This window comes from Crinia signifera, chromosome 1, assembly GCF_055691185.1.
Source record: "Crinia signifera chromosome 1, ASM5569118v1, whole genome shotgun sequence".
NCBI classification, from domain to species: Eukaryota; Metazoa; Chordata; class Amphibia; order Anura; family Myobatrachidae; genus Crinia; species Crinia signifera.
Window position 1 is genome coordinate 355,347,700 of NC_139217.1, and position 72,089 is coordinate 355,419,788.

Genomic DNA, 72,089 nt, shown 5'->3' on the forward strand with positions numbered 1-72,089 from the left:
TTGGCAAGGATCTTGGCATAAATCTTCACATCGACCGTTAACAACGATATAGGTCGATACGAATCGACCCTGGCAGGATCCTTGCCACTTTTAGGAATAAGAGTGATGATGGCGTCTGCCATTGAGCCAGCAAGTTTGCCCTCAGCCTCCATCTGTTGGAATAATTCTAATAATCTTGGCACACAAATCTCCGCTAATTCTTTATAGACTTCGCCCGGCAACCCATCTATCCCTGGGGCCTTATTGGGGGGGAGGGATTTAATAACTTCTTCAATTTCCTGAATGGTGAATGAGGAATCAAGGTATTCCCGATCCTCTAAGGAAAGGGTAGGGAGCTGTATATCATCAAGATACTTCGCAATAACATTGTTTGGAGCGGTCAAGTGCGACTGATATACCTTGGAGAAATGGGTCTGGAAAGCTCTCGCTATCTCATCTACTTGGGTCTGCACCGTCTCGTCTTCAGAGAGAACTTTAACGACAGCAGAATCAGACTTATCCATTTTTGCAAAGTAAGCCATAAACCTACCAGCCCTATCTATATTCCGATAGAATTGGTGTGACTGATTTAACAACCTTTGATTGGCCAAAGTCTGGGAGTGTACCACCCAATCCCTCTGCGCCTTCAACCATTCAGTTCTGGTGGCTTCATTTTCATGGAGAAGGTATCTCTGCTCGGTCTCTGCCACCTTAACTTCAAGGTTAAGGGCCATTTCCCGAGATTTTTTTTTAACCGTGGAGATCTTTTTAATCAGGTTGCCCCTCAGTGTAGCCTTGAAAGTGTCCCAAACCGTCAAGGGGCTGGCTGACCCAACATTGATATAAAAAAACTCAGTGCTCAACAACCGCATTTCCTCGATATCCCCAATTTGTTTTAACCAAGACGGATGCAAGCGCCAATACTTAAACCCTTGTGGGGTATGAGCCTCTATGCTAAGAGATATCGGCGAGTGATCTGAAATACCTCGCGGATGGTATTCCACCTTACTGATATTTATGAGAAGATTTAACGGGGTAAATATCATATCGATTCTTGATAGTGTGTTATACGAGGAGGAGTAACATGAAAATTGTCTGGTTTCAGGATAACGTACTCTCCAAACGTCCCACCACCCTACAGACGCCATGAACTCAGCCAAGTTGGATCTATTACCCTCAGCTCTGGTTTTACTATTCCACCTATCCACAGAGGGGTTCATAACCTGATTAAAGTCCCCCAAACACATGATGCAACTGTCTGGGCGGGCTGAGGCAAAATCAACCGCTTGTCTAAGAATCTCAAAAGAGAAGGGAGGAGGGATATAAACCGCCAGTATACAATAGCGTTTAGAATTAATATATCCATCAAGGAAATCCCTCTCATCAATCTTGGATTCAATCAACTCCCAGACCAGATGCTTCTTAAATATGATTGAAACCCCTCTGGATGCAGATGTAAATACTGAGTGGAAAGAGGTACCAATCCACGGGCGCCGAAGTGCCATGACTTTGTCCCCAGACAGGTGCGTCTCCTGAAGGCATATAACATCAGCCAACGAGGTTTTACAGTATTGCAAGACCAGGGAACGTTTGATCTTCTCACCCAAACCCCGAACATTCCAGGACAAAAAACCCACAGTCATTTGAACAGACAATCAGCTCTAAAGTTCCCATCAGAGCTACTCACCCCACCCCTCCCAAGCCCCAGAGTAATCAGAGACACCGTTACTACCTTGAACCTCAGGACAGGCAATATCTTAGGATCAAAGATCTGGCCGGCCATTCTTGTAGACACTTTTTTCTCTCTGCAACCACAAACAACATATAAGACAACCCCCCCCCCCCACCCCCCACCCTGTATATCCAACCCCCCGAGATATACCTATTACCCCATCCCCATTCGCCCACAAAACCCTCATTTGTATCGGGACACTTTACTGTCAATCACACCCTCCAAGCGACAGACCCTGTCCTCCGAGGGCTCCACTTTTCCCAAATAATGATCTCGCCCCGTCCCCCTCCCCCACCCAATCACCTCGTATTCAGTAATAGCTACATAGTGTAACATGAAAATATCACAGGATGGAAAAAACCAGAAACAGTATCAGTAACACCGCCTAAACAAAAATATACTTTCAGTTGCACGTAAAGCTAATGAACACCCTCATCAACTAGTTTCAAACAAAAGTAATAGTCTCAATTCGATGCCAGGGGTCTCTTGGCTGGATGGTTTTTATCCAGCCATGCTGCCGCGTCACCTGGTGATGTGAAGAATTTAGTTTCATCCTGAGCAACAATTCTAAGTTTAGCCGGGTATAACATTGAGTATTTAAAGTTCAGTTCTCGGAGTCGAGCTTTAATGTCCCTATACCCAGCCCTCTCCTTTTGGACTGCATAAGGAAGATCGGGAAAGGTAGATATTTTCTTTCCATTGTAAGTTAGGCCACCACTGGTTCTAGCAAGTCTCAGAATAGTATCCCGATCTTTGAAATGCAGGGTTTTAGCAATTAGAGTACGGGAAGGCCCTCCCGGAATCGGTGGTCTTGATGGGACCCGGTGAGCCCTTTCAATGGTAAAAAATGCGGAAAATGCCTCTTTCCCACAACACTGCACTAACCAGTCTTCAATAAATTTTTCAGGCATATTCGCTTCCACCCTTTCCTCAAAACCAACAAAGCGTATATTGTTACGGCGTAAACGCCCCTCCATATCCGCCATTTTGTTTTGAATATCTGTTAATTTGCCCATAGCGTCCGTAAATTGGTTTTTCATTGGAACCATAAAGTCTTCCATACTCGAAATACGAGACTCAATTTCAGATACTCTAGCTCGCATTTTTTGAGCATCATCACGTAGCAATGTGATATCAACCTGAACTTTATTAATTTGGTCAGAAAGTCTGGTTTCGCATGTGTTAACAGCCGCTAAAACTTGCTGGAGAGTAACCTCCCCTTGTTGCACTGGGGTAGTGCCCCCTTTAACCGGAGTGGTCTGTGGGGTACTATCCCGGGAGTCCCCGGCATTCTTGGGTTGCGAACGGGCATATTTTTCAAGCCTAGCGGCCGTTGCACTTTGGCCCGTTTTCCCCATAATCCAAGAGCAACCAGAGAGTTCCTTACGGCCCCAGGCAAAGGATCAAAACGCTGGAGAACGGAAATAAGGAGGGGTGATAACACTTGAAAAGATTCTTTTGTCCAGAAACTCAGAATCCCCAGCCAGAAGAGTTACTGCGCTTCACCACACACGCTAAGCTTATATACCCCTCACACAGGCCATGGACCACCACAGAGTTATTCCCCACTTCCCATATATCACAATCTGCCTTTATCAGTCCAGAGCACCCCTTCACGAGGGACTGTCAGAGTGTGCCTTAAGCCGGGAATCTTTTAGTGAAAGGCAAGCCCCAAAAACACCACAGCAGATAATGAGCTTATGTGATGGAAAAAAAAAAAAAAAAAAAACCTTGGTCAATACGGAGGCGTGTGTGGACTTACCAGCAGTCAGGAAAGTAAAGAGCGATATTTGTTACCATATGGTTATCGGAAGTTCATTCCAAATCAAAGGAGTTTCTCTGCCAAAGATAGGTAACAGTAGATGAGGGAGTAGGAGTCTTCACCTGTTCATATACAGGCCAACGCCAAACAAAGGCAGAAGCAGACCACTCCACACAGAAGGGCATCCACAGGCCAAGGGCTCCAACAGGTTGAACGCAGCGGCAGAAGCGGGACTGGAGACAGGGAGTCGGCGTCTAGCGTCAACCGCAAGCCGCCGCTGTGACCACGCAGAAGACCACACTCCACAGGAAATTCCTCCAAGAGGTCAGCACCCAGCCGGTGATATAGCCGGAACCTCACCCCCAGTCCAACCGGAGTGTTTCCGGATCGCGTCCTGCAGCGGGGGCCAGCGCGTCACTGAACCCGCCCCACTCCCCCCGCACCAGGCGATACAGACGGCGAACACCGCCGCCGCACCATCCACGCCCAGACCACGGAGGGGAGGACAGGGACCAGCAACCGCCGACCACCAAACCAGCTCACGCCGCCCGCCAGTGGAGGTCCAGGTAGGGGAGCACAGGGGGGGTCGATAGGATGTTTCACACACAGGAGCCCTCGGAGAGCGCGGGCCACCTCCTCAGCTACGTGCCGCCGTGACCACGCCCCCGACACATGAGTTCTTCGAAGTTTATTTTATTTTAATAATATTTATGTGTAGATCTTTATTAAGACTAGAGTATCATTTTGTGTACTTTAATTAATATTAAAGTTATTAAAAGTGTGTATTTTTCTCTGTACCTGTGTTTGTGTGCATATGAGCACATCATTTATTTACAGTAAATGCACACAAACACTAGTACAGCGCAAATCAAACTAATAACTTGCAAATAATTAATGACTGTTTGCAACGAGCAGTACCCAGGAAATTGCAGCCCCCTTAAGTCTAAAGGCAGCAGCCACCACTGCTATTAATACACAACACCCTAAGAAATGTTGGGGGGGTGCGCTTGAAGCTAATAACGGATTATTACAGTCTGTAGGTTTATAAAAGAGTGTAGTTTCCAAATGTATACCCTTCTTACAGATCATCTAGGAAATTAACTCTATCACTACTACTATTATAGAATTAGATAGCACAGTTTGAAACCAGTTTAAGCAACAACAGGTTTTTAAGGTTGGTGAGTCGGTGGACCTTGTTTCCACTAATTTATAAGATGAATTTGTAATTAACATACTGTATATTATTATTAAACAATGCAGGGATAGCCCAACATACTGTAGCCTTCGAGTTAATTCTAATGAATTCACAATAAATTTAGAGCTGCAATTAAAAGATGTCTTTGAAATTGGATGTTAAATATTTAGCTTATGTTGAAATCTAAACCAGGTTATATATACAGTATATATATATATATATATATATATATATATATATATATATATATATATATATATAGCAATACAGCGTCACTCCTGGGTCTGATCACTATTGCTATTCTTCAAATTCCACTGAAGGCACCCGGGCAAATTATCACTAAGAAGAGGAGAGTGCCGGTTTATCACCAGTCCTATATATATATATATATATATATATATATATATATATATATATATATATATATATATATATATATTATCCCTATAACAGCACATTACACTTTTTTCCTTTGAGTGGACATTTTTATTCTTACACCAGTCAGGGTTATACTTTATTTCTTCAGATAACCTAAGCCAATGTGGAGGTCTCTGGAGCAGGCAAGATCTGACACATGGTCCAATGCAGACCCATTCTCTCAGCTGTGAATTTGCAGCCCGAGTGGTCTGCAGTGCGCATGGTCCACCAGTGCGAACCGTCCACAGTGTGCATGGTCCGCAGTGAGCCGTCCCCGTGATCACAGACAGTGAAATTGATTGACAGGTGCTGGTGTTTGGGAGGCGGATCGCTGGCGTTTCCTGGGTGTGCCGTAGAAAACGCAGGCATTGCCCAGCCCTTGGGAGGGAGGTCCGCTGATGTCAGGAGCGGCCTCCTTCTCCCCACGGCATTCGCAATGCCAAGTAATACTAGACTTACACTGCTGCAGTGAACAGGTGGAAATTCATTTGATTGTGAGTGAATAAGAATGGATCTACCCCGGTGTGCATGGCTGTGAATGCATTCGCAGCCATGCACAGGGGTGGGGAGACAACATTTGCAGCCCAGCAATCAGGTCTGAATCAGGCCCATAGTGTCTGTGAATGGAAGCGCACTGCTGATTAGCACAGGTAAAAATAACAGCCTGCAACCTGCAGACATCAGCGAGTCTGCCCAATGTTTCAAATGGACAATCATTGAAAAAGAAAAAATGGACTCATTGGAAACTCACTGATCATAAGTCTGTAGGCAGCAGGTAATTACATTACCCTCTCTGTCATAAGCCACACATACATACAATCTGTGACTATTATTACAATAGATAGGGATAAGAGGAAGTGGTCAATACATCTTACAGATCTGGTCTCATTTGCTTAGCAGGGGGTGGGGGTGTCTCAATGTAGCCAGGATATAAAGAGAGGTGTCTGAAGTCCCTGACACCACAGACAGGGCCGGTGCTAGGGTATCCGGCGCCCTCCTGCAAATCATAAATTTTGCGCCCTTTCACATTACCATTGCAACAAGCTGCAGCCCGATTGTGGGAGCGTATGCAACATGCGATCCTATGGAGGATGTGCATGTACACATCTCAGTGATGTGTCCGCAAAATGTTGCAGGCACTAAAGGTGCCCATACACCCTGCGAGAATCGCATACGTTATGGGCTAGATCGCATAGCACGGCATGCATGCAATGTGTGTGCGATGCTATCCGAAAGCATTACAAAAAGTATATGCAGCACATACTTTTTGTACTGTGCGATGCCCGCAGGAGCGCACATCGCATCGCACGCTGCTATTGCAGCGTGTATGGCCATCTTTAGGCACATAAACCAGCCCATTATTTAAAATATGTCTAAATTAATATAAAAAAAATCTACAATTGTTATAAACATGTATAAAAAAAAACACTGCGTAGGCAGGACGCTGACAACGCCATTACACCACTCTCATGACTGGGGGAAAAGGAGGGGAGAGGAGGAGATGGAAGAAAAGCAGTGGAGATAGAGGGGGCGGAGTGTTGAGGACTGGCAGTGGCACTGGCACAGCACACTGAGAGGAGGGAAGGAAGGGCGGTGCTGCTGCCTGTTTGTTATTTGTTGGACAGCTGACAGGCGCAGGGAGCAATGGGTAGGGGGCAGATCCGGACATGACATGTCATCCAGGCATTCACAGACAGCGATTCATGCCTTAGCACAAGTGTCCGTGAGGAAGAGGGGGCAGGTCGCAGGAGGACAGTGTGTGCGCGATGCAGGGAGCAGCTCTACTGCCGCCCCTCCGCTGTCAGACAGGCGCTGCGGGTGGCGTGCAGGAGGCAGTGACAGTGAGGGCTGAGGCAGCTTTAGCAGAGCAGGGAGGGAGACAGCGCCTTTTCAGCATGGCGCCTCCCTGCTTTGCAGGAGCTGCTGAGTGGGTAGCGCCGGCCCTGACCACAGAGCTCCAGTCTGCAAAATGTCCTACGTTACTCTCCTCCTTACTCTCATATGTACCTGGAAATGTAAGCTGTATATGGGGCAGTACATTGGAGACAATGTGATACTGGTTCATTTTATAAAACACAGTAGTTAATAATGATAGTTTTGTTATTATTATTATTATTATTATTATTAATAATAATAATATAATACTAATAATATTAATAATAATGATAATAGAGTTGTATCTGGAAATCTAGAATGCATGCCGCACTGGATAGATGGATGGGTGGGTGAATGAATGATTTTGGTTGTTGTTGTTTTTTAAAGTTTTTCTGTTAAACCAATTACTGCTTCCTTTTCAGATTGTGCTGCCCAGGTGACCCTGACACAACCAGCCACTGAGTCAGCCTCCACGGGTGGCACAGTGATACTGCCTTGTACGCTCAGTGGGTACAGCATTAGTGACCGCTATGTGTACTGGTACCAGCAGGAATATGGCAATAAACCTCGCTATCTACTCAGGTATAAAACTGAATCTGACAAAAACCAGGGAGCTGGAGTGCCAGAAAGGTTTTCAGGTTCCAAAGATGCATCAAAAAATGCTGGATACTTAACCATCAAGGGAATTTTATCAGAAGATGAAGCCTCTTATTCCTGTGCTATATATCATCCCCCATCTAGCACATTGCACAGTAATATATTGCTATAGGGAAGTGAAATATAAACTCACTGAAGGGGCAAGTATAATATCAGCATATTTTTAGGTGTGTGTGTCACAGTTAAGAGGAATGGGATTATCACATGGCATGGCAATGTGGCGGAGTAGGGGCAGAGCCGAATTTCCCATTAGGCACGTGAGGCACCGGCCTAGGGGTGGCACATGTTTGGGGGCGGCACTTGGATGCCTGTGGTAGTACTGTCAGCCCAAAATGTACCAATAACTGCAAAATATCCACTGTACGGTACTATATTCCATCTTAAATAGAGTGTAAATGGATAGGACATGCAGATACTGCCCCTATAAACTGTCCTACTTAGTAAACATTATTGTTGTGCCTAGGGGCGCCCTCCTCCCTAAATCCGCCCCTGAGTAGGGGGGCTCACATATTCAAAGTATGACACATAGGAGGAAATTTACTAAGATGTGTACTCTACTTCACATGTGATGTTGCTATGGGCAACCAATCAGATCCTGTCTTCTAGAGGGTGCTAAATAAATAAGAAGTAGATTCTGATTGGTTGCCCATAGCAACATCACATGTGAAGTATACACATCTTAGTACATTTCCCCTACTCCCAGCAGAGAGAAGCCATACTAAAAATATGGCTTCTCTATAAGTGTGGTACAGAATACATTAAATGATGTGTAACAAGCCATGAGTCTAACATAAATATGCTCTACCTGCTCTATAATTATTATGTGATCAACTTCTTTCCATTTGTTACCTTTATCTAGTGATGTTATCACTTTGGATACATCCATTGTTTTGTCTTGATCATTGAAGACCACAAACACTAAATATATCCCAGTGCTGGCAATAAGATAGATACCATTGTATTCCAGTCTCATGTCAGTTCACGGTCTGTGTTTTTTAATATGTGAAAATAAATCTTGTAAATTGCACTCACAATTATATAAAGAAAGGAAATCAGCATACAGCAAGTATGCTCCTACCCCACCACCACATATCCTTGAATTTTCATCTTCTTAAGTCATATGGTTTAAAAATGTGGTGACTAGAATTTTGGTTATGGGTAATCCCAGTTCCAAATCTCACATTTTTTAAAGCAATAAATTGAGAGTACATGCAAAAAAGGGGCATGGGATCACTGCATGGGGCGGGGCCTTGCTGTAAGGGGCGTGGTCTTGGCCAACATTGGCCAACACATGAAGATCGGTGTACTATTTTGTCCCAAATTCTTTAAAATTGTAAAATAAAATGTTTCCCCCTGACATACCAACATACTGTACCAATTTCAGAGACGTAGGTCGGTGATCAGTGGCGAGAGTGGTGGGCGGTGTCTGAGAATGGCAGGTGGGCAGTCTGCAAATGCAGAGTAAATGGGAACCATTGCCAGAGGGTAATAAAAATAATAAACTATGTTTTAGATGAATGGGTAGTCTGGTGCAACCCTGAACCACCCCCAGTTTCACCTATGATAACATACTGTTAGAATTTGACACAGTAGATGTATTATTGAAACAGTAGTTTAAGCTGTCCTTGTTAACAGAAAAAAATAATGGTTGCCATATATATAGCCTGATTCATTATGGATCGCTTGTGTTTCGATGGTGGAGAAACTGTGCATGCAAACTGATTGATACCCCCATTTCAAATTACGCCACACAGTAGCAGAATGTTATTCAAATCACACCACAAGTAGATGTGCTACATATACACATATTGCCCCCAGTAGTAGCAATGCTTATACATAATGCCTCCAGTAGTAGTGTTGATTATACAAAATGATCATAGTAAAAGCACCCCTAATAGCCAATACACAATGCCCACAATGGTAGTGCCGCTAATACATAATGCCCACAGTAGTAGAGCCCCTTATACACATAATGCCCCCAGAAGTAATGCAGCTTTACACATAATGCCCCCCCCCCCCCCCCCCGTAGTAGTATCGCTTATACATAATGCCTCCAGTAGTGGTGCTGTTTACATATATAGTGCCCCCTGTAGTAGCACTGCTTATACATAATGCCTCCAGTAGTGGTGCTGTTTACATATATAGTGCCCCCTGTAGTAGCACTGCTTATACATAATGCCTCCAGTAGTGGTGCTGTTTACATATATAGTGCCCCCTGTAGTAGCACTGCTTATACATAATGCCTCCAGTAGCTACTCCCCATATACACATAGTGCCTCCAGGAGTAGCACAACATATACTGTATACATTTCTGGGTGACAGTTCTGGGTAACAGAGGGGCATGTACACCGGGTGACAGAAGGGCATGTACATCAGGTGACAGAGGGGCACATACACCGGGTGACAGAGGGGCATGTACACAGGGTGACAGAGGAACATATATACAGGGTGACAGGGTCTGTGATCACTAATCCAAACTGCCACCCATAACTAACAACCTTAGGAGACCAGTGCTGATACCCCCCCCCCCCCCGTTCACCATAGACTAGTAACCCTGTTGTACCCTGATCCTGTCGCAGTCGCATACTCTCCCCCACACTTGATTAGGTACCTTAGTGTGCAGTAGATATGCTTACCCCAGTTACAGTCCCTGCTCTCTCTGTTATCAGCAGTAAGATTAGGGATGCACACCGTAGGAGCTCCCACCGCAGCTTGCGAATAATCACAGACCGCAAAGGAGAGGCTGGCAAAAGGGGTGAGCATAGCGTGGAGGGGACATGGAGGGAGCGGAGTTGGATGTATCTAGGGATGGCCATCGACCATCGATGATTCAAAATCATCAATGGTTTATGGCCGATGTCGAATACTTTTGCCATCGATGGGGGAGAACAAGATGGTTTTCCTACATCGATGGCACAGCAAAACCGATGTTTTGCTGTTTTTTTTCTTCCAAAGTGCAGGGACATGGAGCATAGCTCCGCCCCCCGGCACCCATGACACCCCACCCATGTGTTTTGATTGGCCCACAGGCCATTCACTCAAACATAATAGATGACCATCGATATGTAAAACTATCGATGGTCACCCATTGCATAGTTTTACACTATCGACCATCGATGATTCAAAATCATCAATGGTTTATGGCCGATGTCGAATACTTTTGCCATCGATGGGGGAGAACAAGATGGTTTTCCTACATCGATGGCACAGCAAAACCGATGTTTTGCTGTTTTTTTTCTTCCAAAGTGCAGGGACATGGAGCATAGCTCCGCCCCCCGGCACCCACGACACCCCACCCATGTGTTTTGATTGGCCCACAGGCCATTCACTCAAACATAATAGATGACCATCGATATGTAAAACTATCGATGGTCACCCATTGCATAGTTTTACACTATCGATGGCCAGTTGCACTTTTGCCATCGATGGTTGTCATGGGTGACCATCGATAGTTTTACATATCGATGGTCATCTATTATGTTTGAGTGATGGCCATCCCATGTGTCTGCTATGGTCCATCCCTCACCAGTAGCAGGATCTGGTGATTGGCAGCAACTCCTGCATTGTCCAGTAGCAGAAGCTGTTTTCTTTACGAAAGCGGAGCTAGTTGACCCCTCACCTACCATTGGGAGTCGCACCCGCCAGATTGGAATCTCTGCCAGCATTAATTAACATTTTTTTTAAGTTGCTAAAAGTACAGGGGGGAGACACGTGCCACTGTAGTCTCCTCATTGCTGCAGTCCCCGGTGCAATGCACCGCCTGTACCACCAGTAGTTCCGCCACTGATGTTGCATTACACTCAATGGGCCAGATGTACTAAGCTTGAATAGTGATCAAATGGAGAGTGATTAACCACCAGCCAATCAGCTCATACCTGCCATGTCACAGGCTGGGTTTGAAAAATGACAGGTATTAGCTGATTGGTTGGTGGCTTATCACTCTCCATTATAATATATAAAATATATATAAAAATAAAAAAAAAACAGTTAAAAAAAAAAAAAAACGAGCGCGGGGTCCCCCGCCCGAGCATAACCAGCCCCGGGCTCATTGAGCCGGTGCTGGTGACATAAAATCAGGGTCCCCGACAAATAGGGGTCCCCTTGATTTAATGAAACCAGCACCAGGCTCAAGGTCCGGCGCTGGTTCCCAAAATACGGGGGACAAAATGACTAGGGGTCCCCCGTATTTTAAGAACCAGCACCGGACCCAACCAGTCAGCAGGGTAATGCCACAGCCGGGGGACACTTATTATATAAGGTCCCGCGGCCAAAGCATTAACCCCCTGGCTGGTCAGCATGGGCAGGGGTCCTGGGGAAGTGGGGACCCCCCCAATGAAGGGGTCCCCCCCCCCTCCAGGACTTACCAGCCCATGCTGAAAGTCCGGGGCTGTCCCCGATGCCCCTGGGCGGTGGGCATCGGGCTGATGGATTGTGTAAAAAAAAGAAGATAAACTATTGTCTTATGCTGAAGAACTATGAGTCCCAGCAAGCCTACCCCGCATGCTGGGACTTGGAGAACCACAAGTCCCAGCATGTGGGGCATTAAAGGGCCCGCTGGTACTTGTAGTTCCATAGTACAAGAAATAGTTAAATAAAACACACTGACACCCTGAAAAATAAAAGTTTAATACATACACAGCCCACACACACTGATACTTACCTACCTTGAGCCCGTAGGTCGGTCCCTGGATCCTGGGTCCGGGCTCCGGGGCTCCAGGGCAGAAGAGTCCGGTTCCGGGGCCTTGGTCCTGGTTCCGGGGTTGGTCCTGGGGTTCCGGGGCTCTAGGGCAGAGGAGTCCGGTTCCGGGCCTTGGTCCTGGTTCCGGGGCTGGTCCGGGGTCCAGGATCCGATGAAGTCCACAGGGGTACCTGAGGAAGAAAATCCTACTCACCTGGTCCCCGGCAACGACATCGGCATCCTCTCCGGCAGACGCGCTGCTCCCGGCTGCTGTGGTACCAGCTCTCGGACTGAAGAGGCGCAGAGATGTTCATCTTCCGCGCCTCTTCTCAGAATAATTCCATTGGCTGGCTAGCGGCCAATCAGGAGCCGAGAAAGTCGGCTCCTGATTGGCCGCTAGGCAGCCAATAGAATCATCCGGAGGAAAGGCGCGGAAGCTGAAAATCTCTTCGCCTCTTCAGTCCGAGAGCGGGTACCACAGCAGCCGGGAGTAGCGCGTCTGCCGGAGAGGATGCCGATGTCGTCGCCGGGGACCAGGTGAGTAGGATTTCCTTCCTCAGGTACCCCTGTGGACTTCATCGGATCCTGGACCCCGGACCAGCCCCGGAACCCCAGGACCAGCCCTGGAACCAGGACCAAGGCCCCGGAACCGGACTCTTCTGCCCTGGAGCCCGGACCCAGGATCCAGGGACCGACCTACGGGCTCAAGGTAGGTAAGTATCAGTGTGTGTGGGCTGTGTATGTATTAAACTTTTATTTTTCAGGGTGTCAGTGTGTTTTATTTAACTATTTCTTGTACTATCGAACTACAAGTACCAGCGGGCCCTTTATTGCTCCGCATGCTGGGACTTGTGGTTCTCCAAGTCCCAGCATGCGGGGTAGGCTTGCTGGGACTCATAGTTCTTCAGCATAAGACAATAGTTTATCTTCTTTTTTTTACACAATCCATCAGCCCGATGCCCACCGCCCAGGGGCATCGGGGACAGCCCCGGACTTTCAGCATGGGCTGGTAAGTCCTGGAGGGGGGGGACCCCTTCATTGGCGGGGTCCCCACTTCCCCAGGACCCCTGCCCATGCTGACCAGCCAGGGGGTTAATGCTTTGGCCGCGGGACCTTATATAATAAGTGTCCCCCGGCTGTGGCATTACCCTGCTGGCTGGTTGGGTCCGGTGCTGGTTCTTAAAATACCGGGGACCCCTAGTCATTTTGTCCCCCGTATTTTGGGAACCAGCACCGGACCTTGAGCCTGGTGCTGGTTTCATTAAATCAAGGGGACCCCTATTTGTCGGGGACCCTGATTTTATGTCACCAGCACCGGCTCAATGAGCCCGGGGCTGGCTATGCTCTGGCGGGGGACCCCGCGCTCGTTTTTTTTTTTTTAGTTTGCGCTTTCCTGCAAACGTGCGATTTTCAGACATGAAAATCGCACATTTTCAGGACTAAAGACATCGCACCACCTCGCACCTATTCGCACTATTTGGCCCGTTTTTCGCGTCTCATTAAATATGCGAAAAACGGCCTAATCTTGCAATTTGAAAAAGAGCGAAGTGGTGCGATAACAAAAACGCGCATTTATCTCATCCCATAGAATGTCACCCAACGTATCTAAAACGAAACATTCCTCTGTTATAGGGACCCACTCCAACGCCCACATATATAGAATAATACTTGTAAAACCTCCATCCAAATTATTTAATTTTAACTATTTTATGTCTTCTTAAATAGTGTGTGCTACACCAAATAAACTAGTTTCTGCATAATTATATGAGTAATTACCAATAAGTAGCTCCTATAGTGCACACTTATATACCGGTAGTGGGTGTATATACTTTATTCCACTAAGGGGCACAAAACCATATATTCACAATAGGACCCACTGGTTTTTAGCCAGTAGTAAGTGTGGAGTAGGCAGTATCTTTCCTCATCATATTTACATAGATTTCCTATGTGTCACTCCTGCCTATAATTTAAAGAGCAGGGGAAGTGTAAAACATCCAGAGATCTCTGTCTCCTCCATCTGCATCATGTTCTGGGCTGCCCCATTCATCACTGTTATCCTCTGCTGCACATGTAAGATGGGGAATATGAAGTATTAGTAATTAATTTGTTGGTATGTTTGCTTTGATCTGACATTTGTCCATGTTTGATGTTTGTGTCTTTCAGATTGTGCTGCTCAGTACACTGTGACACAAACACCCTCTTTAACAGCCTCCCTTGGAAGCACAGCGTCAATCCCCTGTGTATTAAGCGGATTCTCCATAGCTGAACGCTATGTGAACTGGTACCAGCAGAAAACAGGGAGTAAACCTTGGTATCTTCTGTGGTATTATAGTGATAGTAGCAACCAGCAGGGCACTGGGGTTCCTGATCGGTTCTCTGGATCCAAAGATGCTTAAAAGGTTATTTAACGATTAAAGGAACTACATTAGAAGATGATGCCGATTATTACTGTGGTATGTGGTATGATAATGAGTTCCACATTGATTCACTGTGATAAGGAACTGAGACATATACACTGTACAGTACAAGGCACATGTCTTACACATGCAAAAATGAGTTATATTTCCATATAGTCTCCATGGTCAATTAGTTTTCTCTTTATATAACAATCAAGCAAAATAGTGGTTGGCAAAAATGCTTGTAATTTTTTTGAAAAAAAAACAACAACACTGAACGCTGTATTGTCAACACAGATAGTTGACATGGTCAAAAGGTGGCCACATGTAAAGGTTCGCATGATTTTTTGAGGATTTTTTTCCCATTCTTTTAACTCTTTCATACTTGACCATCAACGTGGACTCTGACACAATAAAGTGTACTGACCTCAGCAAGGTACCTGGCCTGAACCACAGCCCGAAACATGGCAAGCCAAGCCAGCCATGCAATACACTAATCTGGGAGTCCACATTCTCAGCTGTAGACATAGACACAAAAAATGTGAAAAACTCATGAAGACCTTTTCATGTATGGACCTTTCCATGTCAACCTTTTGATACTGTCAACCTTTTTCTAGTGTTATCCTTGTGAATGTCGTCCTTTTCGGTGTCGGCATAGATATTGTCGACATAATACGCCACATTTATAAGAAAATAGGTTGCAATGTTTCAGAGATAAGGGTACATTTACTTAATCTAAAAGTGACAAGCAGGGATGTAATTAGCGATCCATGCTGAATATGGCCCACAGTCCCAAGTCCCAAGATGGCTCCACACATGCTCAGTAGCAGCCTCATGGCAATTCTGGCACAGGGAATGAAACTTACCTGGAGGAGCAGCAACATGGATTCTACATTGTAGAACACTGCACATTCAACAAATAAGAGGTGCTACCATGCTGGTACTTGTAGTACTATCATAGGCGTGCGCATGGGGGGTGCCGGGGGTGCACAGGCACCTCCTAATGACCCCCCGCACGCTTGCAGCACCTCCTGGCAGCCGCAGCTTCCACCCGCCCACAGCCTGGCCAGTTGCCGACACCCTACTCACTGCTCCCCCGCACTGTCTTTGACTTTCACACACCACCGCGGCGCGCGCTGGGAGGAGGAGGAGGGACAATGTGTGTCATGATGTGCCCTTCTGCTCCAGCGGCGCTGCGTGATGTGACGCCCGCAGGCGTGACGAGGAGTGTGACTGGTAGTCAGTGGTGGTGCAGGGAGGCGAGCGGACACATTCTCAGTTCTTCTCCTGCTGCACGCACCGCACATGCGCCAGTACTGGAGGGGGTGCACTGGTATGGAGTGCTGGGGGATAAGCCAGGGGTGTGCTGGTACTGGAGTGCTGGGGGATAAGCCAGGGTTGATTCAGTACTGGAGTGCCAGAGGATAATCTGGGCCCTGGGGGTGTGCCAGTACTGAAGTGCTGGGGGATAAACCAGGTGATATGCTGGTACTGGAGTGCTGGGGGATAAACCAGGGGTGAGCCGGTACTGGAGTGCTGGGAATAAGCCAGGGGTGAGCCGGTACTTGAGTGCTGGGGGATAAGCCACTGCCCCTGGGTGGCGTCAAGGCCCCAACCGACTGGCCCAGGCCGCAGAGAGCAAAGCATCCAGCAGTAGCAGTTTAGGGAAAATTATAAAAGGGATAGTCAAAAGGAGACTGTAATTTATTATTTGGTGTTCGACTGTGTCTAATGTCCCTTCGCCCAGCTGGGGGCCAGCTCCAGCAGGCATGTCAGACCTGCCCAGCCCAGGCCATTGTCACCCAGCCATCGATTGTGGAGGAGCCACTGCCACCTGCACAGAACACCGGGCAGCACAACTTGCACAAGTGCATGCAACACCTGGCATCGAGCAAGAAACCCCTGGCATCTAGCATGACACCCGTAGCAATGAGCATGAAACCCGTAGAAACAGGCATGTAGGTAAGTGACACTTATGTGGCATAATATGTAATGGGCATTATAGTGTGTGGCATAATATGTAATGGGCGTTACGGTGCTTGGTATAACATGTAATGGGCATTACGCTGTGTGGCATAATGTGAAATGGGCAGTATGGCATGTGGTTTACTATGTAATGGTTGTGTGACGTGTAATAGGCATGACGGTGTAAATTTTCAGCGCGCACTGTCCCTGCTTTCCCGATTTAAATTTTTTTTGTCAAGCTCTGGCATAACGTGTAATGGGCATTATGGTATGTGGTATAATATGTAATGGGTGTGTGGCGTGTAATAGGTCTGGCGCGCATTGTCCCTGTTTTTGCTGTGAGGGGTGAGATTGATTGATTCTGAAGTGCATATACCTAAATAAGTTATCTTCTATTTAGTTTGCATTGATGCCTCATAGGCATTGATAGACACGCCCATTAGGCGGTGATGGACACGCCCATTAGGCGGTGATTGACATGCCCCTTCAATGGTGCACCCCCTAAGAAAATGGGCTGCGCACGCCTATGAGTACTATGCAGAAATGAAAATTCAAAAAGCTTTAGAGACTTTAAAGAGGAGAATTCAATGCCATGCCATGTACAGTAGTGCTGACATTGCAATTTCACTGATGCATTCCAGAAAGACATCAATCCATAGATCCACACTTGCTTACCCTCCCGGAATGGCCGGGAGGCTCCCGCATTCAAAGCACACATTGGGAGGCGGGGCCTTTGGCTTAACCACTGGAACCTGCGATTTGGTACTAGCACAAACCCTTGCCTAGTTTTACTCAACTTTCCTAAGCTCTGGTACAGTATCACTCAATCACCACTTCCAACTCCTCAAAAGTTTGGAAGTCATCCTGAAGGGCCCATTGTTGCACTGTGCTGTCTAATACCCATATAGCCTGGTCCAGTGTGACTATCTATACAATTTGCAATGAAGAGTTTTTATCCGGCTGCAACCAGGTCCTAACCAGTCGGGCAAATTTGGCCAGCTGGATCCTTGGAGGCTCAGATGCATCCAGCCACCAGTCATGAAACTCTTGGGCTTTGCTGGGGTCTGTCACCCCAACCCTACTGAACATTGCCACCTAGGGCCAGGGTAGGAGCATGCCTCAGTCACAGTCAAATCTACATACTGTAAGCTCTCTAAATAGGGAGGGAATCTATCAGACCAATTCTCCACAGGCCATTTTAAATGAATGGCAGTGCACTCAAATGTGCACATGAATGCCTCAATGACATCAGTTGGGGTGAGGTTCGGTAACATCTTTTGTTCCTTCCCACCTTTTCTCATCTCCTTTAATTCAACATTCATCAGCTGCTGTCCTATAACCTGAGTTTGCTGCGCCCGATGAACAGGGCTTCCTACCCTCCCGGATTGGCCTGGTGGCTCCTGAAAATTGGGTCACCCTCATGGCTCCCCAGAAAAGTGGGCAACCCTCCCGGATACCGGCACACACCCCCTTACCCCACCTCCCCCTGCATCTCCCTCGCAGCAGCATTAATTTCCCATGATTCATTGTTTTTTTCGGGGGAGGGCTAAAGATGCAAATCACGTCATTTAGCCAGCCTCCTCCTCGAAGACCCATGAATTGCGGGATTTGCAGTACTAGGGGCGGGGCTTGATGACGTCTATGTCAGGCCCTGCCCCTCGAGGTGCTGCTGACAGTCTCCTCTCAGGGCTTCTCCCAGAGAGGAGACTTTAAAAGTAGGAAACCCTGCTCATGCAGCATCTGAATCTGTGCATGCTGGCCTTTGATCTGAGCTTGCTGCACCTTCTCCAACATCTGCCATTTCTGTTTATCAGCTATATCCTGCTGTCCTTCAGCCTTTTCATAAAACCTTTTCAGTACTTCTGCCATGGTACCCGGTGTTTCCACTTTGTGTACAAATTTTGGGGGCATAATATAATGTTCTAGATTCACAAAACAGATTAGCTCACACTTGCCTGTTTCAATGGCCACTCACATAATAGTAAACAATCTGTTTAGACAAGGTTGCCCTTTAAGTCTGGCTGCCATAAACTTTATAGCCTCCTCCAAGTTTCCCTGTTGTTTCCCTACATGCACAAATTCGGGTTTTAACAGGCTGACCAGAAAAATGGACACACCACAATTATAACATTTTATGGCTTTAATGCCCGGTACAGACCAGGACGATGGTGCTCATGAGCGGGTCGTCACAGGAACATACGACCCGCTCACGAGTTGACAGCGCCGCCGACCCGCCGTGAAAATACCGCCGATGTGATCACGATCCGATCACGACCCCCACCCACTGCAATGATCGGTTCCGAGATCCTATCTGCAGCAGGTAGGATCTCAGAAAAGACAGACCGACCAGCGGGGCTGCGCATCGGATCGGGTTCGCATCAAAAGGACAGCGAAATGGCCCAAAACATGGCCAATTTACATACAATCGGTTGAGATTGTATCTTAATTGACTTGTTTTGGGCCATATCATCCTGGTGTGTACCCCACATAAGCAACGTGCATAATAAATAACTGCACAATTTGTAACAAAAAACTTTCATGCCAGTTTACATACAGGTAGCTGTCTTACCCTGGGTCCTTGCTGTGTGAATTTTTCCAGCTATGAGTCGGTGTTTAGACGCCAAATATGACAGAGATCACATACACTGGATAAAAGAAGTCTGTTTCTTTATTGGTAGCAGGCAGACAGCATACAGATTTGACTGCTTGGCAATTCACAGGTAACAGCATAGCAGGTTTTCCATCAGGCAACATACAGGCTTCACAATGCGAAAAACACTCCAGGGATCCCTAGCATAGTTTCTACACCCCAAGCCTATTGCCCAGCCACTAACTGGTGGGAACCCTGACCCTTTGCTCTGAACAAACATTTAACCGGAAACCACAGGTTTAACATCAAATCTTAGGAAAACATAAACTGAATCTAATAAGTCCTGCTGCTACTGCTGCTCTGAATCCTGATTCATCTGTTACACATTAACCATGCTGTCCCTGCCACACTATATACAGATTATATATATATATATATATATATATATATATATATAGTGGGTCGACGGACTGGCACTCTCCTCTCCTGGGTCAGCCGCCCTGGTGCTCGGCTAAGCAGAAATTAGATGGGTGAACAAAAAAGCAGGCACTCCAGGGACTTGGTGAAAAACGTATATTGAAAAAAATCAGCAATAAAACAGAGCCAACGTTTCGAGGCAACAACGCCCCTTTGTCAAGGCAATATCAAATAGTGAAACACAGCAATCAACAGTGTGAAGGTGACTTTCAAGGGTAAGTCACCTTCACACTGTTGATTGCTGTGTTTCACTATTTGATATTGCCTTGACAAAGGGGCGTTGTTGCCTCGAAACGTTGGCTCTGTTTTATTGCTGATTTTTTTCAATATACGTTTTTCACCAAGTCCCTGGAGTGCCTGCTTTTTTGTTCACCCATCTATATATATATATATATATATATATATATATATATATACCAAACAAAATCTCTGGAATTGCGCTATATATGAATTTTTGGTCGCCTATAACACTGGGTCTTCTACTAGCAAGACCACCACAATCAAACTAACCCCACAATAGTGTTATATGGTGCCCTTCAACTTTAAATTAGGGTTATTCCTGTCTTTCCTTTTACCAATTTATACACAATAAAAAGTTTTTCATTATACATAAAACATTTATTGATACAAGCATAAAAGATAATAATAAAACAAACTTTTTGCAGTTATTCTTGTCTTTGGAAATGATATTTCTTGATAATAGGTGATATCAAGTACCCAACGCGTTTCGTCTCGTCAAGAGACTTCATCAGGGATATGCCAGTAGTATTTTTACAATCTAAAAAGTACAATACCATAACAAGGAAAGACATTATTTTACATTCACAATTTACAATAAAAGATTTACATAAACAATATATATACAACAAAGATATATGGATGAATATGGATCGGATGAACAAATGGAAAGGGGATCAGGGATGGTCATTAGAAGAAGAATCCTTTCAAAAATAATCCTCCATAATGACCATCCCTGATCCCCTTATAAATTGGTAAAAGGAAAGACAGGAATAACCCTAATTTAAAGTTGAAGGGCGCCATATAACACTATTGTGGGGTTATATATATAAATATATATATACATACAGTATATATATGGGTAGAACAGGAGAGAAATGGGAAGGAGCGCTTCCTAGTGTATTAAAAGAGTATTTATTGCACAAAAAGGAGATAAATACAAGTTGTTTTTTTTTACTGGTCAAACTTGTATTTATACTAATGTCCCGGCGGACTATGGTAGTTTAAGATCCTTGCCGCCCTGTTTTGGCCTTAAAATTTTTAAAAATATGTTGACTAAAAATATGTTGACATGGAGTATCGACATATGTTCGGTGCAGATGTCAACTTTTTCTTGACATATTATATCTGGTGCCGGCATTCCAGCACGGTGCCAGTTAGGTACCTACTGGTGATGCACCTTAAATTTTATATTATACTTTTGTTCTTTATTGTCGCTAGCTCTTTTTTTTCTTTTATATAAATATATATTTTTAATGGTGGTATGATGTGTATCACTTTAAGCCACAGTGCCCGGCCCCTCTGATTGATTGACAGATGGTGTGTATTTAATGCTGGTCTGAGCAGGTAGTAGCCACGCCCTCTGACGAAGTCCCAGTGACGAAACGCGTCAGGGCGTGGCCTACCTCGCTCCACCAGCTGTGCTCTCCCGACGGTCGCCCCTGCCACTGGACTCCCCCGCTTCTGCTACGCAAGCCAGCGTATGTCGTTTCGGAGTTCCCCAGGACACGGAGGTCGCCCATACGAGTGAGCTGTTTTGCCTGATGTATCATTATCAAGCCGTGTGGTAACCAGTCCACAGTGTTGTCTTTTTAGGTACGGGCATTACTGTTATGTACCTTGGAGTTTTTATCTCCTTTTTGTGCAATAAATACTCTTTTAATACACTAGGAAGCGCTCCTTCCCATTTCTCTCCTGTTCTACCCCGATTCACCTAATCCCTTGGACCCGGGATTCATTATATGGGACAAGGAAGCTGCAGTCTTACCTAAGACTTTGTGTTTAACTACCATCCCTGCTCAGGTGCAGGTGATTTACTGGACTTTCCGACACTTGGACACTCCTGCGCTCGTACACCCACCATCTGTACATATATATATATATATATATATATATATATATATATATAGTAAGCCAGCCAGAGAGACCCTCAGTCTCCTGGAACGACAGGACCAGCACACCCTTATATTAGATGCAAAAAGTGTATTTATTGAAGCATCGTGTCAATCATCATCAAAGAGATAAAAATTCATCATACTTAGCAGTGACTGGCCAAGGACTGAAGACAGCAGCATACAATCATGCACAAGTGCACAATCATGCACAAGTGTTAGGGCACTTGTGCATGATTGTATGCTGCTGTCTTCAGTCCTTGGCCAGTCACTGCTAAGTATGATGAATTTTTATATCTTTGATGATGATTGACACGTTGCTTCAATAAATACACTTTTTGCATCTAATATAAGGGTGTGCTGGTCCTGTCGTTCCAGGAGACTGAGGGTCTCTCTGGCTGGCTTACTTGCGTTTCCCACAGAATATTGTATATATATATATATATATATATATATATATATATATATATATATATATATATATATATATATATATATATATATATATGAAAAGGAGAAAGGGTTGGGGGACCCGCACCATAAATCAGTTATAAATGGTGTATTTCTCTGTGGATAAATATGCTTCTACCTGACAGGAATTTTATGCAAATACCTTTCCTGGCAGGCTAGGGTGCTGTCCCCTGAATTCAAAATATACAATGAGGGTGAGAGAGAAAAGAAAAATCAGTTTAATTAGGACGCACTCCTGATCCACATTCATAAAAGCATACCTACGAATAGGTGTATATTTTATTAAATCTTAATTTTTACAATTTTTAACTAGCAGGTCATCATTCTGTATTAATGCTGTGTAATTTTATTAATTATATGAGACCTTATTGAATAAGTAGCGAAAAGATTAAAACAAGATATAGATGTAAAGAGAAAAATAAATATTAAAGATTAAAATGTCACTCTGTGATCTAGTAGCTTGGTGTTATTTGTCTAGTTACTGCTTTTCGGATGCAGATACACTCGTTATTCAATTGGGCACCTGTGTTTATTCTATAATGGTGGGTAGTGATACTATCACTGTCTGCTGAATGAATTATTTGATATGTTGCTGTCTGTTGTGCTTGGTCTAATTGGTGTCGCTGGTCTTTCAATTTGGTATATTCCTGTCACAGATACATGGTGTGTGCCGACATGTAAGGTTTTAAGCTGCCCATACACAGAGCCGTTCGCCGGCATCCGTTCTGTACTATGCGATGCGCGCTCCCGCATAGTACGGTACAAAAAGTATGTGCTGCACATACTTTTTGTACTAGGTACGCATCGTATCGGATCGCAGTGCATGCACACTGCATGCACTAGGGATGCGATCCGATCCGATGTGTGCTGTTTAAGTCCCAAACGGATCCGTTAAACGGACCGTGTATGGGCAGCTTTATGCCTTTATTTTGTGGCATACAAGCCGGGTAGTCCAGTAATTAGGTCCTCCCAATTTTGATCGTGGTACTTTGTGCATATGATCAGTCACATGGGCCTTATTCGAGTTCACTCTTTCAGACAAAATCCTTCTTAGATGGACAAAACCATGTGCACTGCAGGGGGGCAGATGTAACTTGTGCAGATCTAATTAGATTTGGGTGGGGTTTTACTTCAAAGTGAGATCTATATTGCAGTGTTAAAATAAAGCAGCCAGTATTTACCCTGCAAAGAATCACCAAAAAATCACCAAATCTATTTCTATCTGTACATGTTACATCTGCCCCCCTGCAGTTCACATGGTTTTGTCCATCTAAGAAGGATTTTGTCAGAAAGAGTGAACTCGAATAAGGCCCATTGTCCGCACACTCCCAGTGAGCCGGCAGAACATAAGGATTGTAGTTGTTATCCGTGTATTAATTTATACACTTTCTGCCAGTATGCTGGAGGTAACTCACTTTTCCCCTTACGTTATGTACACTTCGGGCACTGTTTGGGCTGCACCTTCTACGGTAAGTATTATTGTTATTACTCAATAATTTGATAGTGCTTGATTAGATGCCTCTAGGGAGTGTTCATGTACCTGTATGTACATGTATTGTGTGTCAGAGTACTGCAGTACAGATTGTGTCGGTTCACTTGCATACACACAGGGCAATCCACAGACTGGATCTTATTGGACAGTATTTATGCACTCTTATGTATGGTCGGCTAATACTCGTGTGATGTATACGGTATTATACCCCACAGATCTTAGGTTAGTTTTACACCATGTAATCTTCCACATTTGATCAGTGTAATGCTGATGTATTCTGTTAAATCCACTGGTCTGCACTCGGGGTGATCCACAGATTGGATCTTTTTATGTAAAGCTGAATACAATTGGGTACAATCGGCTACACAACTGCTGGTGTGGTGTCTATAGTGTTGCACCACACAGACCTTTTATACGGTAAGTGTTCTGCACTATATCCTCCTCAGCTTTTAATCAGTATTGCACTACTGTATTACGTTGGATCCAATTGCCTACACATGAGGCAATCCACAAATTGGATCATTTTGGGCAAGAATTGTTGAATGCACTTTTATGTTTTTGGCGGACACTGTTGCTGTGTATGTGGTTTCACCCCAAACGAGCAGGCAACTTGGGCCAATACCAGTGTTATGTATGTAATGTTACACCAAACCGACAGACATAAAACACATCAAACAAATAATATAGTGATAAATATGTATATTGAACAATGTTTTTGTATCGCTCAGTGTGGGGATAGAATGATCCTCTACACACAGATTGGTGTTTTATTTGTATTAGTTAGTTACACTCGCAGGTTGGCGTACATACGGGGCAATCCTCAGGTTGGATTTTCCTGAGCGATACTGCACTTTGATATTGGGTATTATCTATTGCTTGGCATCCACACAGGGCAATCCTGAGATTGGATCTTCCTGGGTAATATGATTACAGAATGCACATGCTTTTTGCTGGTGCGTTCGTTATATGCTGATCCCCCTGATTGCAGCCAGCAGCACTATACACATATTTTTAGCTTATGTGCTTGTTCCCCTGTATTGTCTAACACTTGCATGTGGAGCCAAAGAGTAAATAGACACAGGCAAGTTCAAGCCTGATCGTGCAGTAAGTGTGTGCCCGTTTAAGTATAGACACTCTCTCTCCCCCTTCCGCCTGTTGCCGGAGATCCAGTCTCCTTGGCCGGCGTGTGCTTTTGCGCCTGAGCGCTTCTCACAAGGGAGCTGCTTTGGGGCCAACACAAATAAATTTTACACCAAACAAACAGACATTATACACACTATATACAGGCTAAATTGCTACAAGATCACAGAGGAGGGCTGCCAATGCGCATTTCGCTCTGTAGCTTTTTCAAGGCTATCACCAGTGAGCTGAACAAATAAGAACATACTGTACATGACCGAGTAAAACACTAATCGATGGCTGGGAGCAGAATCACCATCGATGGCAACCATCGATGGTGTCTGCACCGATGGCCATCCCTAGCAGCAGCCTTGTGATTCTTTCTTTCAGTTGCAGTCAAAGCACTGTACTCAGTTTCCAGAGGTAGTACATCTCAGCTGCCACAGGTGGCAGTGCTGATCTCAGGCAAATGCATTGTAATGGAAAACGAAACTGAAAGAATGACGGATCACCTGTTTGGGAAAGGTGGCTCACTCACTCGTTTATCGGATCCATCCAAAAGATCCGCTTCCTGCGCAAATGCCCCATCTGTACCCGGGTAAGCTGTTTAGTGGTGGTGGTGGGAGGGAGGGTGGTGGGAGGGGGACTTGCTGAGAATAGGGGGATTGTAGGGATGGGGCAGCTCTGGCAGTCTATCATTCTGGGACTGTGTGTGGGTGAAGTAAAAGAGGCTCTGATTGAGCCTTGACTCCACCCAGCGTTATAGACACACTCCAAGAATTATTGACACATGTAGCTAAATATATAAGAGATATATAACAATCCAAGTGTTCTGGCACTCACTGATACGTGCAGATAACTGCTCCTGTTGCCCTCCTCGTAGTAGGACTACACATAACGTGTCTCCTAAATACAACAAATATATATATAAATGTCCAAAAACAGAATGGCACTCCAGAGGCAATAAATAATCAAACAAGGATGTGTATTGGCATAATCAAGCTTGCGGGGTTTGATCCCCTTCTTCAGGACACAATCCAACAGCAACAAACAACAACACACTCACCACATAAACAGCCTCTGCAGTACCGTTCGTCACATCGTAGCTGCCGCCGGGCCCACGCTGCTGAGACAGGAATGAAATCACCAAGCACCATGCTTCCAGATGCAGGCAGTGGGGCGTTGCTAGGCAACCCCACAGCTTGCGCTCCACCGCGGCCATGTTGAGTGACAACTCACATCCCGGCACGGCAGCGCTCCCCCGCAGCTGTACAGAAAGACAAAAGGGACATGCACAACATTACACATATCAAATAATAATTTGATATGTGTAATGTTGTGCATGTCCATTGGTAGTACTTAATATTCTTTGTAGTGTTCCTTCTGCATTCATATGGAATTCACCATTCATAGATTTACCTACCTTGTAGAGCAACAGAGTCTCAATGCACAATCAATTACATTTTCATCATGGAAATTCAGTACCCACTCCTTACGGAACATCTTATACCAAAACCTTGGACATTAATATAGAGTTCACACACACACACAGACTTTATTAAATGAATTGTGCTTTGGGTTTGTGCACAAGGGTCCAACACACAAAAAGGATACAGTGAAAGAGCTTTACCAAAACTTTAGCCACATATTTGCTGCAGCATATAGATTTCGCTACACTGGAATGAAAGTGCCCAAGCGTCTACAAAACAGCACCATCATTCTCCCTTACTGCACTTATGAGTTTACATTTGAGCCAAAAGTGTTATCCTAGTATAAAGAGGAGTGCAGTACTGCACCGTCTTTCTGTCCTCCAAGGATGCTTCATGCCCTATTTAAGATGGCCATGGAGATCACGGGTGCCGGACGGGTTCCCGACAGTCGGGATCCCGAAAGTCATTTACCTGAAAGTCGGGCACCCGACTGTCAAAACGCTGACAGCCGGGTGCCCGACGGCCACTCGCTATTTTCCCTCGTGGGGGTCCACGACCCCCATAGTGGGAGAATAGAATAGGTGGCTCGTGTAGCAAGCCACCGTGCTCGCAAGGGTTTTTTTTTGCGCTGGCCACGCTGTCTGACTCCAGCCAGTTCGGGATCCCGATGTCGGGAAAATGACTGTCGGGATCACGACTGTCGGAGTCCCATACCACACCCGGAGATCACTACTGATGTACACCCGAGTATCCCTCCGTTAACTCCTAACATCAAAGTCCCAAGCTTTCTAGGTCCAAAACACTGTGTAGCAGGAGACGCCACATGCACCAACGCATTTCATCCTATAGGTCTTCCTCAAAGTGTGACACCCCCTTAAGCGTACCGACAAGCCTTTTTGTTTAAAGGCCAAACATGATCTGAGAAACATTGAAGAAATCAGGAAGGATATTTTTCTGTGACCCCCTGACTACGCGATTGAACTTGGCCTGAGTGAGGCCAAAAAAGGGTACAAAAGCTGAACTTAACCTCTAAAATCACATATTTTAATCCCTGTTAGTACAATTGTGATGTTGTCAGACTGCGTGCAAGTATGTGGATATTACCTTGTACTCCTTTTCCTTTCTCGTCACTGTCCGTCAGCTGTTCTCCTGCTTCTCTCGCCTGAACTCTGAGGGCAGAGGGACAAGGAACCCCAAAGTGCAACACTCCCACACATGCACCCACACAATAACGCGCTCACCACAGGTGAGGACGGTGAACAAATGTTTTATTACACAGCACTGGATCAACGGGTCACCGTTAGATGGAATTATGCAATAACAGTTGCAATGACTAGTAATGAATTCAGCACATATGTCATTGAAGTCGGTGAGAAATGTTCCCGATTGTTTTATCGTGTTAACCCATGTGCAGGAGTGTGGTCCTTTAATCAAGTTAGCTAGGAGCTTGCCAGATTTGTTTCCGAATCTCTGCAGTTAGGTAGAAGGTGGGAATCGGGCAGGTAAAGCAGGAGCCCAGGGGAATTGTGGCCTCTCAGTATGCCTGCCAAGCCACGCCGCACAATCGATTTTTAATACAGTATGTCAAAACAAGGGCCATAATGCTCAATGCAGCAGCATTACCCCGCTTTCTTATATGCAATAGCTAGCAACTGCTGCTCAAGATTTTCAGGGTTTAGGATGAGAATTGTCTATGAGAGAGAGATAGCAAACAGCAAACCTATGAAACCATCCATATTGCTCAGACAGATGCACTTCATGTGATTGCTCTGCTAACGGTTCATAACTACTCTACTCAGTCAGTCATCTGAAAGATTTGTACAACTGTAATGTTGTCAGATGGTGACCTAAAGGCCCCCATACACTAGGGACAAGTCGCCCCCGACTTCCCCCTGAGCTTCCACGGCTGCTCCCCGGGGGAGCTTGATTAGATTGGCACTTGATGTGCCATTTTTTACATGTGATAAATCGTCTCGATTTATCACATGTAAAAAACCCGGGGAGCGGGGGGGGGGGCTACAGAGATGGGAGCAGGGGGGCGGGGGACACGTCTGTGTCCCCCACTGCTGGGGACGCTGCGGGGGACAGCGTCGGTGCGAGGCGGTAGAGGCAGCAGGGGGGGCTGGGGACGCTGCGGGGGACACGTCTGTGTCCCCCGCTGCTGGGGACGCTGCGGGGGACAGCGTCTGTGCGAGGCGGTAGAGGGAGCAGGGGGGGCTGGGGACGCTGCGGGGGACACAGGCGGCAAAGAGCCGGGCAGGGGGAGCCGGCCGGGAGCTGTCAGTAATGAATAAAAAAAAAAAGCCCATACAATGAAAGGGCAGCCTGTGATTGGCTGCTGAGCGCTCACTCAGCCAATTGCTGACTGGCTGAGAGAGCGCTCAGCCAATCACAGGCCGCCCATTCATTGTATGGGCTTTTTTTTTTTATTCATTACTGACAGCTCCCGGCCGGCTCCCCCTGCCCGGCTCTATGCCGCCTGTGTCCCCCGCAGCGTCCCCAGCCCCCCCTGCTCCCTCCACCGCCGCGCCGCCCCACTAGGTCCCAAGTCGGGTGGTCGGACGTGCAGCAGGTCCGACCACCCGACGCAGATCCGAAGCGCACGAGACCGCGCATCGGATCTGAGGGGACATCAAAACTAGCCGATTTTGGTCCGATTTCGGCCAGATCCGACTGATCTGGCTGAAATCTGACCAAAATCGGCTAGTGTATGGGGGCCTTAAGGCTGCTATGGATTAATAATACATTTAATACAAAACTGATGCTTTGTAAGTGGTTACAATAATGGTTTATATCACACAAATCAGTCCTGTATTGTGGTTGGATGAAGTGATTATAGCTGCGGAGAAGGCTATGTAAGGCGAGTAACAATGTTTAAACTGTCTGCTGTAACTGATACCTTTTATGGACCAATATATGTGTAAAATGTATTAATTACAGTCTATAATTTGTAATGGGGATCAAGAGCATCAAGTTGCACAAGTAATTTACATTACATTCAACCCCCAGCCACAATACATTAGTAAATCTCATCTTTTCCTTGAACACTCGCAGTAATTTTTAGCAAAAGCCATTTTTGCTGTGACAGTGTAAGACTGGGACAGTTGATCTCACCATTGCTATCCTATTGTTCTCAGCTGCAATACAATACATAGAACAATATTAGCATGATTAGCATAGTGATCCAATTACTCACTTAATCCTATTATAGGAATAGATGAGAGTGGCTACATCTGTAGTCTGCCCCTTTTTTAAACATGTTAAGAATCTCAATATGCCTATCCCAAGCATGTTTAAATTGTACTACTGTATTTGTCTCTTCCACCTCTGATGGGAGGCTATTCCACTTATCCACTACCCTTTCTGTGAAGTAATTCTTCCCCAAATTTCCCCTGAATCTTCCTCCCTCTAGTGTCAGTGCATGTCCTCGTGTTCTGCTGCTCCTCTTCCTGTGAAGAATGTCTCCCACTTGTACCTTGTTAAAACCCTTGATATATTTGAAAGTCTCTATCATGTCCCCTCTTTTCCTTCTCTGCTCCAAACTACTGTATACATATTAAGATATTTTAATCTTTCCAGGTAAGTTTTGTGATGTAGGCCATGCACCATTTTAGTTGCCCTTCTTTGTACAGTCTCTAATGTATTTATATCCTTCTGGAGATATGGCCTCCAGAACTGAACACAGTACTCTAGATGAGGTCGTACCAATGACCTATACAGTTTCATTATTACTTCCTATTATTACTGTGACTGTAATGTAATAAGCCATGCCTACCTAATAACCATTATTTTAACAATGCCTGTATTTAGGTAGCTTAGCGCATGGCAACATGTCTCCGTTAAAGGAATTGGAAGATAATCTTATGGTGCACAAAGTTATGTAATGTTTGTACATATTCAGAAGTACACCATAGGATTTGATCCATATCCTCTATAATTTAAAGAAAGTACTGTATAGGTTCTTACAATAAGTAAACATATGTTTTTTAATCAAGTATACCCACTTTTACCTACAGTACTCTTGTTAGGGTGCAATAAAAAAAAATCTCTTGTTAATACTTAAGTCCAGTAACCAATTTAACTTGAGTCCAGCTCTGCGACCACTCAGTCTTAGCTAAGTATCACAGTAACTTCTACAGATGTGTCCTCATATACCTACGCTTTTTGCACCTTATGGCAAGGGACATCCGGCACGACTTAGACTATACATGGAGTCAATACAAACTTGGTATTTGTATGGTGTTGTACATTATGTATTTTGCCATTTCACCCCAATTGGCCCATAGAAGCTACATGCATTGCCAGCATTATAGCTATGGAAATTTATAGGAATGAACCTGTGGTGGCGCTATGCTGCCTAAAGAGTGTACTGACCCCTGATTATCACCCAATAATCAAAATACAACACAATATATACAAATGGGGTTTTCCAACCAACGGGCGCAAGTAGAGTTGTAGTCTCTAGATCTTCCTGTATTTCCTTAAAGATTTCTCGACCATATGGGGGAAATTCAGAAGAAAACAAGATGGTTAGGTCTGACCATCCCAAGGACCAATATATATGACACAATGGATATTTTTTGTGAAAAAATGGGTAGGCGTACCCCACTTACGGCAAGAGGAAATACAGGAAGATCTAGAGACTACAACTCTACTTGCGCCCGTTGGTTGGAAAACCCCATTTGTATATATTGCCAGCATTAGTATTCAAGATACCCTTACATTGTACTTTTGTTGCATTATTGATATGAATAAGGTGCATATTTGGTAAAAAATTGTGTTGTGATGCTTGGCGCAGCTAAATTGCACAGTCCGTGGCACCCCACACAGGGCTATTTGCCTTGGTTTGAGGATAGGTGTTTGTGGACACATTTGCACCTAAACTCATATATTCTCATATATTTAATGAATATTATAGACTTAATTTTGTTTTTTTTTTCTCCGCAGTGTCCACTGGTCCAGCTTCATAGCTAGAAAACAGTTGTCAACAGGTACTTAATGATTTATGATTCAAATGACATCTCATTAGTAATCTAATGCTAAAAATTATTATATAGGAAAATATACTAGCCACACTCTACAAGGCCATTTGTCAATCCAATTTATACTCTAAGGGGTTTATTTGCTAAGATAGGAGTTCTATTTAAGGTGGGATGTACTAAATCTACTTCTGATTTATTTAGCACCTTCTAGAAGATAAGAGATAGAATCTGATTGGTTACCCATAGCAACATCCCATCTTATATAGAACTCCCATCTAAGTAAATAAACCCCTAATAAACTAGATTGCTGAATAAGGCTATGAAATATTAGGATACTGTACATGTCTGTTTCTTGTTCATAGAGAATTTATTATACAACATAACTAACTAATGTTTAAAGTATGTTGTTACGTGTTGCTTAGTACAGTTGTATTTTGACTATATTACAATGGTTGAATTGCTCTTATCAGGCATAATTATGTTTGTAATTAAGACACCTGCATGTTATGATGAGTCTACATTGCATGAACCATTGCATCTTTGTCAACCATGACATGGTTTTTGAATGGGGTTATACTACAGTGTACATCATCGGGAAAGGGACCAAACTGGTTGTTCTTTGTAAGTACAATTTCACTATGCTTGTTTTATTTAAATGTGAATATTGTTTCAATTCTATGTTTTGTCTAGATATTTGTAATAGGCAAGATGTAGGGACAGAATTGAATGTTTGCCATCATGATTGTTGGAATCAATTACTGTATACAGTATATGGGAGAAAAATGATATAGTGCAAAATCTATGTACAGTAGCATGTTTTGTATTAGCTGTATTTTCTTTATCTTGATAATGTCATTTATTATGCTTCTCATAATATTTCTGTATATACAGTGTATGAAAATGGATCCCAACATTCCCCATGCCAAGAACATTTTATTTAATATTTAGTGTAAATATATTTTTAATGTTTTTTATCTATTACAACACTTGGAAAAGACCTCTAAATTGATGTACAGTATGCATAATATATTATTACGTTTCTGACTTTTCTTTTGCCAATTTAGATTATATTTAGTATTATCGATTCATACAAATATGATATATGCTATATATTAGGACTGGAATGCAGTAAATATAAAAAAAATGTTTTTTATTACAACAAACAGATAATTTATCAGTTAAATATACGAAAATAGAAAATACTTAAAGTATCAGTTTAATATTACTTACTATAGCAAGTTGTTTCTTTGGATTATTATTTCTCTATAATTTAGGAGTGCTAAATATGATACAAACAATTGCGTTACTTATATTACAGACATGAAGATTAAAATATATATATCCTATTGCTATTGTGTTACTTAAAGCAAATCATTTTTTATTATAACTAGTGAATCCCCTCACTGAGTGCCTCATTGATGGCACTGATGTTATAATAAAGGAACACAGAGGGGTCAATTCAGTCACTCCCAAGTCAAGGCTTGAGTAACTGCAGCTACGTACTGTACTAACAGTACCTCCGGATTTGTGGAAATGTTGTTTGCAGCACCAAATGCCTGCGTACATATATCCTTTAGCAGTGAATCCATGACATTATGATGGAAACATGCCCCTCACACAGATAACTGAATTGACCCCAAATTTTAATTCAGGGATCTATGTACTAAGCCTTGGAGAGTTATAGCAGAAGGAGATAAAGTACCATGAAATCAGTTCTTAACTGCCATGTTACAGGCTGGGTTTAAAAAAATGTTAGGAGCTAGTTGGTTAGTAATTTCCCTCCAGCAACTTGATTTCTCTCCATGGTTCAGGTGCATCATGCTTCAAAAAGTGATAAAGTGGACAGTGATAAACAACCAGCTCCTAACTGTCATTTTTTAAACAATGTCGTTAACATGATAGGAGTTGATTGGCTGGTTGTTTATCACTTTTTGAAGCTTGATACATCTGGCCCTAAGTCTTAGTACAAAGACCCATAAGTCCTCATCTTGTGATTTTCTGCAAACTATTATTGACAATTGCTACAATCACTTGTATCAATGAACAATTATGTATCAATTATAAGCATATTATTGCAACATGAATGAAACATCATGAAACATCATTGACCAGTGACATCCATGTGGAAATAAATTAAAAATGTGCATCATCTTCACAGTATAATTTTTAATAATAGCTCACAGAAAATGAACAAAAGCTCAAATGCAAGGATTATCCCATGTGAGAACATGTGTGATGGTTACTTATCCAGTCACTTGTATTGTTCTACTAGTGTATAAGTCAAAGTAGATGGCCTGAAGGAGATACTGTACATCTAAGTAGGAATGGCCAACTCTTTCATAAACAATTTGTAAGGTTCTCCATCTCCAACAGCAATCCCTATATATAAAATAGGCTCCACTACTTATAGTATGTTGTCATGTTGTGCAGAACAGTAGGTGGTTTTTGCATAGTACTCAATCACTGTGAGCTATTTTTGGAGGTGGGACCAAACTTACCATCCTCAGTAAGTATTATACATTTTATAAAAACATTTATTTATGTACAAATTATTTTGTTTGTATCCTAATTGTATAATTATATATATATATTTAATAACTAACCTAAAGAAGTTTCTAATATTTGATCTTTTTCTAAATTTATCCACTAAATTTCTATGTATTATAGCATCTGCTATTGACTTTCAGTTATTGACCATTGTGCTGTTTCATTGGACAACTGGATACTTTTATGTTTATTGATATTACTGCACATTGAACAACAGTCAAAATGGCCATAATTTTTTTTATTTTAAAATTGAAATGTAATAATCAGTTAATGATTATATCCACTTATATCCACAAAAAATGTCTTTATATATCTTATAGCGTTCTTTATGAAAAACATATTAGTGAAATGTTTTTCTCTAAAATAAAGCTGTACTGTATTACTTACTACTACACAGTATTACTTACTACAACACATATTAATAGTGTAGGCCAGAAACTACAACCCCATTTCAAAAATATAATTATCAGGCCATGTATTTATGTCTCCTTTAGAAGTATAGGCGACCAGACCCCATTACTTTTCCACCAGAAAACTCCAAAACTTGATATGTTGAATGTACCGGTATTTACAAACTGGAGCAAGACACACACATCTTGATACTTTAGTGGCTGTTCAGATAGTGGAGATAAAGGGCCAGATGTACTAAGCTTGAAAAGTGATCAAATGGAGAGTGATAAACAACCAGTGAATCAGCACCTACTGTACCTGCCATGTCACAAGCTGTGTTTAAAAAATGACATGTAGGGCTGATTGGTTGGTGGTTTATCACTCTCCATTTTATCACTTTTCAAGGCTTAGTACATCTCGCCCTAAATGTGATAAATGCGATAAATGTGATATCATTGTTTCCTTATTGTGTCTATAAACAGAGTAGATTTAGTGCGTATTTAAGTAATGTGCAGGTCAATAATTAACTCATTTTAATATATTATCATCCATATTTTTTGTCCAGTATAAGTAGGTCCTTATTACGTTTTGGAACATATACATTTGTTTTATTCAGACCAGTTCACAGTATTTAATATGCTGGGAAGTTCTATATGTGTAAGGGGCAAATTTACTAAAGTTTCTAAAAATGAAAAGAGGTGATGTTGCCAATAGTAACCAATCAGATTCTTTCTAAAATTTCTGTATTGCATCCCAGAAAATGATTGGTTGCAATGAGCAACATCACTTCCTTTTATTTTTAGAACCTTTTTTAAATTTACCTCTGTGTGGTTCTTTCTAGTCATTTACCCTTTGAGTGGCAACTTTGCTGTGAGAGATCCTCAAAATATCCGCTAAAAATGCCAGCGTCGCTCACAGCGTCTGTTCATTTAGTATAAATACGGGTACTTATGTGTTATCTGGGCTCCCATGTTAAATGCACCCCATTTTTTCATATCCCTACTATCCAACTACGCATGGAGTTGATTTTATATAGTGTTGCGAGCGCAGCGAGCCACCGTGACCGAAGCGTGGCGAGCGCAGCGAGCCCCACGAGGGGACGCGGTCTCATAAGAAAAACGGGAGCCCAGGTATTACATAAGTACCTAAATACGAATACAGCCAAGTTAATTAACTGAAGTTTAGTTAACTATTGCACCCCATAAAAGAACAGTCGCTGTGAGCGACACGGGCATTTTAAGCGGATATTTTAAGGATCTCTCACAGCAACGATGGCACTCAAAGGGTTAATTACTATCTACTATATGCACTAGCACTCTGGTTAGGTTGCACAGATGTGACTTTCTGCAGTTAAAATACAAGCACATAACTTAAAAAAGAGAGTACACAACAGCACACGAATAATGTATAACCAGCAATATAGAAGCAATATAGAAGCGTATATTGTTTCCGATTAGCAGAGTTGCAATAATAATATTACTATAATTACTGGATCCCTACACATCTGTACGTAAGTGAATAACAAGACTCCCCTTAGTATCTGACAATTCTACTGAGTAGTCTGGTTACTATACATATACAATAGTAATCTTTCTAGGGAAGCCATAACATACAGCTTATAGCCATGTAAAAACATTTTCAAGACATACCCATTGGTTTAATGCGCTATGCCTGGAAGGACTCATTAAAAAAATTGGATATGAAACAAATTCTGTCAACCATTGTGTTGATTGTATGTTCTGTTACTTAATCTAAGTGTTTTCTCTCATCCAACAGCCGGTGAAGTGAAGCCCCCCACTGTGTCTATGTTGCGTGCTACTGAGGAACATGTAGAGGCCACCACAGTCTGTACTGCGAGTGATTACACCCCAGACACTGTGACAATGGAGTGGCAGGTGGATGGAGCGAAGTGGACAGATGGAGTCCACACCTCGATGGTCAGCAAGCAGAGTGACAACACGTACATGCAGAGTAGTCTCCTCACCATGTCCTCCTCTGAGTACACCAAACATGAGGTTTTCTCCTGCATCGTGACACATCAGGGCAAAGTCATCACCAAGACCGTGAAGAGATCAGAGTGTGTTTAACATCCTTCTTCTGTCTACTCCTCTTTTGTTACACTCCTTCCCCGCTATGGGAACTATATTATGTCAATAGATGTGACTGGCTCTTAAAGCAGAAATTACTGTTGATTAAATTGTCCCTTTTTCACATGTTACCTTTATTTAGAATTCTTACATCGTCTATATTCTTCTCACTTCATGTTCCATCAAATCCCTGTAACAGATCACATAGCCCAACATCTGTATGAGCCATATGTTGTTTCCTGTGTGTCACATTGTCTTTGTTCAATAAATAATTGTATCTTTATCAAGTATTTTGTTGTCATTCCGTGTAAGATTTTCAAGTATATCCCAACATTATCATTAATTATACAAACCATTATTGAGACACTGAAATAAAAATGTTTAGATATTTACTGCGTACATACAGTACCTACATAGATAGCGCTGTACAACTTTCTAGATGTAGTAACATCTACACATGAAACGGAAATATTCTACATAACATATAATCTAACATTCACCTACATTGTTGTAAAAGAATATACAGTATATAGGAATAATAAATACTGTGTGGCATACACGTTCCTTGGATATTCAATAATATGCCATCAAACTAGGGAAATTAATTTAGACATAGAAAAATAATGTTTCTTCATCTCTATATACATACACATTAGTTATCAAACCATGTTTTTTCCATTTTTAAAGGACGAATATTTCATGGTAACATCAATAAGGTGATCTGTAAATGTCTGGTTTCCCAAACATGTTCCTAGTAATAGTTACACTCAGTACCTGACAAGCCATAAGTGTGCTACATGGATGGTACTGATATACTGTAGTGATCATCTTATATGATAGAGACAGATGTTATGACTGAGAACTCTATGATTTTACATGTATTATATAATATTCTGCAGAAAAAATGCTGCTCTTCTTTACAGGTACTTGATCACTGGTAAAAATAATCATTGATGTCCCTGTCAATTACAGATGTGCAGTTCAGATCTACTTACTTCTTAAAGCCAAAATTAACACAAGTTCAGATTTTTCCAATTGGCTATCGGCTGTCACATGTTTAGGATAGCTAAAGGGATCCCGCTTTGAGATCCGAGTAAATCCAGATAAAACCGAACCCGCACATCTCTACTGTCAATATGGTAACTGAAGAGATTATTTTCACCTTGCACATTACAAATGCTGCAACCAGCAGCATAACATGGCAGCAGTGGGCACTATACTGGCCCTGACTCCTGAGTACATGATTTCATGACAACTTTAGGACGCTCTAAGCAGCTTTACTGGCCCCAGGGTCCTGTAATGCAATTCTCTAGCCAGAAGCAATGGCTGCAGAGCAGTGACAGCATCGCTCGCACACAGCCCTGGCTGTAATAATCAGCTAGCACTGTCATGTTATATATTATTATATGCACAGGACTGAAAAGCAACCTATTGGTATTTGATGCTCTAAATATTCTGGGGCAGATTTATTAAGCCTGATGAAGCGATAATGTGGCTGTACTTTATCACCGGCCAATCAACTCCTGTCAAGTTACAGGCTGGGTTTGAAAAAGGACAGTTATGAGATGATTGGCCTGTTATAAAGTACCGGACACTTTCTCATTTCAACAGGCTTAATATATCTGCCCCTCACTACCTAAAATCCATTGTACTTTAATTTATATGTTGGTAAGAAAAACATAGGGGCGGATTTATTAAGCTCGGTGAAGTGATAACGTGTCCAGTTTTTATCACCGGCCAATCATCTCCTAACTGTGAAGTTACAGCATACTTACCGACTTTCTGGCTGCCCTTTCCGGGAGAGGGCAGGCAGCTCAGGGGGGAAGGGGAGGCGGGACCGCCGGGAGTGAAAAGGGATGGGGAGGGGTGGAGCCACATGGGCATCTACTTGTTTGGGGCGTGGCCAGAACGATATAGTCATTTTAGACACACTCCCGACGTGCATTGCACTGCGGTGGGCGGATCTAAAACGGCGCTATTCGCGGTATTTGACCCGCGGACCCCCCGCCGAGGGGGGTCATGGGTGCCAGCAGGGGTGGGGGGGTGGTAGCCAGGCAGTTTTGCAGGAGGGTTGTCCCTCTTTCCGGGGGGGGGGGGGGGGGCCGTGAGGGGGACCTGATTTCCGGGACCCTCCCTGCCATTCCGGGAAGGTAGGCAACCCTGAGGTTACAGGCTTGGTTTGAAAAACGACAGGTAGGAGTTGATTGGCCAGTGTTAAAAACCAGACACTTTATCACTTCACCGAGTTTAATAAATCTACCCCATAGATTCCATATGTGCTCTTTCTGGGAGGTATTGAATGTGAAGCATCTTGGGTCAATGGGCCAGATGCACTAAGCTTCAAAAGTGATAAAATGGAGAGTGATAAACAGGCAGCCAATCAGCTCCTACCTGACATGTCACAGACTGTGTTTAAAAAATGTCAGGCAGGAGCTGATTGGCTGGTGGTTTATCATTCTCCATTTTATCACTTTTGAAGCTTAGTGCATCTGGCCCAATGGGAGTGTTCTAATATCTGGCTCTTAGACATTTCATTTTCATTATTTGGCTTAAGGTCCAATACTATTTTAGCAACATCCTAACATAGTACATTAGATAACATGATTACATTATTTCACTTTAGAGATGAAGGTAGAGGTTAGCTAAGACTGGCATGAACACATTTTGGGTACTTTACAGTACTCTACATTTATATTCATTGTCAGTAATTCTCTATGTATTCTATATACAGTATATTTCTATTAAACTATAGAAATGTTATTGATAAGTCTACAGTGTTAGGATGGAGCACTCACAAGATCACCACAAAAAAGTGTAATTAAAAGATCACAAAGTGCAGGGAACTGAAAAACTAATGTTTCTAGGGCCTGATTCAGCACGGATTGCTAATTAGAGAAATCGCAAATCAGAGGATTATGGAATGACTCAAAAAATTGCAAATCAGAGGATTATGGAATGACTCAAAAAATTGCAAATCAATTGGAGAACGCATAGCAGTCACAGTTTAATGGACCAGTAGCCAGTCTTTAGGGGGAAGCATGGCGAGTGTGTCTGTAAAAATGCAGGCTTACAAAGGCATTCTTGGGTGGGCCTTTGAAGTCAGCACTGACCACTGACCACTTCCACCCTATGGCCCGCATTCTAGTTTGATTGCTCCCCTGATCTCTCCACGGTGGCCCGTGCCCACACCCATGGGAACTCCCTGCATTTCATGGGCGTTCCCTTGACAATGCTGGGTGTTCCCATGGAACTTTGCCGGCGATGCAGGTGCAGTGTGTGCGGGCAGCTGACGTCAACAGATGTCTGCCCGCTTCCTGTACAGGGACCCGCAGAGCTAAGACACCAGAGAGACTGTTGCAATTGGGACATATGGGCTCAGAAATGGGAATTTCAGTGCAATGACTGTGAAGTGGCCTGAATTGAACCCATAAAAGTCCATCTCATGGGCATTTTAGAAGTGTTTCGAGGGCAGGTCAGTGAATTCAGATGTATTCTCAGGTGCATAGATGCCACGGAAGCCATGTTCTCATGGAGAAACTGCACCAGCCATAGGGCAGGTACATGTGTTGGTGGTGCACATTATAGATGGTCAATGGTAGCCTGTCTGGAACACCGGCAAAGTTACTGAGTACAGGGTGGGTGTCTCAGTGCTTGCATTCACAATCTAGAACACAAGGGGAAGGCTGCTTCACCAACCGAGACAAGAGCGGACACAGTAACGACCACCTCTAGATCAGGGCCATTGTGAGAGAAATGCAAACTCTAAGATAAATGATTTTAGAGGTTTATCAGGCAAGAGTTTAACAAGTCATCCCCACATATGACATAGTGCCAGCATTATTACTGCAGCCTGTATGTGCCCTGTAGCAGAGCACATTGCAGTTTTTGTACAGCTATAAATCACTGTGATGGATATTTGGACCTGGAACCCAACTTAACATTCTCAGTAAGTACAATAAATACCCAAACCCAGTGCATTTATGTCATTACTTCTTAATATGTTTCATATTTTCCAGTAACAGTCACTACCTACATGTAATGAAATGTTATTTTATCCATACCATAAAATATACTCATTCACTTCTTAGTCTTTCTACCATTCTGGAAGTAGTTTTCCTGTATACCAATCTCTCTATTACTTTGGCACAATATCTAGTGCAAATCTTTGAAAAGATAACTCTTAATATAATGTAAGTACTCCAGGAAAGCGAACATGAGTTTTGTACATAAATGACACTTATATTGTTTTTTTCATTATTTGTCCAAATACAGTGCAATAAGCATAAATCACTTCAATTGTTTAGCTAATTGATGATCTTGAAATAGATTATTTTAATTAAACATTGAACATTTGAAAATATCTCAAATATTATTCCTACAATTCAGTTTATTTAGAGCTAAAATGGGGCAGTTTTTGAAATAATTTCACAAGATCTTCTAGACTGTGACCTGACAAGAGACTTATAGATATTCTTCTAGCTCATCACAGCCGGCACACACATGAAACTGTTTATACTGTTTTGCAAAAACACAGCTACAGCAGAAAACACTGTACATTTCCACAGCTCAACATTTAAAGGTGGACATTTGCTTAGATGGGAGTTCTTTTTCAGATGTGATGTTGCTATGGGCAACCAATCAGAATCAACTTATTTATTTAGCATAGCACCTTCTAGAAGATAATAGATTGTATCTGATTGGTTGCCCATGTGAAATAGAACTTCCAGCTTAGTAAATTTTGACTAAAGTGTCAAACTTGGGAAAAATAGGGTACTCTGCCAGTGTAGACATTGTGCTGAGGTGTTTGTATAAAGAAACAGAAGTGTGACTGCTGTTAGCAGAATATAGGTATACGATATAAGATTCTGAGGTCGTCTTCTTATACAGTATGTGTATTGTTCTCCTTGTTGTAAACCACCATTTATAGTAGATTTGTTACAGTGACTAATTATAAGTGGTGCAATCATGTGACGCAAATGTTGTGAGAGATATTTATCTATTTCCAGGGTAATTAGAATAGTAATGTTTTACATATTTACCTAATTCATATTCTTTTTATTATTAATGATATAACATAGTTTCTAAACATTTTTTTTGTTTAAATTACAAACTAAGGTTAAGAAAAAAAACAGAACTTAAAGATGATATTAGACTGTGGGCCAGATGCACTAAGCTTGAAAAGTGATAACATGGAGAGTGATAAACAGCCAGCCAATTAGTTCCTGCCTGTCATGTTACAGACTGTGCTTGAAAAATGTCAGGTAGGAGCTGATTGGATGGCTGTTTATCACTCTCCATTTTATCACTGTTGAAGCTTAGTACATCTGGTCCTCAATGTGCTTAATTTATGTCTAATTTATGACTCTCCATTTATCATTCATCCAACAGCCGGTGAAGTGAAGCCTCCCGCTGTGTCTATTTTACGTGCACCTGAGGAAGAGCTACAGTCAGAAAAGGCCACCGTAGTCTGTACTGCGAGTGATTACACCCCAAACACTGTGACGATGGAGTGGCAGGTGGATGGAGTGAAGCAGACAAATGGAGTCCACACCTCGATGGTCAGCAAGCAGAGCGACAACACGTACATGCAGAGTAGTCTCCTCATCATGTCCTCCTCTGAGTACACCAAACATGAGGTTTTCTCCTGCATCGTGACACATCAGGGGAAAGTCATCACCAAGACCATAAAGAGATCAGAGTGTGTTTAACATCCTTCTTCTGTCTAATCCTCTAGTGTTCACAGCAATAGGGGCAATATTATGTCAACAGATGTCTCTCAAACCAGATGATACTGCAGATTAAATTGTTCCTTTTTCACAGATTATCTTTATTTAGTGGTCTTACATCTTCTACATTATATTCTTCTCACTTCATCGTCCATCAAATAACAGATCGCTTATCCTGACATCTGTATGAGCCATATCTTGTTTCCTATGTGTGTCACATGGTCTTTGTGAGCCAGTCAATAAATAATTGTATCTTTATCAAGTATTTGTTATCATTCTGTGTGAAACATATAAAGAATACCCCATCATACATTATATGTATTTACAACATAGTTGCCTACCCTCCTGCATTCTGTAGTAGACTCCCTGAAATAGCAGCAATCTCCCTCTCTCCCTCATTAGTCTAGCAATCTCCCTCATTTCACCTAGCCCACATTACACTATTACATTTTTTGGGGAAAAAAGGAATGAAAGATAGATACATTTACATTGAATCATCAGCACCATTTCCCAGCATGTTACCAAGTATAATATCTCTTACTAACTGCTTTGGGGCTCATCTACATTTGGATAGTAAAAGTAAAAGTCATTTTAGCAGACTCTCAGATGTAGCAGTACACACCCACGCTTCTAGAGCCACGTTCACAATCTCTTTTCACAATCTCTTCATATATGGAACTAAACACGCCCTTTGGGTGGAGTATGACACACCCCCTCAATGGGACGCTGTGCAAAATTCTATTACCAACTATAATCTCCCTGAAACTAGTTTTCAAAAGTAGGCAAGTATGATTTACAATTATTATAACATGCTCAAACCATTCATTATACAATTTATTATACAATTTAATAGTGAGGCTTCAAAATATTTATACTGTATTCATGTCCTACACAGAGAGTGGGGTATAGTAAGTTTGATGACTGCAAACATCTACACAGCAAATAGGAACATCCTGCAACATAACATTTAATGACACTTTTGGCTCAAGGCATGAATCATTTTGAAGTGTATATATACTGTATATAGGGATTTTAAAGGATGAGTGGGAACCAGGTGCATTGGATGGAAGAATGGGCCTAATTCAGACCCAATTTGTTCTTGAAATGGGCAAAACCATGCTGGTGGGGCAAATGTACCATATTCAGAGAGAGTTAGATTTGGGGAATTTATTTTGTTTCTGTGCAGGGTAAATACTGGGCCACCGGTGACAGTGGTCTGTGTGCACCTCCATCCACGTTCACCAGCGCACCAGCCGCTAGATATAGATTGATATCTGGCGCACTGGCGGCTACAAGGAGAGCAGCTACATCTGTAGCTGGTTTCACCAACCTAGCAATCCCCTTATCATGGTTCCACCAACCTAGCAATCCCCTTATCATACACACAAACTATTGTGTCCCCAGGTCTGCTGTGCTGTAGACTGATGTTATGAATGAACAAGAGTCCTTAACTGATTTGGTTTCTAACACAAATACATTGTCCAATCAATTTTGTTTGTTCAGTCCACTGAGTACACTGCCACTGGTATCAATAATCAATGCTTTCCCTATCAGAGTGGGTACTTGTTTCCTAGCACGGCGCCCATCGCATCGCATACCATAGGGCATTGTATGCCTTATGCGATGCGACGCGATGGCCCCCGATGTCATACAATGTTAAAATTGTATACCATTGTATATGGCATACAATGCCATACAATGCGATGGTATACGATTTTAAATTGTATAAGCACCCTAATGGGTGCTTTCAATGTTAAATGGCCCCCCTATAAGATTAATAATTGTATAAGCAGCGTAATGGTTGCTTACAATGTTAAAAGCACCCCCCACAACACCCCCACTATCAACGCCAACCCAAAGCGTGGCGAGCGTAACGAGCCCGCGAGGGTTGGTGGTACGCTTCCTCTGACCTTTTCATACCCCCACTATTCACGTCGGCGTGGAGTTGACTTTAGATAGTGTGGGGAGCGCAGCGAGCCAACGAGCCCGAAGCGTGGCGAGCGCAGCGAGCCCTGCGAGGGGACACGGAATACATGTGAAGTAATATGCGTCCCGCAGCATCCCCTCGCTGCGCTCGCCACACTATATAAAATCAACTCCACGCCGACGTGGATAGTGGGGCTATGAAAAGGTCAGAGGACGCGTACCGCCGTCCCTCGCGGGCTCGCTGTGCTCGCCACGCTTCGGGTTGGCGTTAATATTGGGGGTGGCGTGGGGGTGTATTTCACAGTATAATCACCCATTAGGGCAGGGGTTCCCAAACTTTTTTGAATCATGGCGCCCTAGAGCATCAAAATATTTTCATGGCACCCCAGGCCAAATGCTTATTATCGAGAAATTCAGAAAAAAATATATTGAATTAAGTGCATTGTGTTTATATGTCACAGTTATGTGCTGAGGGACAGGATTTGCTTCTGTTTGTCCACATATATTATGATTGGCAGCCACATGCACTGGTTTTGCCTGGTACATTGACCATTAATAATATGAATTGATCCTGGTTCACCAACCCAAGGCACCCCTGCAAGTGTCCTGAGGCTCCCCAGGGTGCCTAGGCACACAGTTTGGGAACCACTGCATTAGGGTGCTTATACAATTTAAAATTGTATAGGGGCTTATACAATTTTTAATCGCATCGCATGCTATATGCCCGCATGCGATGCGATGCGATTAGATGCCATACAATGTAATATCGTGGGTGCTGTGCTAGGAAACAAGTACCTCAGAGTGATAGCTAAATGTGTAAATCAGGCCATATCACACATATTGTGATATTCCCTATTTACTCCTACTGTATAATAATAATAAACACAGTCCCTATTAATAAGTGCCTATTGCCAGCTGATGCTCTAAATATACGAAATATTCATCAAATATATTGTCAACAGAATGTTAAGTCTGTACCTTCACTCTGCGTATGCTCCGGAACCATTGCTTATGCAATTGATGGGCGATACAGTGCCATGTGCAGTAATGTCACACCGCCCCTTCCATTGATATGGCTGTAACTGAGATGTGACAGTGTGTTCTCAGATAGGGGCAGCCTGGCCACCAAGACCTGTACAATTCTGCATACCATACTACTTTTGGTACTTGTGTAATTTCACGGCGGCACTGGGATCGCATTGCATGCGATTTGCGTGCGATGCAATGGTATTTGTGTAGTTTCACGGTGCCACTGCCCACAGTTTGCATCGGATTGCATGCAAATTGCATGCGATTTGATAGTGTGCGATGCAATATGATTTAAAACACCCCCACTATCCAGGTTTAGCTCACTATCCACATCATCCTGAAGCATGGCCAGCGCAGCGAGCCCCGCGAGGAGATGCAGTACATGTCCTCCCGACCTGTTCATACCCCCACTACCTCGGGGGGGCGCACGCTGCACTCGCCATGCTTCGGGGTGACATGGATAGTGGGGGTGGGCTAAGTAATAGTGGGGGTATGCTAAATCACATTGCATCGCATCGCATGTGATTTGCATGCAATGTGATCCGCGGGCATTGGTGCAATCGCATCGCACGCAAATCACATGCAATGCGATCCCAGTACAGCCGTAAAACTACACAAATACCCTACTTTCAATGTATACGTTATTTTAAAAGTCTCTATGCCATTCTGTATGCCATTTTCCTTTAGACCAATCTCTCCATGACTTGGACATAATTGAGCATAATAAGCACTAGGGATGTGTAGATCTGGATTTACCTGGATCTCAAAATGGGATATTATTGGCTATCAGCTGTCACATGTTTTGGCTCCAAAACATGTGACATCTGTTTTAAGATCCGGGTAAATCCGGATTTGCACATCCCTAATATGCCCCATGTATGCACAACTATACTAACTGATATTTTGCAGGATAGTTTCTTAATTGTTTGCATTTATTTTAATGATGTCTACTGTTATCAGATGACTTTGTGAAATTATTTCGCTGTAACTCATGGTTAAATAACTATTTGCCTTCTGACATTATTTACAAATATCAGTATTTACAGCTGTAGTAAAATACATCTTTAATATTTTTAGACAGTGTTGTTTGAGAGTAATAATTATTATTTTAAATAGTTACTGCCAGTACATATATTCAGCTGGTTATGCTGTGCTGCTAATATCACATCTACAACATAAGGACAGTGTTTTTCAACCGCTGTGCCGTGGCACACTAGTGTGCCTTGAGCTATTCTCAAGTGTGCCCCCAGATCTAGAGATGCCCAAACCAGTTTACAGCCACCACCAGTTCCATTGTTATTTACTGGTCTCTTCTTTTCATGTAAAGGGCCAATATATTTTATTTGTGTTACCTGTGGGGACCAGTGTGATTGTTTTTTATATGGGCGCGAATAGGTTTGTTTTTTTCCTGTGGGGGCCAATGTGTTTTGCCCTGTGGGGATCTCATGGTGTGCCTTGGCAATTTTAAAATCTTATTTAGTGTGCCGCAAGGTAAAAAGGTTGAAAATCACTGCTCTAGGACAAATAGATTCACTTCTGTCACGCTCAGTGTTTAGTTACAGCTATGGGGACAAGATTATCATGCCAAGACATGTACTGTATACACCATCGTTGCCTACCCTTCTGCATTCTGCAGGAGACTCCATGAAATAGCAGCAATCTCCCTCTCTCCCTGAAGAGTCTACCAACAACCCTGATTTCACCCAAACCACATTATGCAGCTGTTACATTGTTTGGGAGGAAAAATAAATCAGAGATATATACATTCAAATGGGGTTATCAGTGACATTTCCCTGCATTGGTACTACTAATGCATGATCATTCCTATGGCTGCATACATTTTTAATACATTTTCTAATGGCTACTTATATGGAACCACATATAAAACACAATTTTCTCCAACAAGTACAGCAAATCTTACTAACTGCTTTGCTTTGACCAAACAATCCCAACCCTGTCTGAGTATGGTGCGCCACCCTATGCTCTATATATAATGCTGAAGAACGTGGTCACTGGTAGTCAAATAATTGGATTGCCATAACCATTATGGCTGTATAACATCAATTCCTAAAGGTCCCCATACACTCTGCGATTAGCAGCGTGCAATGCGATGCGATGCGCACTCCCATGGGCATCACATCGCACAGTGCAAAAAGTATCTGCTGCACATTTTTCTTCTACAAATTGTATTCAGGCTTCATTCAGAAGGGTATTTGGAGCCAGCAAGGGATGGAAAAGCGCAGGGATGCAGTCCGGAAGTGCACCCTGCTGTGGCCCCAAATACCTTAGCACTGGTCAGGTCCAATTCAATGATGGTCCAAAACAGTCACTGCCGCCAACGCGTTTCAAGCATCAGGTGCTCTTCTTTTAGGGCAAGGTCACCTTATAGATATATATCTTTGATATATTTGTGGCATGACTGGTTACATGTCAGATACTGTAGTTATAATCAAGGTGAATCTGGAGTGCGTAGAGCTGTGCTCCAGTTCATTGCAGGGTCATGTCCTATGAATAGTCCCTATTTAGAGCAAATATATGTACAAAATATGAGACTAAAGACTCACGCACTTTCATATAAATAAATGCATCCTTTGGCCTATCCTTTTCAGGACTAATTGCAAAGAGTAAAAAGTAACCAAATGCTCCTCGTTAAAGTTATGACACAATGTTAATAACCGACAGACAATGCTGTTAATGTAAAGCTTCTTTATTTGTATTATACAATCTCTTTATTGAAAAAATTCTTTAATAAAAAGTCTTTAAAAAAAAATAAACAAATGCGGATGTATTCCATTGAAATATACAAAAAGTTTCATGTTAGTTAACTGAAGGAGACTATGGCCCTTATTCTGGTTGGTGCGGTAATATCCGCGTGCGTTCGTGCCGCCGATGTTTTGTGTCTGCGCATGTGCAGAGGCGTCTCTGCGCATGTGCGAGCGGGGCGTACGGCCAAATCCCGCATGAAATGTGAACACTACGAACAGGGGGTGGAGAGGGGCGTGAAGGTCTATTTGGGCTCATTACCATATGCATACGCCCCGCGTTTCATGGGCGTTCCCATGCAAACGCTGGGCGTACGTATGGTAATGCGGTCGTGACGCACGTGTAGGGGGCGGACATATGACATCGCCGGATGTCAGCTGCCCGCCCAGATCCCTGCTTTTGCACGGAAAAATGTCCGTGTGGTCGAATGATGGGGGAGGTTCCCTGAGATGGAGGAGGCGTATTCCGTGAAAAATACACGTGCGGTCCGTTCGGCCAGCTTCTTACCGCGTACGGATCCGTATGGAAGGCGGGTTTCGCACGGTCCTGGCCGCATATTCGGATCCGGCCGCACCGATCAGAATAAGGCCCTATAAGTGCGTGCATGCATGCTTATACAATGGGGGTTATTAAGACCTGACCACTGCTGTGTGATACTGCATCAGATAGATGCCTCCCAGACAGAGTGAGAACCCACCCTGTGCAAGTCTGCAAATGCCTTGCGACAATATCGCCGATTGTTGGCCAGCTGCAAATCCATACGCAACTCACTTGCCATTGAATGATTTTCCCAGTCTGTGCAAGTATGCGTAAATCTGACCCTTCCAAAACTCTGCGACAGAGACAGGCTGATTTAGGCTGGAGCTGACGCCACATGCCCTCCCTGAAAATGCCTTGGTACACCGGTGTTTTTTCTAACAACCCCCAAACGTGGCTTCCTGTCAGTCAAGTTGCAAGGGGATTGCGATTAGATGCATTGCTGATTTTTTTGCTGTTTGGCCTTGTGCATGTGTGCTGTGATCCATGTGCGTGCGCAGTCATTCCATAACCGATCCGCTTTCGAATTTGCACAACAGTGATCAACTCTGAATAGCCCCTATTATCCACACATTACAGTAAAAGGATTGACAACTCAAAGACTGGCATGTCACTCAAGATACACAGGGCACAAAATGCACAGTAACCTCTGGAGACTTGTGGGTGATGACTGTACTAGTGAGGTGCAGGTGGACCCACGTCCGTGTCACAGGTGCAGTTTCAGTTTCTTGTCACGGCCGTCCCTTCTCTTGTCTTCTCTCAACCGAATTTCTTGGTTTCTATCTCAATGGAAATTAAAACCGTTGTTTCGCATCTAAGTCTTCGATGATGCACTATGGTCTTACACATGAAACACAGCTGGGGGAATTGTAATGATTCAGTTATGTTTTTTCAACTGAAAATGTGACACTTGGTGAACAACTCATTTTAAGACACAGTGGGGATGTACTAAGTCCTGGAGAGTGATAAAGTGCAGAGAGATCAAGTTAAGATTAAATTATCCACTCTGCACAAGATCTGCATCTCTCATCCACACTCATTACTTGCTCCCACTCCCAATTGCAGGATTTTCGTCGGGGAGCACCCACCCTATGGAATGTCCTCCCATGCACAATAACACTCTCCTCTAGTCTTCAGGCAAGCTTAAAATATTCCTTAATCTTCAAAAGCTTCAGGACTGTTCTTTGTAAATTGGTGGGACCGTTATGCTGTAGATCAGGGCTGGGCAACACCGGCCCTCCAGATGTTGATGAAATACACATCCCAGCATGCCTTGCATCAGTTTCAGCATGGCCACATAGCAAAACTAATGCAAAGCATCCTGGGATGTGTAGTTCATTAACATCTGGAGGGCCGGTGTTGCCCAGCCCTGCTGTAGATAGTGCCTAAACGTGCGTATTCTTCCTATTTCCTATAGATTGTAAGCTTGCGAACAGGGCCTTCCTATCCTTGTCTGTCTATGATTACCCAGTTTGTATTATCCCTGTTGATTTCTATATAAGAAACTGTAAATAAATAATAAATAATGTCACAATGTAACTTTTTGCTTCTGCAGGATTCTATTGACACTCACAGGTAGTTTATTGCAGGAGTTCCCAACGTTTTTGAATCACAGTACCCCAAAGCATCAGAAATATTTTAACAGCACCCTTAAGGCCCATACACACTGGGCGACTTTGAGCTGAAAGTCGCTCAAAACAGCAGGTTTGAGAGGTTTTCAGTTCAAAGCCGCCCAGTGTGTATGGCCCAGCTGCACGCTCCCGCATCATCGCCGGGAAAGCCACTCATCTGCTGGTATTACTGGCTTTGCATAGCGCTGCGCTTGGGAACCACTGCACTAAGGGGTGGGGGTAATTATTTAGTGAGGACCTCTAGAAGATGTTCTGGGCAGATCATGTCTTTGGCAGATCTATTACCATTGGGAGGGGGGTAATGATGACATAGGTGGGATCACTAAAATATTTTAAAAGGTTCTTAAAAAATGTTCTTGATTTAATAAAAAAAAATACAGTCTTGAATGCAGGGCCGGTGCAAGGCATCTCAGCATGCCAGGCGGGGCGGGGGGTCGGTGCCTCGCCGCTCACCCGCTCGAGGGGGGGATGAGATGCCTTTCACTGGCCCTGTATCTATATATTAAGAGTCACTCCATGCGGTGGGGTATGGGGTGCCACCTGTGGATTACCGTCCGGGAGGAGGGGTTGGGGGTACCACCACCCACTGATAAAATCGCCGATCATTGCGGGCGGGGGAGTGAGGCAATAGGTGGGCTCCAGGGGGGGTGCGGGAGCCTTCCTCCGTTTGCGGCTAACAGTTAAAGTCCGGGGGCGGGCGCCACTCGCCGATAGCACCAGGGGGCAGGGGGTGCGCTGTCAAGCTCCAGTGGGGGTGGGGGCCAAGGCTCACCTCTTCCCTGCCATGCTGGGATGAGTAATGCCTTCTTCCTGCTTCCTCCTGCGATGGCCGGCTGCCTGCTGCAGCTCAGTACCGCCCTCCAGTGGCCGGGGCCCCAGGCAAATGCCTAAAGCTGCCTAGTGGTGGCGCCAGCCCTGCTTGAATGCTGTTTTAAGTCAGGTCAGTAATTAAAAGTGGTCACTGTTTCCCCACTATGCTCCCAACGGTCCCCTCCTTATAATAAGTATAAGATGATGCAGTTCTTCGCACCTATTTTAGTGTTTTTTTTGTATTTAAAATCTTCAGATAACAGGTTTTTGGGTATGAGATTCCCTACCTGTATACAACACAAAGCCTTATTCCATTACAATACTCTAGTCCAGGCATTCCCAACCACAGTCCTCAAGGCACACCAACAGTGCAGGTTTTAGGGATATCCAGGCTTCAGCACATATGGTTTAATCAGAATCCCTCAGATACTAATTAAGTCACCTGTGCTCAAGCCTGGATATCTACAAAACCTGCACTGTTGGTGTGCCTTGAGGACCGTGGTTGGGAATGCCTGCTCTAGTCTGTGGCTATACATTACCATTCAAAAGTTTGCAGTCACCCAGACAATTTTGTGTTTTACACGAAAACTGTGTTTTACTTATCAAATGATTTGCAAAATAATACAACATATAGTCAATGTCAAGACATTGGCAAGGTTAGAAATAATGATTTTTATTTGAAATAATTATTTTGTCCTTCAAACTTTGCTTTCATCAAAGAATGCTCCTTTTGCCGCAATTACAGCATTGCAGACCTTTGGCATTCTAGCTGTTAGAGGTAATCTGAATAAATTTCACCCCACGCTTCCTGAAGCACCTCCCACAAGTTGTATTGGTTTGATGGGCACTTCTTGCGTATCATACGGTCAAGCTACTCCCACAACAGCTCAATCGGGTTGAGATCTTGTAACTGCGCTGGCCACTCCATTACAGAATACCAGCTGCATGCTTCTTCCCTAAATAGTTCTTGGATAATTTGGAGTTGTGCATTGTCCTGATAAAGGAGGAAACTGGCTCCAATCAAGTGCTGTCTACAGGGTATGGCATGGCATTGTAAAATGGACTGATAGCCTTACTTATTCAAAATCCCTTTTACCTTGTACAAATCTCCCACTTTACCAGCACCAAAGCAGCCCCAGACCATCACATTACCTTCACCATGCTGGACAGATGGCATCAGGCTCTTTTTCAGCATATTTTCACTTGTTTTGCGCCTCACAAATGTTCTTCTGTGTCAAACACTTCAAACTTCGATTCATCTGTCCATAAAACTTATTTGTAATCTTCCTCTGTCCAATGTCTGTGTTCTATACACCTACAGTATGTAGATATTCATATATTCGTATGCAGCTAGTACAGTATAGTCATTTACCACATTAACAATGTATAGAGTGTATTTCTGATTCATTTAATGTTATCTTCATTGAATAAACAGTGCTTTTCTTTAAAAAATAAGGAACTTTCTAAGTGACCCCAAACTTTTGAACAGTATTGTATGTCTCCATATTATTACACAGAGGCCAACAATATCCATTCCCATGTAACCAGATGTCCAGAGGCGATCGGCTGGATGAGTTTCATCCAGGGGCTTGGTCTATCTTTTGACTAGGATAAGAAAATTACTCCCATTGTGCTTTCAAAAGATAAACAGACAACAAATAAGAAATCAGGAGTAAACAGACCTCCATCATAAATATTATTTATTAGTAGAGTAAACCAATCAATCAATCCCTCTCTGTGTTTAAGTAGGATTTATAAGATAGACCCAATACCCAACGGGTCCCTCATCCTCGGCTGGCGCCATCTTTCCAGTGATATTGGGCAGGTGGCGCATGTGCGCAGTTCTAGTCTTTTGCTCAATGAGTTAGTGCAGACTTCTAGAAGATATCACTGGGAAGATGGTGCCAGCATTAAATATATGTATACTTGTGGTGGACAGTGTAATAAGGGTCCCCACTGGGCCACTCCAACAGCCCGTGGCTCCTCACAGTACCGGCATCACTTGGTAGGTTCAGTGTAAACTTGAGGAAAAAATAAGGGTAGTGGATAAGTGGAATAGACTCCTGCAGAGGTGGTAGAGGCTAAGACAGTAGAGCAATTTAAACATGCTTAGCATAGGAATATGGATATCCTCACAAAGACCAAAGGATCAAATAGGGTAGAGGTCACTGAAAGATTAAAAAAAGGGCAGATTGATGAGCCAAGTGGTTCCATGGTATGATGGGTGCTAAACTGACGCATCTTCAGATGATGTTATCCCATAGTAGGCTATGGGGTCTATGTACTAAGCTTTGGGCGGAGATTAACTACCAGCCAATCGGTTTCTAACTGCCATGTTACAGGCTGTGTTTGAAAAATTAGAATTGGGGGTTGTTTGATTGGTACTTTATTTTCGTCACCTTTATCTCTCTCCAAGGCTTAATACATAGACCTGTATATTTATCAGCCCTCAATGATGGATGAATCTGTCCATGGCCACACATGTGCAATACGCTCACATAGTCCTTACCTGGAAGGAGATAGCAGTAGCCTCCAACGCTTCAGGGAGGGGGGTTTCGAAGATCTGTCCTAACAGACCGACTATAGTACATGCACTTTGTGAGTTAGGACATAATTATCACCTCACACAACCACAATAAAAATGCAGCTGGGGATGAATACATCCTTAAACGATGTGCTCTGCACCTATAAAGTGGTTTACCCAAAAAATAACATACAGTTTAAGTACAGACATAATGGCTTTGCAGGGAATACAAGACACACAATGAAATAAAAATAAAATTGAAATCTCAGTGGATAATTCCCCTGGTATGTACAGGTGCCACTTTTCTGGCACCCCCTTGTTCTAAAATTATCAAGGCTAAACCTGTGAACCAATGAGGACCTGCCATGCATGGCACAAACAGAACCCAGAATGAGAACTGAAACCTATTACTCTGACATGAGAGTCAGATTCTAGAGAGAACGATGCACCTGCTGCAGCGTATTCAAATCATTTCCAGGAATAACTCTCTCAAGGGAACGCCAGTCATTTCATTGATTCAGTGATTAAATGTAATAGATTTATATTATTGATTCTTAATTATGTAAGTTCTTAGAAGTATGCATTTAAGGGAGAAATATAGATCAATCTTTGTATTAAAAGACTAAAATATAAGTAACTATGGTCAGGTGACACATGTGTGACGTGTGCTGCTCACACATACGTCATGATTACATAGATCTGACTATTCTTTGGGACACTGAATGACCCCAAATACATAGTGACCATCGCCTGTCCATAAACCATGACGTGCCCTATGAAATCAGATCACATTTAGAATGAGATGCACTAAAGGAAAAATGTGGTAAAAAACCCCCAAGCACTTATATCCGATCGGTTTTCGCCGAACACCGGGTTTTCGCAATATAGAACAATACCAGAAAAATCTGGCGTTACTCTATAGAAGCCTATGGGCTTCTCCCTATTACAGCATTTGTGATATCCCTCCCAGCATGCCCCATGGCCAGCACCATCACTTTGCGTGTCCTTTGCATGTCCTTTGCGTTAATAATCGCTGTTGTTGAATGATAAAAAAGATAAACAAACAAAAACAAGCATATAAACAGCAAAATGTTTAATTACCTTGATGTGAGTCAGCTCATTAAACATTACATTTTTTATTTTTAGTCTCAAAGGAGTGTATGCTGCATTACAGTGTATTAGCATTACATTTTCAGCCTGTACGATATGCTCATAAACATTGTAGCATAAATTACCATTTAGCAGTGCTATAACAACAATAATTTAAGGAAGGTATATATGAATGAATAAAGTATAATGCTCTCATTGTGCAAACTGTTCCAAAGCATTAAGGGGGTGATTCAACACCATTCAGTACAGGGCGAATTTGGCCCCATTCCGATAGTGGGGTCTGCGCATTTACATGTTGCGGGGAGGGAGGGCCAGGGGTGGTTGGCGGCAGGAGCGGGACTCACCCATGGGAAGGCCCAGCATTTTATGGGTGTCCCCATGAAAACTCTGGGCGTTCCCATGGGAATGCAGGTGGGTCAATTCCGGCCAGGGGCGGGCATCTGATGTCACAGGATGTCAGCGCCTGCCCCCTCTTTGGCGGCGGGGGGGGTGGGGGGGCAGCCGTTCGGCAAGGCGGTGGGCAGCATTAAGCCGCACGTTAAGCAGGGAACGACAACTGGTTAACTGGCGGTGTTACATCACCCCCTAAGTTCCAAATAATGTCTACTATTCTGTATATTTCTAAAATACAACACTTTGAAATAAAAATCTGTATCTCCTATGTTAACAATGTATACTGTTTTGAGTATTATATTTTGTACCCCATTCACAATGTATAATACGTGGGATAGCCTAATACAAAATATAAGTTTTACTAACATTAGCAAATTCTGATCACTAATATCCTATACGATAAAAAAGGCTAATGCTGCTCCTAACCTCTATGGGGGGGATACAAGTGTCTTGCCTGTGGCCGGCCACTAGATGGCATCTGACCATTCATTCAAGTGTTGCTCTGTTTAGCTGTACACAGATTGCCAGCGCTGACCATACAGTTATGTTATTTCGGTCTTTCGACGGGCTGGCATCTAGTAACTTTCTTCATATGTTCCAGTGTATTATTTACTATGTTTTCGACATTTTCCAATATCTGATATTACTAACACTTTATATTTTATACACTTTCAAGTTTCTACATGTTCTTAATGTATAATGGGGGTTAGTAAGGATCTTAAAAGCAAAACCTAATATGCAAAACCATGTGCACTGCAGGTGGGGCAAATGTAACATGTACAGTTGGAATTAGGTGAAGTCAGACTAGTGTATGGGGTTCCTTAGATTTGTGTGAGTTATTTTGTTTCTGGGCAGGGTAAATACTGGCTGCTTTATTTTTACACTGCAATTTAGATTTCAGTTTCAACACACCCCACCCAAATCTAACTCTCTCTGCACATGTTACATCTGCCCCACCTGTAGTGCATGTGGTTTTGGCCATTAGAGAAATATTTTGCTTTTGAGATCCTAACTAAATAACCCCCACTATTATGATAATATGTCGTTTTTACATATTCCTAATAAATTATATTATGACCAATAATACAGAAGCTTTTACTTTTTCCAATCTATTTTATAGATGCTTATCTGCATAGCTCTGTCTATAAAACCTTTCAGAATATTGCTCTTTGACTCTCAGGGTAATATTGTATTGTTAGAACATGTAGAATACAATATTTTACTTTGAATATAACATACTGGGTGGCCTGTGTGAACATTTCGCATGTGAATAAAATATTATTCATTTTATAGCGAGGTTGGTGGTTTGTAGTAGCATGGAAGAAGAACCTTCATCTTGTACAATGTGCCACACTGTCCTGTAGAGAAATGTTTTATTTTCCGGAGCTCCTGGTCCATCAATGAAGTAACAATGGGGAAGTGTGGGGTAGATTTATTAATATTTGTTTATCGTTCCTTAAATGCTCTGTATCGCTTCACCACTTTATCATGGTGAAGCAGGCCCGCACATCACCTGCAGGTATGAAAGATGATGTCATCATTATGGGAGTGCGTTATCCCCACCCGACGGGGATACGCATACTCCCATAACAGCTGTGCACTCCTCCCTGCATTGTAGTACTGCGCATACGCCGGTTTTCATGTCTAGCGCTGCATTCTCTGCTTGCTTGCTGGTCTTCGGTGTCTTCAAATTAAAACAGCGCATGCACCAGGTAATGTTCGCATGGGATACTGGGATGCTGTATACCAGGCGCATGCACTGTTTTAATTTGAAGATGCCCAAGACTAGCAAGCAGCACATCGCCAGGTAAGGCCCAGGCGCTCTCTTTAAAATAAAGCACCGCTAAGCCTCCTCTCACGTAGCGCCGCCGGTTAAACACCCGTATCGCGGGTGTCATACATCAGGGGGATAGCGCATATCCCCCTGATCGCTGTATTCCTCACAGAATGTAAGACCTCATCCGCTATTGCCTTGGTTTAGTTTATTGTAAGTGTCGTGTCCATATTGGCGTTACTCTTCCACTTGGTAAGACTCCTTTGGCTGTTCTACCACAACAGGTTCTGGTAAATAGAAGCCGTCACATATTCTGCCAGGTTGTTTAAAAATGTGTTGCAATTCTTGCATTGTGAGATTGTAGGATTCCGGGGGGTTGTTGTCTTCGAAAATCTTCGGTAAACGCATCTCAAAATGTTTCCCACAACTCAGGTATATTGGCATGTGAACAGAATATGCAGATGATCGTGATAAGCCATCTCAGCTGTGCTTTTTTATCTTCGATTTAAAAAATAAATAAATGTGCAATTTGTCAGAAGCGAAGAACTTAATCTTTAATCTTTAAAATGGTACCTCATTTATCAAGTATGAGGGAGAAAAGGGGATAGTCACCAAAAATCACCTTCTAGAAATAATATACTGTATGTGATTGGGAATATGAAATGCGCCACACTGATTACAATTCAAATCACTAAAAATACATTTATTTGTTTCAAACAGGAAGCCGACATTTATTCAATTTCTCTTGAAAACACCCCTAATCATGGCCACACACAGAATCAGAGGGTTTACTCAATCGTTTTGTGGCCATGATGAGGGGTGTTCGGGCTGCCCTGCTGGCCCCCTCTGCCGAACCCCCGCCACTGAGAGATGGAGATAGAAGCCACGGCGGGCAGAAGATTTCAAAACTCCTATTCATTTGAATGGGCAACTGCTGATTGGCTGAGAGAGCTCTCATTGGGGCTGCACTATTCATTTGAATATGAGTTTTGAACTCTCTTGTCTGCCGCCAGCCTCTCTCTCTGCAGTATAACCAGTGAACATGTTCAGACGAGGGAGGGTGTCGTTAACAAAGCGAGGTAACAATAGGGTGTGTACACACTAGGCCTTTCTGAGTGATGTTGTGAACACTAAGGGCCAAATGTATCAAACTTCAAAAAGTGATAAAGTGGAGAGTGACAAACAACCAATCAGTTTCTACCTGTCAATTTTTAAAACCAGCCGGGAACATGACAGTTAGGAGCTGATTGGCTGGTTGTTTATCACTTTCCACTTTATCACTCTTTGAAGCGTAATACATCTGTCCATAAGAGCACTGTGCTGAATAGTCCAGAAGCACATACCAACCCCCTGTGCTATGAGGCTGCTGTAATTTACTGTAGGACAACAAGATTTGAACCCTGAATTGGTAACTTTGTCATCCTGTTATTGGAACAGGGCACCTAAGATGATTGATGATAATTTGATTATTCTAAATGAGGGAATACTGTTAAACACATATATGATTTTAAAATACCTTTCAATGGAATTAAATACTCATAGAAATCATTATCAAAATAGAGAGCACTATTGAAAGCAGAACTGTTTATATTATGATGGAAAACACAGTACTCTAGTAAAGTACTTTCTTGCAAGGACATGTCTAATTTCTTAATACTTGAAGTACTGAAACATAAAAATTGTAAAAACAATACAGACTCTTATGGTGTGTACACACGGGGGCGATATGGCTTCCGATGTTCCTGATATAGTGAACATCGGAAGCCATATCGCATATTAATTGTCGGCTTTTTAGGGCTAATGAGCCTGATGCGCTGCCGATGCGCGCTCCCGAGTGAGTGCAAATCGGCAGCGATATAGTGAGGGCAGGCAAGACTATATAGTGCAGATCTGCACTATATGGTCTAAATTGTCCCTCTGCAGCATGCCGTGCTATGCGAGTCCCGATACCATCTGATCGTATCGGGGCTCGCATAGCACGGCATATCTGCCGTGTGTACACACCATGAGTAATATAATACAAATGCTTTGACATTGGTATGCATGTATCATAAAATCCCAATCATGCATAGTAGAGATTAGTAAACTATCCAGGAGATGTGTTAATAATATCTACTATAAATTAAAAATATACTCCCAAAACCAGTTTATTAAATGTAACATAATATTTTATTTGTCATTCATTCTCTAGATCATCATATTGCTTTTGTCTCTCTATTTACCTAATTCACATAACTCTCTGTTCCTTCTTTCCCATCAAATCCAAGTTATAGGTAATAGCTGCAATACCCTTCACTCTTCTTCAATAATTCCATATTAATCCTAATGTTAATAGATTTACGCCATATGGATCATAAGGTATTCTTTATGATCCATATAGGATGTGAGTGTTCCAATATTCTCTGTAAAGCGCTGGTGAATATGTGTGCGCTGTATAAATGACTGATAATAATTAAATAAATATTCCCCACAATTATAAATAATACAAATGTATACAATTATTAAACAATATTCCAATACTTCCCTGATTCCCTAAAGAGAAGGAAAAAACATGGAATCCATTCAGCATCCCGGCGGTCGGGATGCCAGCGTTCACAATACCGATGCCAACTGCTGCCAGTAGTGTATCTCATGTTTATATCACCCCTTTCCCCATTCCGTCTTCTATCGCACAGGAACCCCACCATTAGATGCTACAGGGTACAACAATTCATCAATGGGAAAGAAAGATTTTATATTGTGATAGGATATAGAGCTGACCAACTCTGCCTAGGAGAGATTACCAGGACACATTATATAGTATTTTGCATTACAAACACAACCTTAAGCTTAGAGAAAAGTAAACTTCTACTAATAACAGAATTCAGGTCTATACACACTGGGCGATTTTGAGCTGAAAGCAGCTCAGTTTTGTCGTTTCAGCTGCTTTCAGTTTAAAAGCCGCCCAGTGTGTACGGGGGCAGCGGTGATCGGTGAGGGCTGATGCGTGCTCCCGCATCATCGCTGGCAGCCACCGTTTGTCTGCTGGTTTTACCAGCAGACTGAACAGCTTTCCATAGCGTCCTGCTATGGAAAGCTGTTCACCCCCTGTGAAAATTGCTGGGCAGGGGAAGAGTGATTTTCAGGCCAGCAATTTTCACATCATCGCTGTGAATACACGTGTATATGGACCTTACTGTAAGTATTTAAATACTGGCTGCATTTTGAAGAAGTCTAATTAAGATCATCCTCTGGCCAGTAATTATTACAGTAGTGACCTGTACTTTCTCATACCTCCCAACTGTCACGATTTTAGAGGGACAGTCCCGATTTTCGGGTCCTGTCCCGCTGTCCCACCCGCGGCAGGCATTGTCCCGCTGCGGGGGGGTGGCAGTTGGGAGACCCCCAATCTAGTAGAATAGACGCTGTGCGCATGCGCACAGCGTCTATTCTCGTATGAAAATGAGGGCGCGGCTAATTAGCATAAGCCGCGCCCTCATTTGCATACGCCCCGCCCCCCTTTCGGTCGCATTTCATACGGACAGAAGTTGGGAGGTATGCTTTCTGTTTACCACAAGAATAGCATATACAGTACAGTACATGACAACTTACAGTATAGCAAACGTTCATTATCATTATTCAATTCAAATATTTTGTAATACTGTTGTCCCCCTTTTTCCCTTGACATTGATGGTTATTGTGGTCTTCCAACTTTGTAGAATAAAAAGGAAGGTACAGCATAAGACTTGCACATCATTATGTGCATCAGGTTCCTAATCTTTCGAACTGGCTCAACTATTTACATCATCACAGTCTTATATTGCCCTCTAGTGGGCATTAATTGTTTGCACAATCATTCTGTTCAACATACAGTAATACGGGAAGATTAAGGAAACGTTAAAAATATGTATTTAAATATTATAAGACTTCCTGTAAAGATAGATAGATTTACTTTTTGCACTTGTGGTTTAACAGTCAAACAGTCACTTTTCTGTTTGTGGACCAGTTTGGATATTGCACCCAAAAAATGTTTCAATGAAATAATACATAAATGTTTTACTAATGATCAAAGAGAAAATGATAATTACATAAACATAACTTCCACATTAAAGTTAATGTTAAATACATTTTTGAAGGTTTTAAAAAGTAACATTTGAAAAGAATTTCATTAAATTGTATAACATGTTTTTAGATTGTCATGTTTTATGTTCACAAACTGAATATAGAACCATAAAACAGAAAAACGGCTTTAATGTCTAGAACAGCGGCTCTCAAACTGTAGGTCCTGACCCCAAAGCGGGTCCCGACCTTCTCAGCATGGGGTCGCGACTCCATGTTGCTGACCATCAGGCTGATGACTTTTCTATTCTCAGTCAGGGATTTAAGGAGTCTGAAAAATCTGCTGGATTGTCTGTTATATTAGACTCCTCCCATCATTTTGTGCCTCCACATCATTTTGTGTCTCTGCTGACTGCACATGTGATGTGATAACCTTCTGCAGTTATTTGCTGGGGTTCTGTCATTATTTTTATTGTCTGATGGGGTCCCAGAGCAAAATAGTTTGAGGACCCCTGGTCTAGAACATTCCACAATGGGGGTTATTCTAGTTCACTCGCAAATGCACAATCACTCTATAATGGACAAATCTATGTGCACTGCAGGTGGGGCTGATGTAACATGTGCAGAGAGAGTTAGATTTGGGTGGGGTTTGTACTTCAAACTGATATTTATATTGCAGTGTAAAAATAAAGCGGACAGTATTTACCTTGCACAGAAACAATAAAACACCCAAATATAACTCTCTGCACATGTAACTAGAGGCAGAACTCTGGGAGGCAATGGAGTCATCTGCCGCCGGGCTCCTGCTCCCAAGGGGGCACCTCTCCTTCCCCTGCAAGTTTAAATCAGTTATTTAAAAGCCAACAATATTGCTTCTGTGGCTGAGTTCTGAAATATATCTGTTATCTATCTATCTATCTATCTATCTATCTATCTATCTATCTATCCTACTAGCTATCTAGCTATTTAGCTATCGATATTTCTGGACGGAAATATATATTTTATATAAGGTTATATAGGGTTGTGTGTGTGTGTAGGGGGGCACCAATATATATCTTGCCTCCGGGCAACTGGAACGAACATACGCCACTGCATGTAACATCAGCCCTACCTGCAATGCACATGGTTTTGTCCACAAGAGAGTGATTGTGCCTTTGCGAGTGAACTAGAATAACCCCCAATGTGTGGATTCTCTCTATAGTCAGATGGACTTAGCATGCCACTGTGACACTGGCCCTTATTCAGATCTGATCGCAGTACAAATTTGTTCTCAAAATGGCCAAAACCATGTGCACTGCAGGTGGGGCAGATGTAACATGTACAGAGAGAGTTACATTTGGGTGGGGTGTGTTGAAACCAAAATCTATATTGCAGTGTAAAAATAATGCAGCCAGTATTTACCCTGCATAGAAACAAGATAACTCGCACAAATCTATCTCTATACATGTTACATCTGCCCCACCTGCAGTGCACATGGTTTTGCCCATTTTGAGAACAAATTTGTACTGCGATCTGATCTGAATAAGGGCCTCTGTGAAAAAAAAACACATATATTTGTAGTAATATATGAAATCATATGAAAACACAGCAGGATATGGCTAAATTTGTTTACAAATAATTTAGCATGGATCGCTAATTAGAGAACAAGCAATTACCTGTGATTGAAAGTCGCCGCCCAGAGAGAAAGAATAAACACCCATTGGAAATGTTGCAAATGTATCACAAATATCCATTCTTAAAAACTGTAGCATTGAGGAGGACACATAGCATATCCGCCGCCCCTCGCGGGGCTCTCCACGCTTCGGGCTCGGTGGCTCGCTGCGCTTGCCACACTTTATAAAATTGACTCCACGCCCACGTGGATAATGGGGGAATGACGTGGATAGTGGGTATAAGATCCTTTATGTATTAGCACACCTCCATTTACGAAAATTACATAGTTGGTATTCTCAGTACACCACCACGCAAACTATGTAATGGGCGCCCTGCTAATACACAAGTACCTTAAAATGACAAATTACAAAAGTAGACAACATTAATATTCCTCCAGAGTCCACACTATAATGTTCTCAGCACTTTTTGCATAGGAGGTGGTCCAGTTTGGTCCATGTGGGCTTCTAAAAAAAAACATAATAGGTCCCAGCCCAAATGACAGCTGATGGTCGCTAAAACAGGAATACATCAGGACACTGGGAGATGTTATTTATTATGTATGCACATTTAATGAGGATAGTACAATGACATACTGAGACCAGGGCTGGAATTGCAGATGGTTGGCGTATCTGGGTTGTTCCATCTGCTAACACACGCTTATATTGCTATTTCATGCTCTACCATCCACTGGAGGGAGAATAGAATAGTGTGCCCGAAGCATGGCGAGCGCACCAATACAGTGTCCATGTCACCTTTTTTTTACAAAAACGCGACAAAGCCATGTTGGCCTTTTGACTGTCGAGCTTCCCAATGTCAACCTAAGGCTTGTGTATCAGTAGAGTGGCCAACCCCGGGATAGGGATTGGTGGCATCCTGGGATTTCAATCAGATTTTGGGATTAGACTGAGATTAGATGCTGCCCAGTACAAAGTTACATGAATTGGAAAGAGGTTTGAAGAATAATGATAACATATATCAGTTTTATATTTTACTTTCAGTCGAAATGTAAATCTCATAATGTGTTTTTTAAGGATGTAAAATGATTTTCCACATGAATGCAACTTGTATTTAGCAATATACTTATGGAACTACGTGCAGCTTATAGCTTCCCTCAGTAATTCTAATTTACAGCTAAGGTCAAGAGCAGAGCTTAATTGCTTTGATACTTTGGGGACCATTATGGTTTAGCACACCAACACCTTAGGCAGGGATGTTAAGCAGAACTGAAGGGGTTATTCCAGGCGGCATTCCTCTGGGCTGCAAGATCAGGTAAAGCCTCCTGTGAGTCAGGTGCAGGACTGTACTCGCCTGCAGCAACAGCCATTAACCTCTCATCTCATCAGCCTATTAGTAAAAACTAATTAGCAGTTTCACCTTAATTGCCAATGCAATTTGTTTGTCAGTTACCTATAACTCCTGTCCTGAGGCTTGGTTTCTTTCTTGCCTGGTCATATAAGATACAATGACAGTGTAATAATGAAACCATAGGATCTATCTAAGGAAAAAAGTAAATATATAGAAAACATATCTTAACTGAAAACATATATATATGATATAACCTTGTCCACAAAAAAATCTATAAGGGAATATAATAAAAAATAAAAACACACATTAAGCCCTACCCTTGATTTTGGACACTGGTCCAAAATAAGCCCTACCCCAAAAATAAGCCCTATTAAAATTTCCTTAAACGGAGTGCAGACACTAAATTCTACCCCATCTCCACCCCCACTAACCCCCCTCTCCTCCGGGTTGCTTGTACTGTACAGGCTTCTACTGAAGCCGTTTCAGCTTCCGGTCCCAGGGATGCACTGCGGGCAGCATGTGACGTCACCGCACACATCACGCGGCTGCAGCACGGAGGGAGCAGTGGCGCAGCCAAGAAGAAGAACTGGAAAGTTCTTTATTGTTGGTGAGCAGGACTCTTATGTTATTGAAAGGAGGAATGGGGGCTGTTTGAAAGGACTGGGGGCATGTTATTAAAGGAGGACTGGGGGCATGTTATTAAAGGAGGACTTGGGGCATGTTATTAAAGGAGGAATGGGGGCTGTTTAAAAAGGACTGGGGGCATGTTATTAAAATAAGCCCTACCCCGAAAATAAGCCCTATGGTGTTGTTGTTTTTTTGTTGTCTTATTATCGGGGAAACACGGTACTAACATAGATAACAGGGTACTTGTGTACTATCATGGCGCCCAACGCATCGAAGACCATATCAGATACGATGGTATGCGATGCGCTATCGCACGATGTTCCACAATGTCATACAATTTTAAAATTGTATGGCACTGTATATGGCATACAATGCCATACAATGCGATGGGATGCGGTTATAACTTGTATAAGCACCCTAATGGGTGCTTACAATGTTAAATGCACCCCGACGCCACCCCCCAAGTATAAACATGAACCCGAAGCGGGGCGAGCAGAGCGAGCCCGCGAGGGGCGGCGGTACGCGTCCTACGACCTTTTCATACCCCCACTATCCACATCGGCGTGGAGTTGATGTTATAAAGTGTGGCGAGCGCAGCGAGCCACCGAGCCCGAAGCGTGGCAAGCGCAGCGAGCCCCGTGCGGGGACGCGCAGAACTTCACAGGTATACGTGTCCCCTCGCTTCGGGCTCGCCACACTTTATAAACTCAACGCCAATGTGGATAGTGGGGGTATGAAAAGGTCGTAGGACGCGTACCGCCACCCCTCGCTGGCTCGCTGCGCTCGCCACACTTCGGGTTCACGTTTATACTTGGGGGGTGGCGTGGGGGTGCATTTAACATTGTAAGCACCCATTAGGGTGCTTATACAATTTAACATCGTATATGGGGCAAAATTGCATCGCATCGCATGCCATCGGTTGTATGGCATGCGATGCGATCAAAAATCGGGCGACTAATTATCGTGGGCGCCGTGCTAGTACACAAGTACCGATAACAGCAAAACAACAGTTCTACTTAAATTAAAATGTAAGTTTTGTTCATGGCATAATTAAGAGTCCGCAGTCCAAACGTGTATACAGGGACTCCAATGCATACTTGCCCACAATCCCAGAATGGCCAGTAGGCCAAGTAGTACGAACAGTATCGGGTATATTTTGTGCTTATTTATAAAGCTGCCATGTTCTCGGGATTCATATTTTTTGATGGTGAAGTGATTTGATTTTAGCAGCCAAGTTTAAGGTCAGTCAAACACTGCCGAACATGAAACATTATGAGCAAAAGTAAAATAAAGGATTAAAATAACAACAAACAGGGTGGGTCCCATGGGCAAATGCATGATTTTCAGAAGGGGGTTTCCAGAGAGGGGCGGAGCAAAGCACAGAGATGGACACTTAGGTGACCCAGTATATGCCGGGTCAGTTAAAGTTAATAATATACACACACATATATTATATACACACATTTTATATATATATATATATATATATATATATATATATATATATACATACAACCAGATTTCCAATGCGCAAACCATCCAAAACTCTACAAGGTCTGTAATAATCACAATGGCCTTTATCAAATGTAGTGCAGCCTCTTCTCCTGGGGTACACTGTCTCCAGTAACCGAGGGGATTTCACATAGAAAAGAAATGGAGGAGGCGCACACCATGAGCAGGTATAATACAACACTTTACTAAAAAATAAAAGCTCACATACAGTACACAGAGGTTTTAAAAGATGAACATCATCATATCACCAGTGTAAATACAGTGGTAACCGGCATCGGGATTGGGTGACCACACGAGTCCACTGTTCTACGGCTTTCACAGCAAGGCAGCAGCGAGGTGTCACCGCAACTCACGGACCAGACCAGCTAGATCTGCAGCATCACTACACACATGCCGTCAACGCGTTTCATCACGTCAGGACTTCGTCAGGAGGCGTGGCCTCCTGACGAAGTCCTGACATGACAAAACGTGTTGACGGCGTGTGTGTAGTGATGCTGGAGATCTAGCCGGTCTGGTCCGTGAGTCGCGGTGACAAAAAAGTGCACTGCAAAAAAGTGTGTAATCGTTATATGTTATGTAAAGTATTCCGAATTTTCTTGTGAAGTTTTATGTGAGATTTTATGTGTAAAAATTAAACTTATTGTGAACATTGTGTATCACCCCAGCGCCTATCTTTCATATTATTCCATTTATTTGAGTCCCTGCACCTGCCGCACTGGCCACACTACTCAATCTCTACATTGCTTCAAGGGAAATGTGAACTTTGTTTATGAAAAATTATACTTTATAAACACCAGTCCTGGGCCCCCTTTCTGTCTGGAACCAGGACTGGAGTCCCTGCATTCCCCCATTCCCCCCCCCCCCCCCCCCCCCCCCCCTCATGGCTGCCCTGAAAGTAAGTATACTCTGGGTGGGTGAAGCTCCTCATTGGAACCAATTTGTTTTAACCACTTGCCTGGCATAGTTTGCAACTACACCAAGTAGCATGTTATATGATCTGGCTGAAAACAATGTGGCCATTAAGATACACAACATGGGTGGCTGCAAGAAGGGAATCTTCCCAATGCTGCTGCTCTCAGAGGCTCCTCCCAGTCTCATTCCCAGTATCTGCTGTGCTGCCAATAACAGCTGATCGTCAGCACAGCAGGACCCCCCCCCCCCCCCCCCAACCACTGGGGAAATGTATTGAGGCCACGTCTATAAGGCCTCTTCTGTGACTGTTGTTGGGCTCACCAGTGTTTTTTTTGTTTTCTGTTTAGGTGTATTATTATTATTATTATTATTATTATTATTATTATTATTATTATGAAGATGGGATGTTGCCCATAGCAACCAATCAGATTAGTGTAATATAAATGTTCCCTGAGGCGAGGTAAAATCGGCAATTGTGGACGTCAATATGGCATAGCTCGCAGATATATGCAGCGGGCTCCCTGCATTTGTGGCGAACCTCACCGTTCCAGGGAATCCTCACTCCCTCTGTCGGAGAGGATTTCCTCAGAACGTAGAATACGGCAAGCGGCCAGCAAGGGGTTTGGATTGTGAAAAAAGCCATCCTCAGCGTACAAACCCCCGTTGCCGACGCATTTAATAACGCCACATGTCTATGTTGACACAATAGGGTTGACACACATATGGTCGATATGTCCAAAAGAGTGATACAAGCAAAAAATCTAAATGGCTATGGTCGATAAATGAATAAGGTAAACATGAGTTTTGGGGGAATTTTTTTATTTTAATTTATTTTTCACAGTTTAACTCCAATTAGGAACATTAAAGTATGTTGAACACAGTGGTTCTGGACCGAGGCACAGTGAGCAAAGCGAGGGGATGCGGCACACCAGTTGGGTGCTCAGGTGACCACATTTACACCAAAAAATGTCAAAAAACCATGACGCCTTTCATGTGCCTGCCTTTTATGTGCCTGCCTACCATGTCAACCTTTTGCTTGTGTCTACCATTTTCCAGTGATGACCTTATGCTCGCTGTCCAATTGGTGTTGACATACCTGTAGATATTGTCAACCAAATATACTACACCCCAAAACCAGGAGTATTTTATAGGCATTCTGTGATGTTATTTGTATGTCAACGAAATGCAATGGAGTTTAGCCAACACAGTAGATAACCTACCACACAGAAAGCTAGTGCCGAGTGACACAGGGTAGAACAGTATACAGCACAGAAAGCTAGTGCAGAGTGACACAGGGTAGAACTGTATACCGCACAGAAAGCTAGTGCCGAGTGACACAGGGTAGAACATTATACCGCACAGAGAGCTAGTGCCGAGTGACACAGGGTACAACAGTATACCGCACAGAAAGCTAGTGCCGAGTGACACAGGGTAGAACAGTATACCGCACAGAAAGCTAGTGCCGAGTGACACAGGGTACAACAGTATACCGCACAGAAAGCTAGTGCCGAGTGACACAGGGTAGAACAGTATACCGCACAGAGAGCTAGTGCCGAGTGACACAGGGTAGAACTGTATACAGCACAGAAAGCTAGTGCCGAGTGACACAGGGTAGAACTGTATACCGCACAGAGAGCTAGTGCCGAGTGACACAGGGTAGAACAGTATACCGCACAGAAAGCTAGTGCCGAGTGACACAGGGTAGAACAGTATACCGCACAGAAAGCTAGTGCAGAGTGACACAGGGTAGAACAGTATACCGCACAGAAAGCTAGTGCAGAGTGACACAGGGTAGAACAGTATACCGCACAGAAAGCTAGTGCAGAGTGACACAGGGTAGAACTGTATACCGCACAGAAAGCTAGTGCCGAGTGACACAGGGTAGAACAGTATACAGCACAGAAAGCTAGTGCAGAGTGACACAGGGTAGAACAGTATACCGCACAGAAAGCTAGTGCAGAGCGACACAGGGTAGAACAGTATACCGCACAGAAAGCTAGTGCCGAGCGACACAGGGTAGAACAGTATACCGCACAGAAAGCTAGTGCAGAGCGACACAGGGTAGAACAGTATACCGCACAGAAAGCTAGTGCAGAGTGACACAGGGTAGAACAGTATACCGCACAGAAAGCTAGTGCAGAGCGACACAGGGTAGAACAGTATACCGCACAGAAAGCTAGTGCCGAGCGACACAGGGTAGAACAGTATACCGCACAGAAAGCTAGTGCCGAGCGACACAGGATAGAACTGTATACCGCACAGAAAGCTAGTGCCGAGTGACACAGGGTAGAACAGTATACCGCACAGAAAGCTAGTGCCAAGTGACACAGGGTAGAACAGTATACCGCACAGAAAGCTAGTGCCGAGTGACACAGGGTAGAACAGTATACCGCACAGAAAGCTAGTGCCGAGTGACACAGGGTAGAACAGTATACCGCACAGAAAGCTAGTGCAGAGTGACACAGGGTAGAACAGTATACAGCACAGAAAGCTAGTGCAGAGTGACACAGGGTAGAACAGTATACAGCAAAGAAAGCTAGTGCCGAGTGACACAGGGTAGAACAGTATACCGCACAGAAAGCTAGTGCAGAGTGACACAGGGTAGAACAGTATACCGCACAGAAAGCTAGTGCCGAGTGACACAGGGTAGAACAGTATACCGCACAGAAAGCTAGTGCCGAGTGACACAGGGTAGAACTGTATACCGCACAGAAAGCTAGTGCCGAGTGACACAGGGTAGAACAGTATACAGCACAGAAAGCTAGTGCAGAGTGACACAGGGTAGAACTGTATACCGCACAGAAAGCTAGTGCCGAGTGACACAGGGTAGAACAGTATACCGCACAGAGAGCTAGTGCCGAGTGACACAGGGTAGAACTGTATACAGCACAGAAAGCTAGTGCAGAGTGACACAGGGTAGAACTGTATACCGCACAGAAAGCTAGTGCCGAGTGACACAGGGTAGAACAGTATACAGCACAGAAAGCTAGTGCAGAGTGACACAGGGTAGAACAGTATACCGCACAGAAAGCTAGTGCAGAGCGACACAGGGTAGAACAGTATACCGCACAGAAAGCTAGTGCCGAGCGACACAGGGTAGAACAGTATACCGCACAGAAAGCTAGTGCCGAGCGACACAGGATAGAACTGTATACCGCACAGAAAGCTAGTGCCGAGTGACACAGGGTAGAACAGTATACAGCACAGAAAGCTAGTGCAGAGTGACACAGGGTAGAACAGTAGACCGCACAGAAAGCTAGTGCCGAGTGACACAGGGTAGAACAGTATACCGCACAGAAAGCTAGTGCAGAGTGACACAGGGTAGAACAGTATACCGCACAGAAAGCTAGTGCCGAGTGACACAGGGTAGAACAGTATACCGCACAGAAAGCTAGTGCAGAGTGACACAGGGTAGAACAGTATACAGCACAGAAAGCTAGTGCAGAGTGACACAGGGTAGAACAGTATACAGCAAAGAAAGCTAGTGCCGAGTGACAGAGGGTAGAACAGTATACCGCACAGAAAGCTAGTGCAGAGTGACACAGGGTAGAACAGTATACCGCACAGAAAGCTAGTGCCGAGTGACACAGGGTAGAACAGTATACCGCACAGAAAGCTAGTGCCGAGTGACACAGGGTAGAACTGTATACCGCACAGAAAGCTAGTGCCGAGTGACACAGGGTAGAACTGTATACCGCACAGAAAGCTAGTGCAGAGTGACACAGGGTAGAACAGTATACCGCACAGAAAGCTAGTGCCGAGTGACACAGGGTAGAACAGTATACCGCACAGAAAGCTAGTGCCGAGTGACACAGGGTAGAACAGTATACCGCACAGAAAGCTAGTGCAGAGTGACACAGGGTACAACAGTATACCGCACAGAAAGCTAGTGCCGAGTGACACAGGGTAGAACAGTATACCGCACAGAAAGCTAGTGCCGAGTGACACAGGGTAGAACAGTATACCGCACAGAGAGCTAGTGCCGAGTGACACAGGGTAGAACAGTATACCGCACAGAGAGCTAGTGCCGAGTGACACAGGGTAGAACAGTATACCGCACAGAGAGCTAGTGCCGAGTGACACCGGGTAGAACAGTATACCGCACAGAAAGCTAGTGCCGAGTGACACAGGGTAGAACAGTATACCGCACAGAAAGCTAGTGCAGAGTGACACAGGGTAGAACAGTATACCGCACAGAAAGCTAGTGCAGAGTGACACAGGGTACAACAGTATACCGCACAGAAAGCTAGTGCCGAGTGACACAGGGTAGAACAGTATACCGCACAGAAAGCTAGTGCCGAGTGACACAGGGTAGAACAGTATACCGCACAGAAAGCTAGTGCCGAGTGACACAGGGTAGAACAGTATACCGCACAGAAAGCTAGTGCCGAGTGACGCAGGGTAGAACAGTATACCGCACAGAAAGCTAGTGCCGAGTGACACAGGGTAGAACAGTATACCGCACAGAAAGCTAGTGCCGAGTGACACAGGGTAGAACAGTATACCGCACAGAAGGCTAGTGCAAAGTGATACAGGGTAGAACAGTATACCGCACAGAAAGCTAGTGCCGAGTGACACAGGGTAGGACAGTATACCGCACAGAAAGCTAGTGCAGAGTGACACAGGGTAGAACAGTATACCGCACAGTAAGCTAGTGCAGAGTGACACAGGGTAGAACAGTATACCGCACAGAAAGCTAGTGCCGAGTGACACAGGGTAGAACAGTATACCGCACAGAAAGCTAGTGCAGAGTGACACAGGGTAGAACAGTATACCGCACAGAAAGCTAGTGCCGAGTGACACAGGGTAGAACAGTATACCGCACAGAAAGCTAGTGCCGAGTGACACAGGGTAGAACAGTATACCGCACAGAAAGCTAGTGCCGAGTGACACAGGGTAGAACAGTATACCGCACAGAAAGCTAGTGCCGAGTGACACAGGGTAGAACAGTATACCGCACAGAAAGCTAGTGCCGAGTGACACAGGGTAGAACAGTATACCGCACAGAGAGCTAGTGCCGAATTACACAGGGTACAACAGTATACCGCACAGAAAGCTAGTGCCGAGTGACGCAGGGTAGAACAGTATACCGCATAGAAAGCTAGTGCCGAGTGACGCAGGGTAGAACAGTATACCGCACAGAAAGCTAGTGCCGAGTGACGCAGGGTAGAACAGTATACCGCACAGAAAGCTAGTGCCGAGTGGCGCAGGGTAGAACAGTATACCGCACAGAAGGCTAGTGCAGAGTGACGCAGGGTAGAACAGTATACCGCACAGAAAGCTAGTGCCGAGTGACGCAGGGTAGAACAGTATACCGCACAGAAAGCTAGTGCAGAGTGACGCAGGGTAGAACAGTATACCGCACAGAAAGCTAGTGCCGAGTGACGCAGGGTAGAATAGTATACCGCACAGAAAGTTAGTGCCGAGTGACGCAGGGTAGAACAGTATA

The 72,089-nt window shown here is 43.5% G+C and overlaps 1 gene segment (V, D, J or C); it reads left to right on the forward strand.

The window, feature by feature from the left end:
- Positions 1-7,053: 7,053 nt before the first annotated feature.
- LOC146008959 (immunoglobulin lambda variable 5-39-like) lies at positions 7,054-42,354 on the forward strand. The segment is given in 4 exon segments: positions 7,054-7,100; positions 7,383-7,712; positions 33,817-33,852; positions 41,759-42,354. Coding segments are annotated over 4 exon segments (732 nt in total).
- The last annotated feature ends 29,735 nt before the right edge of the window (positions 42,355-72,089 follow it).